The sequence below is a fragment of the Larus michahellis genome, chromosome 12 (genome assembly GCF_964199755.1).
Source record: "Larus michahellis chromosome 12, bLarMic1.1, whole genome shotgun sequence".
In the NCBI taxonomy this organism is placed as follows: domain Eukaryota; kingdom Metazoa; phylum Chordata; class Aves; order Charadriiformes; family Laridae; genus Larus; species Larus michahellis.
Window position 1 is genome coordinate 241,061 of NC_133907.1, and position 71,259 is coordinate 312,319.

The 71,259-nt window shown below is 49.1% G+C and overlaps 1 protein-coding gene and 1 long non-coding RNA gene across 5 annotated transcripts in view; both read right to left on the reverse strand.

Moving 5' to 3' along the window:
* Positions 1–11,626: 11,626 nt before the first annotated feature.
* On the reverse strand, positions 11,627–57,231 carry PMEPA1 (prostate transmembrane protein, androgen induced 1). Of its 3 annotated transcripts, none has more exons than XM_074605017.1 (4): positions 56,742–57,231; positions 18,762–18,916; positions 12,521–12,574; positions 11,627–12,432 (listed from the first exon to the last, which is right to left on the reverse strand). In XM_074605017.1, the coding sequence occupies exons 1-4, from the start codon at positions 56,842–56,844 to the stop codon at positions 11,887–11,889; spliced, it is 858 nt and encodes a 285-aa protein (XP_074461118.1). In that variant the 5' UTR covers positions 56,845–57,231; the 3' UTR covers positions 11,627–11,886. The 3 variants fall into 3 exon arrangements, with proteins under 3 accessions (XP_074461118.1, XP_074461116.1, XP_074461117.1); XM_074605015.1 differs by having other exon boundaries at positions 11,740–12,429; positions 56,742–56,988; XM_074605016.1 differs by lacking the exon at positions 56,742–57,231 and adding an exon at positions 26,801–27,032 and having other exon boundaries at positions 11,740–12,432.
* Positions 57,232–63,718: 6,487 nt separating this feature from the next.
* LOC141750440 (uncharacterized) overlaps positions 63,719–71,259 on the reverse strand; it is an 11,371-nt gene continuing 3,830 nt past the window's right edge. Inside the window, exons 2-5 of one of the 2 annotated variants that reach the window (XR_012589670.1) lie at positions 69,386–69,477; positions 68,000–68,075; positions 67,695–67,879; positions 63,719–65,980 (exon numbers count right to left, since the gene is read on the reverse strand). This is a non-coding gene — a long non-coding RNA (uncharacterized LOC141750440). Of the gene's footprint in view, positions 65,981–67,694; positions 67,880–67,999; positions 68,076–69,385; positions 69,692–71,259 lie in introns of those variants that run through there. The other variant, XR_012589669.1, reaches the window with a different exon arrangement.

Consider the following 71,259-nt stretch of genomic DNA (forward strand, 5'->3'; position numbering starts at 1 on the left):
CCAGTTATTACTCACAACTAGTTACATTTTCTCATGACTCTGAGAAAACCTTGATTTGGGGCAGAAACCTCACCAAGGAGTCAGGCATCTTCTGATGAATCAGAAGAACTGAGTAAACTTGAAGATAAAGTTAATCTAGTTCCTTAAAGCTTTGCTTCATACCATGCTTTTCTACACCACAAAGAGTCTCAATTATATTCCTTGATACTGTCCCTTTGTTCTCTGACACAGCTACTCAAACACCACACACCCCAAAACAGAAGAGTTTCCTTTGAAGCATTGCCAGGCTATAGGCAACTGTGGCCACATCCTTATGTGTACACGAAGAGCAAGTGCACTGGGGGCACCACACCTTCCTCAAGGTCCGTTGCACATAAAGCACCTGCCTGCATCACCTTCCCTACAGGTTTTCCGCAATAGAAGTTGCTTTTCCTGCCACAGGTTACTCATCAGATGTAAATTCTCAGCAGCAGGGCGCAAATACATCCAGGCACCGTGCAAGTTCACAGAAATTGTTTATACAAATAGATTAATTGTGCATTTACAGTAAAACCTGGCCTGGAGAGGGTAACTAGAGTTCCAGTTTCACGCCACTCTTATAACATTACTGTAAATCTAGTCATATTAAGTATTTTTTCCTTCACGTGCAAGAATTATGCACCCAGCTGACTTTGCACTGGCACAGGAGGAAAGGAAGCTTTCCAGACCTCCTGTTTGCAAAGCAATAAAACAGAACAGGGCTCAGAGATCAGAGGGAAAATAAGCAGAGCCTCTCACTCACCCACCCCCACTCCCCAGCTTACATTTAGCTCTGGCTCCTCCATGCCCTGGGAGCAGGGAGGCAGGACACCAGGGCTCTCGGGGAACCTCAAGCTTTCCCCTTCAGAGCAGAAAATCGACAGACTGGCAGAGCAGAGGTAAAGAGCAGCTCTGACAAGAGAAAAATAGACATGAGAAAAAAAGCAGTGGGGCCCATCAGCATTGTGCATCATTTGGGTTTTAACCTGATTCTGCTCATCTGAACCTTGCAGAGCCTTAGTTTGTGATTCAGGGAAAAAAAATAAATCTGTGTGTGTGCACTGTGATGGACAAGTACATTAATATGTTGTCTGGAATGAACACATGCTTACAGCTCATCATCTTCCCCAAGAAAACCATCAGTGTGCACTCACCTAGAGTTAAAACCCAGCCCAGCTCCATCCTCTCACTCACACCAGCTCTGCTGACTACGCCAGACCTATACAGACTCTCCTCAAAGCACCCCAAAGGGTTTGGTCTTGCATGACTGCATGCTTTCATGACTATTTTAGAGCTCCTAAAGCATTCTGGGCCTAACTCTTACCTATCGTAAATGGCCCAAGTATTAAGACGCTGTAAACACCTCTTGCAAAAAGGTAGCTGACTATCCCAACGCTTCAATATCGGAGCAGGAGCTGTAGCCACAGCCTATCCTCTGTTGGTAACACAAAGGAGACACAGGTGACAAACTGAGGATACCCACCCGTGACACTACAGTGACTGCCTGGGACTTACAGCCACTGCCACATCCTGATGATGAGCAACTCAGCAGAGCTGTGGTTCCCAGGACAGCACAGCTATTCCCCTCCCTGTGTCAGGTATATCCATCTTAAAGGTCTTTTGGACCAGCCCAGTAGCTGCTGCACTACTGGGAAACAAGGTATGATATCTCTGTCAAGCTTCCAATGCAGCAAAAGCCACCTTTTTCTCTGCATTGAAACCTTGACAAAAGCAAGGCCACAGCTGAGAGAAGAAGACGGGAGCCTGGGGCAGAGCCACCTGCCTTGGTGCAGGGTGTTATCTGGTGAGCAATGCAGCAGAGGTGCTTTATACTTAAGTCTCCATTTTTTTTTTAAAACCAGGCTGCTTATTAGCAATGCACATCAGCACCAAAGCAGTAGCTTTGTACTTCAGAGTTACTCTCTTAATCAAATGCAGCTTCACAGAGCCATGCTAATCTCATTTTTCAATGTCCAGGTTCCCTACCTTTGCAACGGATAAATACTCTGAGGAGCTGCATTTTGACTGGCATCCAAAACTCACCACTAGCTGCCGTGATTGTGATTTATTGTGCTGCTAACAATCAATCTCAAGGCAACCGTGTGCATTTGAACTGAGAGAGAGGACTGTGCAAGGGTGGGGGAACAAACACCCACCAAGAGCTGACAACTCACGAATCCCTGACACTCTCCCACATTTCTGCATTGCAAAACCCACTCCAAGTACACTGTGTAGAGTGCTTCATGTCACCTCTCCCCTGCCTAGTCCAGAGCCATCAGTCTGGTCAACCAGAGCTCTAAGTTTCATTTATGCACCTTTTTAATCTTACTTGGCAAGAGGCTCTCCATATGCAGAGCCAGGGAGAAAGCTGGGGAGCAGTGCAGCCACCAGCCTGACCTGCTGGGCAACACTGCCCGGCAGAGCGGGATGCTCCCCAGTGGCAGCAAGACCTGCGCCCGCGGGGAGCAGCAGGTCAGGAACCCCCACAGGGGATGCACCCCCTGAGCCGCAGTGATCAACACGCTGTCAGCCACAGAGGAAGGAAAAGCACACCCACAGCTCCCAGACCCCCTGAAGCCCACTTTTGAGTACTGTAAAAAAATACCATACAGCTCCATCTTACCTCAAAAAGAGTAAGCACTGAAGTGGATGCTGTTTCAGAGGATCTTCCTTCACATCACCCAGGCAGCTTCAGAAACCTGGGGCATCACTGAACCAAAACCCAGTCCTACATCACACAACTGCAAAGAGAGGTCAAGGAACATCTTCTTCAAAACCTCCTTTAGCTCCTACTCAGCAGAAGAGCACAGAAAATCCCCACAGTCACCCACCACCTTCCCTGGAGCTGCTTAAATTTGCCTCCTGGGCCATGGCAGGATTGAGCCCACCTGGGCCAAAGCCCCCAGCTGGGCCAGCTGCCCTGCCCCCCCCCGCCCGCCCACTGAGCACAGCCCACAGTTCTTCCTGCACTGGGCTCAACGGAGAGGGGTGAGCTGTCTGCAGGGCTCCTGAGAAGGGGAAAGAGGGAGGGGGGTTTGCAGTTTTGATGCCATCAGACCTTCAATGAAGTGGACCTTGAGCAATGCTTTTGCTTTTCCAGCCTGAGCATGTCTAGGAGCACAAGGCAGGAATTATTTCCTCTTTTCTCCTGTCCAGTCTTTTGCTACTAACGCTGTTACGCAGTCCTGTTTTATACCAAAGCAGGGGGAATTTCTAGACTCGTTTTTTAAAGAAAAAAAAAAAAAAAGGGGATAGCAGCAAGTGTTCAAATAAATTCTCATTACAGTTAGGATAGCCAACAGCAAGGATTCCTGTGAGACCACGTTGCTTTCTTAATAAATCTCAGTGTAAGCATCACTGCGACAGTCACCATAATGGAGACTTTGTTTCCAGCCACCTTATTCCAGGGTTTCTGTCCCTGGTCAAGGCTTCCCCTCCCTCGATGGGGAGGCAGGTCTCAGCCTGCGCAGGGGCTTCAGGACCAGCAGCATGGAGAAAAAAAATTCCAATAAATCAACCTGAGGGAAAAGCAGCCTGAGCATGTTAAAAAGGATGAGGCTGACTCCAGGTTTCACACCTTCCCCACCTCAAAGCACCCCAAGCCATCTCCTCCATCTTTACTGGGAGGGAATCACTGGCGGGGACCATCCCGGAGCATCGGGACTGGAGATGAAGGAGCCCTGGGAGCGGGTTGCTTCGGGCCCTCCAGGCGCAAACTGGATTAAATGTGGGTGCACGCAGCGATGTGGCCGGAGCTGCCACCGGGACCGCAAGAGGAATGAATCAGCTGGAGCAGGAGTGGGGATTAATGCAGCTCCCGAGGAGAGCGACGGCAGAGAGAGGTGCCAGCAGATGTGGGGGAAGGGTTTGGGTTAGGACAAGCAGATAAAATACAAAGACAAAAAGCAGGAAAGAAGAAAAGCTGCTGTGAAGTTCAGATACTTTGAAGTTGGAATTTACACCTTCCAGCAAGCGCAGCCAGGGAGAGCCAGAAGCACTGCAAAACGAGTTTTGATGCTGGAAGCACAGGGGAAAGATGCATCTGATTTCTTAAGTCCTATTCAATTTGCAGCATAGAAATCTGCTTAAAATCAAAGGCTTTGCCACTTTTGGTTTCCAAAAGTCACAAAATTGTTTCTTCCACTGAGTTGCAAAAAGAAAAAAAAAAAGAAAAAGGGTTAAAAATAATTTATTGCCAATCAACTGTGCTGCAGTGTCCCCACATCACCTCATTAGCCGCAGAAAGGTAGCTTAGTAACAATATTTCTCTGCCCATTCCCACACACTGCACTGGTTGAACTTGGCTTTTTTTTTTTTTTTCATTTAAAAAAATTCCCCTTTGGAAATTGTGGTTTCAGCTGAGTAGCTGAGTTTCAATTTTCTGTGGGAAGATGTTAGTTCCAGCCTTGAATCTGAAAACGAAAAATGTCATTTTGACACAGTGATTCAAACCAAACCCTGCCCTCTCCCCTGCCTTGCCGCTCCTGGAGCAAGGTGGATGTTTCCCACTTCGATACTTGCGACCCTGAGGTTGGGGCAGGGGCACTGCCCCCCCTCTCCAAAATGTAGCATTTTGGTGTTTCTTTGCATGTGGGACAGGAAAGTGGATTTGGAGCCACTTGAGCCAACACCGGGGCCATCGGCATCCTGCCACGGCCACTGGGATCCTTCTCCTGCCCGGGCTGTACTGCCCCTCACAGCCCACAGCATCACGGGCATCCACCAAAGTGCAGTGTCGGTAAAGCAAATCAACTCATCCCGACGTGGGTTATTGCCTTGTTTCTTCCTGCCAGTCCCCATCCCACAAGACCCCTGTGCGCAGTGTTCTACACCGAGGAAGCTGTTTGAGTTTTTATCTGTGTATTCGCAGCACATGAGACATCTGTGTCTTTTCAGGAGGGGGCCTCAGTTTCCGTGAGCCGTGTCAGCTGCTGCAGAGCTCCCACCATACCGAGGGCTATTCCTGGCCGTGCTCACATGCGTGTGGCAGCTGAGGCAGGAGCAGGGCCATGAAGATTGCAATGAAGAGAAAACTCGCATCTTCATTACCTGCTCGAACACACGCAACGAGGGAGTTGCTTGTTTTGGTCCACGCACTCAGACTGAAATGCAGATTTTGCTTCCTTAAAGCTGACCTGTAGCACAGACTCCCCGGGAGCTGCCGCTGGCTCACCGCAAGGCTGCGTGAGCTGCTGAGGCACCGGGAAATCCAGCCCTGGTGAGCCCGGCTTCGGGACAAAGCATCACTCTTGATTGCAAATGGGTTAAAAGTTTTAGCTCCAACCACTCATGTGAAATTTGGTTAGACGCTAAAACGGAGCCAGCAGGGTTCTGCTCATTTAAAACATGATTTAGAGGAAAAAAGGCTTCCTGGCTAACAGCTGGTTAGTAAATGGACTGGAAGGCATCAAACGCTGGCAGCACAGAGCAGAACTGCATACAGCACACTCTCCAGTACCTCCAATACTTCAAGTGCTCCCTGGTGCCTTGAGAAGCCCACTTGCACCTCGAGATCATCACTCCTGATTCATCCTGGAGCCCAGACTGCTGGGGCCAGTGTCCTATGGTCTAAAAAGGCAATGAGTGCAATTTAACCCAGCGTGCTGCTCGTGAACCTCGCCTGCATGGTGGAACGCACTTGTCCTCCAAGCAGTACCCCAGCTCTGTGGGAACCTCTGGCTCCCGTGGGGCATGGGGACAGCACCAGGCTGAAAGCCCCACCGCTCACCAGGGCCCTAAGAGCAGGTGGGGAGAGTCCCCTGCCAAACACCCCCCCAACCATCTTACAGCTGCTGACACCAGGGGTTGTTGAGTAATTTGGGTCTAATGGTAGAAGGGCTCCAAACCAGACTCGGTTGGGTATTTGGAACACCAGACCCTGTGATCAGTGACCACTGAGCATCCCATGAAGCCAGGAGAGCCCCACCAACGAGCCAGGCAATGCCATAGCATAAAAAGCAGCTGATTGCTTACCATGGGGAAAAACTATTCCAACCCAGGGCTGCTGCCTTCCAGTACTGTATCACCCCAGATCGTCTTTCCAGCAGCAATGCACAGAGAACACCAAGAATCCCACAAAATAAACCACAACCAGGAGATGAGTGGCACAGTTCCGGGATCAGAGCCAGGGGGCTGGATCTGGGATTCTCTTTCCTGGGCTGCAATCAAGCTGCTTTCAGTCATTACTAGTGATATTTTCCCAACTGGCCATCAGCTCGGGGCTGCGTTGCAAGTAACCGACCATGCAGAGCATCCAGGCGTCCCGCTGAAGTCCACAGGAGCTCCTTGTGCTCACAGCTCCCCCAAATCAAAGCCAAGTGTCCACCACTTGCCCATCCAAACCATCTGGAGAGGCAACTTGTAAAAGCCGGGGGCGCTTTCAGAAATGCTGCCACCTTAAATGGAGGTTTGCAATCAGCCAGAGAGAAGGGCTGGGGAGATGGAGGGCTAAGGCAGAGCTCACAGTCTTCAGGCAAAGCCCAGCAATTAATTACTACACACTGCTTAGTCCCAAGAGGGACCTCAAGGTCTGTGTGAATCTACAGGACGTCCTTCAGAAACAAAAAGAAAACCCCCTGCAAACAGTTAAGTTTTCAATCACTTTAATGTGATCACTGCAATTTGACCACAGTCTCAGAAAGGAAAGTCACACAAATTATCTGTGCTTAGGATTCGCGTCAATCTACACAGTTCTTGTTGACTGACGGTTATTCAAGTTAAGACCTTCTGACCATCGGTGATGTTCTTGGCTGAAAGGCAGAATCGCAAGTGTTGGACATACTGGTGTAAACCAGGAATGCTTCTTCTGGGATTTAAGCTGTGACACCTGATCTACTCAAAAGAAAAGAGAATTGTACACGCACACATGTGTACACATGGACCGAGCATGCAAATACACTGGGAACCAGCTACAGCTTCATGGGAAGAAACATGTGGTGGCAATACAGAGGTTGGCCTGTTATTCAGAAGGCTACTTAACAAGGAAGGGGGGAAACCACACAAATATCAAAAACTGAGAAAACTGATTTTCCAATATTTGTAAAGAAAATAGGAAGAGCTTTTGAAATTACATTGTGTTGGCAAACTCTGATTTTTGGGTAACAAAGCAAAAGGTGAAGGCAAATTTTCCAAAGTATTGTAAAATTTATTGTATAAGTATTGCAGCTTTTAGAATGACATATAATTGCCACTATCGGTTACTGTTACACAATAAGCGTTTACAACAGATTTTGTAAATTGGCATCAGAGTACATATTCATACTAAAACAGCAAAATATAGATAAGTACTGCATTGCATGTGCTGTCAACAGTTTATATAAGTTTAAACTTGAACAGAACTCAGGATACAGGACTGCCTATAACAAACTCCAAAGCCAAAGCAATGCAACTGGAAGTTTAAGAAAATATTAATACAATGAAATGTGTCTATAAGGCAGGCAAATTAGGACTTTAATGTTGTCCTTCATGAGCTTCTATAGTACAGCAAAAATCTGAAGCGCGGTTTCTGGAAAACTTGTTTTTTGTAGCTTTGTGTTGTATATAGAAAAATCTCTGAGCAATACAGAAGAGATTAAAAATTCATTCTGTTCTCGCCTAGCACTGCTAACGCTACACCTGGATTCAGTCTTTTCCCGATCCTTAGTAAAAATGTTGGGCTTTTATTTCTTTATTTTTTAAGATAGCAGTTAGTGCAATTTTATAGTTCAGTACACACACAAAAGGGTGATTCTCCAGAAAGCAACTGGATTTCCTTATACCCCCACTTGAGATAGAATTAATTTCGCAACACTTATGGAAACAACGCACGAGATTAGTAAAGCTGAATCTTCAAACCGGTGAAATGGAGGGCTGTGAAGGGAACACAAGTTGTACCAGTGTCAGCCCCAAACGAAACCCACCCTTCCTCACCATCCTGATCGACAAAGCCACGTTCCCATTCCAGGCCCTTAAGATCTGGGGGCACTTCAAGGGTGCTGTTTGCCATACTGTAAGGTAAGAAACTCTGTAGGATTAACAACCCCTTTAAAAGCTAACGCAACTCCTAAAACTTTGAGCAAAAGGGCAGGCTAGGACAAGAGGTTGCTAAGCATTAGCAATGCCTTCTTTCTTCATTCTTAAGGGGCCTGCATCTGCTGGCAGCTGCAAGACGCTAGAGACTCCTCTGGAGCAGGACTGCAGTCCAGCTTCTAGCGCAGTTCTCTCCTGAGCTGCGTGAAGGCCAGAAGGAAATGAGTGGAGACACCAGCAAGGGTGTGCAAAGCAAGTTCTCTGCCTTGGTGGCAATACGGGATGTGGGAATTGGGAAGAAATGGACCCCGAGGCCAAAAGTAACATTAAATAGTAATAATAATAATAACAATAATGACAACAACAACAACAATAATAATAATAAAAAAGAACAGACCATTATTTCTAAACACCCATTCAGAACTTGGAGTTGATCTGGGCCCTAGATCTGATATCTGCGCTTGAAATACAGTTCTTCGGACTGCAAAGCAGAGGGATGGACAAAAGAAAGACAAAAGGTGACAACCTGGCTCCGTCGAGGCGGACTCAAGTTGCACCCACTGCCTGGGACCCAGGGCTCCCCCCACCCAGGGGACCTGCACCAGCAGTGGTGAAGGTGGCAGCTTGGTTTTTGTGCACAGCATGGACTGAAAGGCATAATTTGCAACAGAAATTTGGTGTTGATGAGCCACCCCATTTCACGCTCATTAAGTTCACCGAACTAGAGAAAGCGGTAAATGAAACTGGATGCAGGAACTCAACAAACTGGTCACTCAACTGCAGATGCCTAAGGTGATGTTTGAGAAATAAAAACTCACACTGGAAATGGATTAGGGAAAGAGAGAAAAAAAGTAGGGAAAAAACCCTAGAGAATAGATTGAAATTCTGAGGACTTCAAACCGTGAGAGCTGGGTTTAATTGCACTGCATTTTTAGACCCTCCCCCACTACCCCTCTGTGCCTTTCCAGATCCTGCCCACCTCCCTGACTTCTCTGTGGGGTTTGGTGGCCATGACAAGGCGGCACGTGACAAGACAAACCCATTATTTAACAACTTCTGGTCCCCATGACACCTCCTTATTCACTGCTCAGTTTTAAATGTGTGATGCATATTCCACCCAAAACCTGCGGAGGTAACCATTTTTTTTTTTGTAGCAAACAAAGCAGTTCAGATCACAGAACACCACCCCCCAACCCGAGCTCCCCAAAAAACCCAACCCCAACACCACGATTCACACGTTTTGGCTCAAGAGGGCAGCAGATATTATATTTCGGTTTCTCTTTTGGTTGGTATCTCATTTACAATATCCACCACAGTCTCCTACCTCCCCGGCAGGACAATGGGCATCGCTGAGTTGGAGCTCGCTCAGAACAGCGGGAGACAGCGGAGAGGCAGCCACTGGTGCAGGGCTCTCAGGGTCTCCAGGGCGCGGGCAGCGCTGCCGGGAAAGGAGGGACCACAAAACTGAATGCAAGGTCCAAAGGAGCAAAAGACCAGACACTGGTTACTTGTGACGCTAACGATGATTTTGTCTTCCCCTCTCTAAAAAGGGAGGGTTACCATTTTTTTAATAAGGCACTAAATAGACACGTTACATAAAGGAAAGATACATATTAAAAACTCGTATAAATTCATCAGTTTTGTACCTTTCATGACAAACTAGATTATTCCTTTGCATTACTTTTTTTTGTGGCTTTTTTTTTTTTTTAGGTCATCAAAATTTAGGTTACATGACTGTAAAGCTATGAAGATTTCAAGAGCTGTGGAAAAGCAGTCTGAAATATTAAGAAGGTACAGGACTATTTCTAGGAGAAAATAAAAAAAGCAAAAAATAATGATCAAACTTCAAGTTCAGCTATTCATCATCATCTTTAAAATATAAATATTGTTCAAATGGTCAGAACTTCAACACCGTTCTCGTGGTTTTTGTGGTTTTTTTCAAGTAATAGAAAAGTTGCTTAAAAACGATAGTTATTGCCTTTATATCTTTCATTTATGTCACTCTACTAGATAGCATCCTGCAGAAAATTAAATCACACCTCCTTGTAAAAATCTTCGCGCTCCATGGTTGCCCTACCGACCCTTCCTCGCGCTCGGAGAGATGGGGCTGAGAACAGGTTCTTCCCTTTTGCTTTCTCTCACGCGCGCACTCAGGTTCCTCACTTGCTCACTCCGTCACATACAAATTCACTGTGAGGGTAAAACACATACCAGACACCTACACAATATAAAAATGTAAACAATAGCATAGTAAGACAAAACGCTTCCGAAACCAAGATAAATTAAAGTCACAGAATGCCCAGCGGGCAGGAGGGACCGTGCTGCTGTGGATGAGGACATCTTCAGAAGAGGTAAAAGGGGTTTGCTTCTAAAGCGTTAAGCATATTTCTTTAGACTTTAATTAATACATCACAGGAGCAGATTCATTTCCACCTACTGTATCTGATGCCTCTTTAGCTAGGATAATAAAGTAAAAAATAGCAGAGACCTGAGGCAGCCCAGGGGATGGCGGAGCTGCGAGACATGGCTGCACCCATTTATCCCAAGCAGAGGTTTGGGAGGTTAATACAAAAGGAAAATTACTTTCACCACCACCAACCACACTTTTCAGCTCGTACTTTCAATGAGATATTTAAAGCCCAGCTGAAAGGCCGCTGGTGGGTACATTATCATTTACTCAGATGAACTTCCATAATCACTGCTTTAGCTTCAAATATGGCCCTTCAATTGAACATTGAAAGAAATGAACCAAAAACCACTTTGTTCCTTCAGACACAGAAGTTTATTCTCACCCCCCCCAAAAGGTTAGAGGCTGTCCAGAAGAAAAAAAAAAAAATAATCAAGTAATTTTTGCCTGCTTCAGTCGCTACTGACTCTTAGAAGCAGGGAGTTTTCATTTTACCTTTTTACTCCAATAATCCTACTGGATAACATACACATACACACCGACTCCTCTTGCTTTGTAGGGAATGTATAGAGCCGTGACTGTTGGTGGCCACGCGCAAGGACTCTGGAAATTACGGATTTGCATAAGATGCAGTCTCGCTCACCGCTCCTCCCCGGGCTGGCATCTCCACTTCAGCGTTTTCCACCCCCTTCCAGCTACTTTGTTCTTCACTTCAACACAGATCCCTTAACAGGTTCATGGTAGACATGATAGAGGCTTTGACCAACACAAGCACTGACATATTTATATTAAAAAATAGTGCAAAATTTCAACATTTATATAAATAACTCTAAACCCCTGCTTTTGATTTTTTGTTTGTTTTTTGTTTGTTTTTTTTTGTTTTGTTTTTTTTTTTTTTTTTTTTACAATGTAATACACGTTTTTTGAGTTGGCACTCAAAAAATTGCCATTTTTCTTCTAGTTCAGAAAACAACTTTTTTTTTTGTGAATAGGCCTCTTCTAATACAAAAATACTCCCGCTCCTTACACATACACTTTCTCTTATTTTTAATATATATTTATATATTTATATTGCAGATCTTTAAACAAAATGTTTTTGTGCAAATATTTTGTCTTTAAAGATAAGTGAAATAAACAAAAGAAAAAGCATTCACACACAGCTCAACTAGAAACAAACAAACAAAAAAGGACTACAGTTGGTGTGGGGTTTTTTTCCATTTTAAACGTCTAGACACAGCTCAATAAAGAAATGTTTTTGCAAGCTTGGTACGCTTGTGCATTCAGACCAGACATAACAAGTAAATATTTATACATGGAGAGATGGGGAAGGGCTTTCTTTTTTTTTTTCCTTTGCTCATCTTCCTCAACTCACTCACTCTCCCCTTTTTCTTTTAACGAGAAGTGCAGTGTGTTTCATTTACTTTCTTGCCTTTTTTTTTTTTTTCTTTTTTTTTTTAAAAGGGATGCCCTTTTTGTTTCTCTTTCTCTTTGTTCCACGCAGTTGTGCTCTCAAGGCCATTGATTTGTGAATGATGGAGTCTGCTGCCCTCCAAGAGGGAGGGCATCCCGTTGTTCTGCTGGTGCTGGTAAAAAGTCGACCCGGGGTAGTGCCCTATCACCTCGCTGTAGGTTGGCGGCGGTCCCTCCATCCTACCGTTGCTCCCATAGCAGGTTGCACTGATCCCAGAGTTACTGCTGGGGGGGCACGGCCCCCCGTACACAGAGTTATCTATCAAGTCACTGTCAAAGATGGTTCTGTTGGGGGGGGCCCGGACTGACTCCCTGTTGAGCTCCATCTGCTGCTCGGGGTCCCGCAGCTGCAGCGTGCAGGGTCCCTGGTACGGAGGGGGCTCCTCGCCGTCCGACAGCGAGATGGTGGGTGGCAAGTCGATCTCATGCTGCATGTAGGGGTAGGTCGGCTGGAACCTGTTAAAGCGGTCCCTCTGCAGAAAGGACGGCACTGCCAGGCGGTCACCGGGTCTCGGGGTGTAGATTTGCTGCTGAAAGGGAGGAGAAGAGGGAAGCATGAGATGCCGCAGCCCAGGGGCGCAGGAGAGGCAGCGGCACCCGCACCCGCGTCGCCCTCACCTCTGCTATTCCATTCCCCGACATGGTGCTCTCCGAAGGCCACAGGCTCCCCTCCTGCATTGGAAAGGAGAAGAGAGCGCAGAGTGAGTCCGGCTGCAGCGGGGGCTCTGCTCCTGTGAACGGCTGGTGCCCGCTCTCACCCTTCACCGAAGCCCAGGCAAGATGCTGCTGCCGCTGCCGCCAGTGCGCCCCAGCGGCAGCGCAGGGCACGTGCCCTCCTCTACCTGGGCAGCCAGCTCTAGTAGGGGTATCCTAAGGGTATATGCTAGGGGTATTAGCATATTACCACTGAAAAACAACACTTCTGGTTAAAGTTACACTCAATTTTCACCTCTGTTTATATTTAATAGATCGCTTGCAGAATGAATGATGAGAATGACACCAGCAAACAATGCTCTCCCATTTGCAGACTTCCCCCCTCCTGCCCACGCTCACCCAGCATGTTTCTCTCCCTGGTTCAAACACGCCAGAGGAGTATTTTTCAATTTGTGATCCATGAGCCGTGGGTGATTCACAAGACATCACAAAATGCTCCATGAAATAATGACAAGATTTTAAAAAAGAAAAAAAAAAAAAAAGGAAAAAAGAAAAACCTTACACCCACATTCTGATGCACACAATCAAGGAAATCATGTAAAAATAAAGATAATAAGTTAATAACCAAATGTTAAGCCTAATTTTGATTTGGCTAAAAAAAAAAAAAAAAAGAAATCTATAGCAACAGGATGGTTTCAGAGTATTTTTTCCTCAAAAGGATGGGTCGTCCTTGGCTTAAAGAGACTGAGGAACTGTGGTCTAGAGTCTTCCTTATGCTGCAAGCATCACATCGCCCTGATCCTGCAATCCAATCCCACATGCCAACAACCCCAGGCATGAGAAAGCCACAAGCCAATTTCCCCCAAACCATGAGATTAGTTTACGATTCATGATCAAAACAAACAAACAATGGTTCTTCCCATTTGCACAGTTCACCCTAGACACTTTTGCCTTAAGAACTAAAATATTTAAATATTGCTGATATTCACATATAGCAACATCCATCCGGCAGGCAGGGACGGAGGAAAACAAGCCAAAAGGCTCATAATTAAAACCTGGTATAGCTGGCACTTCTCAGTTCCTTGCAGGTGAGTCTCCAGTTCTGGCACTAGTAAGCCAGGCACAGGCAGAACTATTCACCACCAGCGGGAAAAAAAAAAACCCACCAAGGGTGTTTCTTTTTCCCTTTAAGGTGTCCCATCTGAAGGCCATTCTGGGGCCCAGCCTACGCAGCAGGACTTTCAGATGAGCAAACCACAAGCTTTCCTACTATGAAAATACCTATTTCTATAGTAACCGTGGTGGCTGGTCTGGGCAGCCTGATGCCCCAGTGAAAGCCTGTAAAAAGCTGCAGTGGTACCGCAGCACCACAGACACCTTCGCTGACAAGTCAAGAAGGGATTTTGCCTGTCTCGTGCTCCCGGGACCTCCTCCAGCTGTGAAGCACATCTGGCCTCATACCAGGCTGCAGCATGCAAGGGAAACACTGCTGCAAACCTTTCCATCTATCCCAGTAAGCAGCTGAGCAGCATCTCCAGTCCCCCAGAAGCGTCTTGGAGAGTGGACAGACCAGCGGTGCCCCTGTGGGCAGAGACACCCGTTAGATCCATCCCTCCCACGTTTTTGGGAATATATTCTCCCTTGTGGCATCGCACGTGGTATCAGATATGGAGAGAATCCCATCGAGTTCCTGTTTTTGAAGCTCAGCTCTGCACATAAACCTCAAGGCAGTCCTGTTGCCAGTGCAAGGAAAACAGTGATTTATATGGAAATGAGACAGCCCAGATTCTTCCCACCTCTCAGTGTTTTTTAGGGAGCATCTCCTCTGAGCAGAGGTTAAGTGCCGCAATACCGGCACCCTCCCCAGCTACAGCTGATGTATGCGCTGGTTGAGCCATGTGCCACATAGCCCTTCCTCAGCAGTTTTATACAGACCTTGAGACTTCAGTATGCAACTGTTTACACAGGCATCAACTGTTTAGTCTGGTCTATTTTACATGTGTTTCTTGCCTGCAGGGATGTCTACAGTCAAATTCCCCCAGCAGCCAAAAGACCCAAGAGGAACTGCATCTGCCACAGATCAAATCCTCACCTCTAACCCCCTGTTCGGCCACGGTGCTGGCACCAAGGGCATGGGGAGGGTTTCCAGCCCTTCACCTCATCCCAAAGGAGGCTGAAGCAGTGGGCAGGAGCGGGAAGCACTCTGAAAATCCTGTTTACTTTGCCATGCCCCTGTGGCAGACTTCCTGAGCAGCGAGTACCCCACTGCCTTCTGCTAGATGTTTATATTTAACTTGGCAGTGGTCAGTGCCATGGCAGTATCCCATCTGCTCCCCTGTTCCTGGGAGCGATGTCAGGTGGCTCCCGCGAGAGTGGATGCAGCCCAGCGCTCCCCAGGGTGCGAAGCATCACTGTGCACAGACGAGGCTGCCTGCCGCGGCAGGCACCAGGGGCACCCACACACACCCCCCTGACCTGAGCTGCCCAAAACACCCCCACCTCTAAGCACCCACTCACCCAAAGCCTGCACCCAGTACACGACCCAGGCATTCAGAGGAAGGGCCCTGGCTCACACATTAACTCATCTGTTTGCACAGATGAGGTCCAAGAACGATGCTCTGGGCAACACACAGATGCAAGAGTAGCAAACCAGCAGGAACACCATTAAAATGGGACCGGCAGAGAGACAATGAAGTTCACCACGGCCAAGAGCAAGGTCCTGCACCTGGGTCAGGGCAATCCCAAGCACAAATCCAGGCTGGATGGAGAATGGATTGAGAGCAGCCCTGACGAGGACTGGGGGGTGTTGGCTGATGACAAGCAAAACATCAGCCGGCACCGTGTGCTGGCAGCCCAGAACCCCCCGCAGCCTGGGCTCATCCCCAGCAGCGTGGGCAGCAGGGCCAGGGGGGGATTCTGCCCCTCTGCCCCGCTCTGTGAGACCCCCCTGCAGTGCTGCCTCCAGCGCTGGGGCACCAACAGCAGAAGGACACGGAGCTGTTGGAGTGGGGCCGGAGGAGGCCAAGAAGATGATCAGAGGGCTCCCAGCTCTCCTTGCTCACCTCTGATTTTTGGAATACTTAGAACTTGAATTCATCTCAACAATGGCTGAGTCTAGAAAGCCATTCTGAAGTGAGAGCCGAGACACTGCTGTTTGATGAGCAATACGCCTGTAAAAGCCTCCACAAATATTCCAGGACTCACTACAGAACCTAGAATCACTTTTGTATTTTCCATTTTCGGGGACAAAGGTATGCTTGGAAATTGCATTTAAACTACTTCGTCTTGGTGGAGTGGAATATTAGTGTTCCAAAGGCATGGAGTCAGTGCCATTATTATTGCAACAAAGTTTTTAGTAGCATTTCTTAAATACTCTAAGTTCTGGAAGAAATAAAGGTACTTGTTACAAGGAGACAGAGTTTAAGTACAGCAAGAACGGTAATGGAAAAACACATGATGTAATACAAAAATTCCTTGCTAGCAAGAACTGCATTTAAAAAAAAAACCTTCAGGGAAATTAATTTCTCCTTCAGTTGTAATTTTTGAGCTACAAAAACAAAAAAGGACAACTCCAGGAGACCTAGCAGCATCTTGACCATGGGATGAACTACTTTAATATTTTAAAAGATGAAAAGCATGTAGGCAGCTCTGGAGCCTGTCTGCAACAGCAAAATGAAGTCTGGGATTTAAAAAGCCCAACACCAGTTCAGTACAGGTTTAATGGATTACATAAACTGGTATCCAGTTCAGCGCAGCTTCCACCTCCCAGCCTTTCATGCTCATTTGGACCAGAGCTGTTTTCTGCAAAAAGAAACGCTGTGCTGAATACAAACAGAGCTACCTTTAAGATCTTTATGATGACTGATTCCACTGTTAACAACCTTCTTGCTTAGCACACGAGGGGCTTCTCTGTCCCATCGGGAGGGCGCTGGGGCCACAGGGAAGCTCAGCTGCCACTCCATCAGACGGGGCGGGGAGAAGGGCAAGAATCATACAGGAATCTCGTGGGGAAAACCCCCAAGACAGTGCATTCGCCTTTATCTCCTTAGCTCTGAGGAAGGTTTTGAAGACACCATATCCCCACCGAGGTCCAGCAGAGGCACGGAGGTAAACCTTTGCTGAAAAGCTGTTTAATTGCTGTTGTGTCTGAAGGCTGAATAAATAAATGAGCTGGTTTGGTGTGGGAACTGGGCTGAAAAATGACTGGAAATTTTGTTATGGTGAAATTAAAAAAAAAAATTAAAAAAAAAGAAGAAAGGAAAAAAGGCATTATTTTTTAAACAGTCAACAATTTTTGATGATTCAACCTGAAATTTTTGTTCAATCTCCATGTGATCTTCTCTTCTCTTTCCATGTTAGCCTTCTCTCCTCTTTTTAAAGAAAATAAAAACCAGGCCCCTTAAGAAAACAAATTAGGATATTAAAATAAAAAAGGCCTTATATGATACTTGCTTTGAAAATGTAAAATGAAACATTTTGGTATTGTTCAAGTAAGACATTCCAGACATGATAAAACAGTAAAAAAAAAATCTGGAAATGGGAAAACAATCTTTCTGCTATATTTAATAACTCATGTGCTCAGATGCCCACATTCTGCTACTGTTGGAAGCGGGGGCACAGGATGGTGAGAAGAGACGCAGGATTTCTCTAAGTGCAGGAGGAGCCAGGACATGCGAGGGGAGTTCAGCTCCATCCCGACACAGGCAGGCGCTTGAGCAGCCGCTGCCCTCGCCAGATGGTTGAATACGGCATCACGCACTCCCGGTACAGCACTGGTAAACGGCCGGAGGCCAAGCTCACCCCTGTGCCCACAGCTCACAAAACACCGGGTGGTTCAACTGCGCTCCGGGTTTGCACAGCTCCCCTTCCCATAGGTCGTCCTCCTCACCTCGGCACCGTGCATCAGTAAGGGACCATCATCTGCTGTGCATAATGCGTGACAAAAAGAGCCGCTGCGGAGCAGAGGGACAGCCTGCGCCCTGGGCACCTGCTGGCTGGACAGCCTTTGACAGCCCCGTACCAAAGACTTATTTAACAGGAAGTGTTAGAAATCTCTCGGATTAAAAAAAAAAAAAAAAAAGGAAAACAAAGAGAAAAGAAAAAAATAGAAGAAAAAAAAAAAGAAAAAAGGAAGCAATCCCAGTACTTGCACTTTTTTGAAGCGAGTGTGGATTTGATAGAACAGAGCACAGCTCCACACCAACCACCCCAAGGCAGCCCCGGTGCACTCAGCCTGCCCTGAAGCCTGAAGAGGAGAGCGTGCAAAGCAGTGACCTTGAAGAATCCCTATCATTTAAAGAGCTTTAAGATCCTTCAGAGTGAATGCTAAAAAAAAAGAAGTATCAGTACAAGATATCCCTGCACTGAAGACAGAGACATGTAGGCAGCAGTGAATAGTACTTGCTCACCCTCCACAAAAACATGAAGTCTTTTCTCTACAGGTTCTCGTAAGTCCCTGAGATGCTGCATTTGAGCAAATAGCATAAACCAACATCTGCCTCAGGGCTGGAGAGGCTGCCCCTCGAGTCCCTGACAGAGGTACAATTAACATGTTTCTGCTTGGGCTTTTATGAAGCAGGGAGCCTGGGTTACGCAGGGAATCCCCTGAGCATCCCCTCAGAGAGATTTCTGCTTGTCTGGCTGACAAGTGTTTTCTGACCCCTCCACTACAGTAGTGGCAGCACCACTGGTGAAAACTGGAGAAAGTCTTTCAAAATTTCCTATTCTCTTCAAGGCAGGCACTAAGTTTTTATACAGTCACTTGAGGGTCTCCAACTGGAGCCTCCAAAGGACTCGATAGTTTGGGGCTGTTAAAGGTAAGGCATGTGCACCCCAACCAGCTGAGGGTACGTGGTCGTTTCAGGAACAGGACGTGCCAAGAACAGCCTTGTGCAGTTACTTTACTAACGTAACGTCTGAATTGCAAAGCTCAGGGCAAAGGCAGAAGCTACAGCTATCCATATATCACAAAATATAGGAACCTGAAGAGCCAGAGGCATCCCTAAAAGGGCCCCCTCCCCAATAACTGAGAGACAGAAGACAATGCCAAGACCCAACCTGGAGGGTGTCTCTTCATGCAGTGTCAAGCGCCACATGAGCAAACCTGACCCAAACAAATGCCTTTGGCTCTGATGTTTCCACAGTGTCACATCATTTGGCAAACAGCACAGGACGATATGGCTTGTAAGAGCACGGGGTGACTTACTGATGAGAGGTTTTCATCTCTCCGCCTCCCCTGGCTGTGCCGGCTGATGAAGGATCGCGCAGAGAGTTTGTAGTGGTTCAGCAGACATGTGATCACCACCACCATCACCATCATCACCACCACGATTATGATTATCTGTACAAACTCCAACTCCGCTGCAAAAGAGAGAGACAGACTTTAAGCCACCAGAAAAAGCAGCATGTAATAGAGCACAGGAAGGACTAATGTGGCCAAGACGCCAATGACACCACTGCATCTGTCCCCAGTAAAGCTCTCACACACACCTACCTGGACTCTACCGGCTTTGAACCCAGCTACTTAATAAAACCTCATTAATTCACTTTTTCAGTGACACAGAAGAGTCTCTAGGAGGGATCTTTCAAGATGCTCTATGAAGCAGAGTGGTTCCAAGCTACAATGCAAACAGGACATCCCAAAGCCCTCCCATCACAGTGTGCTGGAATGCCCCCACCGCCAGATACACAACCAGCAGCATCTCAGTGCTTCATGTGCCTTGCTCAGGGCCATGGAGCTATGAACCAGCACAATTCATCCTAATGAAACAATTTAGCTAAATGCAAGCTCAATTTCTGCAATTCTCTTCCCATCACCATTGCTCCTTCCTCCAGGGAGGATCGGACTGAAGTCCTCCTCAGCACAGCCTTGCACCAGGCACACATCGTCCCCTCTGTCATGGAGGTGGGACAGCGGCACGGGGAGCCCGCAGCATGGCATGGCAGGAACCGGTGCTGGCAGACCCCTCTCCCTGGCGCCGGCAGACCCCTCTCCCTGGCACCGGCTCATCAGCCGCAAGGCACAGGTGGGGCGACCTCCTGCATGTCAGCAAGACGCCAGACAGGAACAATGCGGCTGCCCACAGGGCCCACGTCCCGGAGCTCCAGAAATCCCTCAGCACAGGGCTCAGCCAGCTGACACCAGCAGCTTGAGTGGCTTGAAGTGGCATAAAGGAAAACTGCCAAAAATCCTCCAAAGAAGAACAAGCAAACAACAGACTATCCAGTTAACTCCGGAGACACTTGGCAGGAGGCAGTAAGAAGCTATTCCTAAAATTTCCTAAGGAAATAATTCCTCACACCTCTCTTAGTCTAAGGAAAATGGAGTATCGGAGGCAAATGTAGCGCTGGGGTCATTATTTCCATGGATTTAGCACACAGAGCAGATGCCATCCCCAAACTGCTCGGTCACTCCCCCAAGCCTCCTCGTGCCAGCAGTGCCCAGGGCTCGCCATACCCAGGACAGGGCAGCAGCAACTTCAGTGCTTGTCATAAAATTCAATAATTCTGGGGATTTAAACTTTGTTTTCTTCTCAATAGGGACAGCTATAAAATCCAGTTTTGGAAAGCTGTGCCCTCAGCTAGAATGGATGCTGACATCTGTATTTTACCTATACAGACACACATATGTATCTATAGATACGTAAGACGACCCATCACGCCTCGAAGCACAGCATCACACTGTTTGTACCAGCTGGGGTGACTTCTGCTGAGTCAGGCAAATTTAATTTTATTTTTTTTTTTATGGAAAGTTTTCTCCTGGCAGGTGGCATTTAAGTGCCAGTAAGAGCAAATAAATGTCAAGAAAATGGCTCAGGTGGTAAGTGCTGCCAGTAACCTTGGAGCTCATTCTGCTAAACAGCAGCTATTTCTGCCATTGCCCAAAATGCTTAACCAGCTCTGCCCACCACCTTCAAAAAGCTGAATTATGCCTTGAAATCAGGAGCCTTATCTGTCACTTAAAGTTAGATGCATGAGTGACTTGGAGCCCATACACTTACAGCACCCCTAAAACACCACTACCTCTACACTGCAAGACTGCACATGGGGCGGGAAGAAAGGGATTAAAAGCTATTGAGATCATTGCAAAGGAGTTTTGCCTTAAAAATGCCTGTTAACTAAAGGCACTTTCTTAAAAGAGGAGCTCTGGGTCTTTTCCAGCAACCCCAGCAAGGTACCTAAATGCCACTGTGACGGGAAAAGCCTGAAAAAAACACACGTCCCCAACAATTTATGGCCCAGCCCCAAAGCAGCGTCAGAGCTCGCCTGTGGGAACCACACATGTGTCATTTACAAACGACCTAAACCAAGCTTCCTGCACACGTGTACAGACATATAACGAGCAGAGCCTGAAGCAGAAGAAAGGGTAGGAATTCCGTCAGAATCTGGGACAACACACCGGTGTCTCATCCATCCCCATCCATCCCTGGCTCTGGGACTCCTGCAATTGGGGTATTACAAAAAACAGTCGCAAAGAGGTGCAATAGCAAGGCCCCGTGTGACTACCAGGAGGGAGGGGATGCCGGTTTCTGCCAGGGAGGCTCCTCCTGACCCATCTCTCTATCAATGCTCTCCTGGAGCTGGTGCTTGGGACAGGCTCAACCTGCAGGGTGATGGGGGGTTCGGCCATGCATCACACCTTGCTCTTCAAACTCTAAACTGGGTTATTTCTGTGTGGAATCTAGTCTAATGCTACAGCAGTCACACTGGTGTTATCAATAGAAGAGGAATTTTAATATCTTTCTTTGTGGGAGGAGAGAGAACAATTAAGCTGCAAACGGGTTTGGTGAAACATCTGACTGATAAAACCTGATCAGCTCCCCCCATTCAGACTTTGGCCTTTTCATGCCAATGGCTTGCTCTTCTCTGATCTCCTTCAACAGCACAGGGAAGCAACAGCTCAGTTGCTGCAGTGGAGCACGTCTGTCCTTGTCCTGCAAACAGATGAGGGCTCCAACATTTAAGTATCATACATGAGAAATGCACCTGCCCCCATGTCTTCTTTGGTGGTGCTGCTGAAATTAAACTTTCTTCCCAGTGCTATACATTGTTATGGTTTGAGAAACTCACAACAATTTATTGTCGTTTAGACAATTATTCTATCAACTAATGACCCCTCCCCACCCAGGAAGAGGAATCGGGGTGAAAACGAGGAAACCTGAGGGCTGAAATATAAACATATTTAATGGGATGAGGCTAGGTAATTAACATTAATAACACTAAAGAGCCAGTATTGATCCAGATGCCAATATGAAATATACAAGGATCATACTCAGCCCATTCTGTCAGCAGGAACCTGTGCACTCCCAGCAGCGTGACACTCTGGGCACTGCGAGCGCTGCGGCGTCCGAGGGCAGGGAAGGGCTCACCGGGGCAAGGAGTTCTCAGGATCACAGCCATTGAGGGAGAGAGAACTTTGCAGCAAACTTTCTAATTTATATTGAATGTGATGTTCGTGGTATGAAATGATCCTGTTGGCGAGCTTGGGTCGAGTGCCTGGGTCTTGCTCCACCTCCTCCCTGTACCTGGCTAAACTTGAAAACACTGAAGCCTTGAAACCCATGTAGCGTAGCTGGCTATAAAGTAAATATTTTCACAAATTCAGACACTGGAGTCTTCTAAAGTGCAGTCTTCCCAAGCACTAGAAGTTAACCCTGTGCCGCTCACACTAGGAGCGTACATACAGACGAGGAGGCCTCGCCCTGGGGGAGCCGCGCGCGGTGCCCAAGTCCTGCTCTACCTGGGCCCGGCCTGTGGAGCAGCACAGCCTTACAGAGACTAGGAGCAAAAGCGTCAGGTACCTTGAGATGTGCTTTAATCCCAAGAACGCTCATGCTGCCAAATCTGGCCTTCGGGGGTGTGTGTGTGTGCACCGAATCAACCCCAACTCAATTTCTGCTTTTCAAGTTTCAAGAGATTCATACCCATCCGAGGCGCCAAAGTTCCAGCCAACTCCCCCTCTGTTTTAACTTGTCTCCATGGGCTTCATTTGCAGAAGGGGAAAAAAAAACCCCAACATGCTGGAAAGCTGGATACACTCGGTAAGATTTCATCCAAGCAGCTCAGTCAAACTAATGAAGAAAGATCATTAAAAACCCCAAACTTGGAGTTAATATGTTATTATACAAGCACAATTCAGCTGCTATGCTAATAAAAAGCCTTTGGGGAATGAAAAACAAGACAAACTGCAAAGCACATAATTTATAATTCCACTGGTATTCTTAAAAACACACATACAAAAAAACAAGAAAAAAAATACTCAACACATTCTGTATTTGTCTTCCTAATCATTGCCACTTTTCAATTAGAAGGGACCTCATTCCATTTCTCTCTGTAATTTTCCCCAAGGGAAGCATTATAAATGCACTCAGCTTTACAACACGGGCACATTCAGCCTGCAAATGCAAAGTAAGGTCACAATAATTTGATTTTGCATAATTTTTACTCCAGAATACGTTTCAAACTAACAGGTTCAGACATCACATTGAAGTGACACAACCTGCTTTTCTGTGTTTTCTGTCTAGACGCGGCAGCTCTGGGAGTCGATCAGCACACATGCAACTGTTTTGCAACTAAGCATTTTTCCCCCAGATTCTCACAATCCTGAAACTGGATATTCGTGACCAAGTAAAATCACTTGTCATGTCCCGTTCTTCAAGTTTGTGACTCGCTCGCCACTTTAAACCACGCAGGGCCCTAAGTGTTTCATAGCAGATTTCTGTGAGGGAATGCCAGGAGACTCCATCGCTTCCCAACACCAGCAGACTCTGCAGCACGCAGGCTGCTCTCTGCTCAGAAGGCTCGCTAGAGGAAAGCGGCACATGCCCTTGCTGCCCAGCCACCGTGACGTTACGGCTCTGAAGTGTCAGAAACGTATGAAAATGGAAGGTGGCTGCAGGTGGTGCCCATGGGGAGGCACCGCACCGGCATGGCCAATGTGGCACCCAGCCCCATTCCTCCCACCAGCACCACATTCACAGCTCGATAAGAGCAGCTGCAGAAAGGTATATCTCAGAGCTTCTTCAACTGCCTATGAACAAAATGCTCAGCACCCACTGGTTTTAAAATTTATACATATTTTTGCATGGAGGCAGAGCTATTTGAGTCGATGGAGCGCTGAGCCTCTGCACACACACACACGGTTCACAACAGCTGCAGGGGAGGTGAGGCTATGATATTCTTTAAACGCATTTCCTTACTTTTTACAGCTATACTACAGCTCATAAAATGCTTACTATAAACATTATTAATGCTCTTCCTTCCACATAAGAGTATCACCACTGAAGACAAATGATCCAAAGCACTGGCAAGTATAAAGAGGAGGAAAAAAAATATATATATACACCTGCATTTTGCTGCAGTAATTACAGGTACTCCAGCTATCATTTATAAGTGGACAGAACAGCTTTCAGACAGGGTGTCAGCCAAGATGACCTTTGCGTTCAGACACCTATAATACACATCTGCAGGTCAAAACAGTTATCTGTAAGCTTCAATTATAATTTCTATGTATATTGGAATTGCATATCGTGAGAGAAGTGATGAGAAGAAGTGAAATTACTCAGGAGATAATGGCTAAGCTGAACAAATGTAGTTGCACTAGCCACAATTCCTAAGAAAAAAAGTTTTAAAAAATATGCCAGTCATCATAAATGTTGTGGTGCACTGTGCTAAAACCCAAGTCTGTTCTGCTGAGACAAAATTAAAGCAAGCAGAGAATCCCCTGCAGAATACTTTGCTTCTCCTATGTTCACTTTCACTTCCTCTGGGTATTTTTATCATTAAAAACCCCTTAGTTCTGACTTGAAACAGATTGCTGGGACAGTTCAAGCACGATCAGTCCAGTCACAAGCTCACACAGACTATCAAAAATATGCTCCTAAGGGCACGGATTAAAAACAAACTCCTGCTGCTGATTTCATCTTCTGGTGGACATCAGCCTGGTGTGAGGCAACCCAACTCCCTGCTGCACCCCAGTCAGGATGGGAGACCTCCCGAGCAAGCCTCGCTCTTGAAAGTTAATGAGCCATCAGTTAAATTTTAGCCAGGATGGACGGTATATGCACCTCAGCTTCTGGATACTGACATGACTGTCCCTCAGCATCAGAGCCCCATTATCACTCATTTTATTAGTATTCTTTGGAAAAATACATCTAAAACCCTGTTTTAAGGTTGTTCCGTGCACCTAACAGAGGGGAAATCTGGTAACAGAGGCAGGCAAAGCCTTCATCAGGTTTTGGGAGTGTTGGGCACAGCCTCACCGCTACAGGGAAACTTCCAACATTGCTCCAACATCTGCAATAGCACAGGTCACAGAAAAGACAAAAAAGTGGCTTTAAAATGAAAACTGAACTCCAGTGGTTTCCCCTCATCTAGAAACTGACGTGAATTTGGGTAACAGAAAAATCTAAAAGTAAACAAGAGTCAGGGAGAATAAAAAGAAGCTGAGAACAATGCAGATTTTGCTATATCAGGACTTTTCAGAGAACTGTGGAAACAGCACTGCTGTGCCACCGCTGCCCACGCGGGCGCTCGCCAGCAGCCAGCTCCTGGCTGGGCAGAGGGGTGTTTCGGCTGGCCACTGGTTCTAGCCCACTGCAGTGCAAGGACCATCTTGTTGAAGACCCTCCACAAACACCTGCGATCTGACAGAACAGAGCCCTTGTCTATGCTGGGATGTTACTCCGCACCCCAGCCATATGGAAGTTTCCAGGCTGGCCATTTTCCACCATACATAGGGACTACTGTTAATTAGACATCACTTATGTTCCCAGAGCAACATCCTGTAAGTGCTGAATGCAAGAGTCAAGGAATCCCACCACGTACTGTGCCTTCACCTCTGGTCTTCGCTTTCTCCGACACACTACAACTTTTACACCAAGACTGAACAGGATAGTTTTGTACAGAGATTCCTCCTGCTGCCTAACAAGCCTCAATAAAATGCACAGAAACAGACTGAGACTTTTCTAACTTTCCTGTTGAAGTACAAAGAGATGCAATCAGGTCTCGTACAAACCTGGGCAGCACCTCTCTACCCTCCAGAGAACAAAGGCTAAAGATGGCAGGCAGTTTGAACTCCCTGGTTCCGTCCTGCCCCTGCAGCACCCCTGACCACCCCAGCAGGGCCCGCAGATGCCCACACAGGGTTTCAGAGCACAGGTTTGCCCACATCATGGGCCCACCGCAGCCTCCTGCCCTGCTCAGGTGGCAGAGCCACAGCCTGTGGATGACGCTGATGCAGACAGTGGAGGCTGGCAGTGGGCAACGACGGAATTAAGGTCCCAGGGAAGCCAAAGAGGGCAAATAGCTGGAGCAAAGCTTGGCATGGGAGACACAGCACGGCAAGCGGAGGAGTGCTGTCTCCAGGCACCTAGATCAGCCCAGGCTCCCAGCCCATCCACCGCAGAGGGACAAAGTCTTTCCCCAGGTCACTCAGCCCAGGACAAGACCCACCACCAACTTGGCCTCACCAAGGAACCCCGTCCCTCCTGGGACCACAGGAGGGGCACAGCCCTTGGCACGAGCATGGAGCCAAAGAGCTCACGAGCAATGGGATGCAACTACTGGGCACAAACCTACTGTCATGAACAACGAACCCATCGCACAGGGCACCCGAGCCCTCTGCTAGCAACCGGCCCTTGGGTGAACATGTGCCTCCTGGGGGGGTGGGGGAGCAGCAGGATACCTGTCGGCACCATGCACAGAGGTAAGTGATGGTTAGAGAAAGCAAGGCTGAGAAAAGCACCTTGCTGTCTGCCCTCAGGGCCCTTGCTCCAATGATGAAGCAGCACTTTCCACCCCTTTCCGCTTCACAGTTATCTGGGAAGCCTGGCTCACACCAGTGACTCAGCACCAGGATTCAACAGATCCTGGCCGAGAGCCTGCAATGACGTGGACTGGGTATCTTGGTGGGACGGTCCCACAGCAGCCCCCGGCACAGCCCCAGGGACTGGGGACAGCCGGGCCACATCCCATCCTGAAGCTTATGAAACCCGTAAATGAATTGCTGCCTACCCTCAGCTAAATATGGTGGCACTGTAATGTCACACCACATGTCCCAGCTTCTTACATAATCCTTGGGGATTTAGGCTAAATTCAACTGACTGCAACACTCCGTCCTCCATGCACACCCCACACACACCCCAGAAAGGAGGGTCTCTACACGCACATCCCTCCCCCCCCCCCCCGAGTCTTTCCAGGCATGGCAAAATTAACCGGATGAATTAATGAAAAGAGTTCACAAACCTGCAGCCATCACTTTCATCCCTGATTTTCCATTAACACCTCCAATATCCACAGAGCTGCCCTGGCTGCATGACTCAGAGCAAGATGCAGCACAGATGCACACGGCTCTGACTGCAGGTCCCTCTCCTCCCAATTTTCTCATCTTTTCATCCACTGCCACCCTTGGGCTTCTTCTGTTTAAACAGGTTCCTTGCAGCCCTTCATCGCAGTGCTCTAGTTACACAAAAAAGGCATGTAAAAGACACAAATAAGGGTACAGCTACTTTTCGACTGAGCATGTGCAGAGGAGGCTATTCAAGAGTAATCAGGAAGGTGGCAGGGAGAAATGCAAGTCCAAATCACACTGGTACAGGCAATAACTTGAAGCTTGGAGCTGAAAAGCGTCCATGCATCCTTCCTCCCTGTCCATGATTCCCCACATTCTGCACTTACAAGCTCTGTGGGATGCCAAGCAGGGACGCTCAAAGATTTCAGCCCAGAACGGTTTCAGGCCAGTAACCTTAAAGTCTTCTCAGCAAGCCTGTGCAGCTCCCCAGAGAGCAAATGGAAAACAATTCTTGGAATAGGGGCGGGCCTTACATCAGTAGGTGTCTGTCAGCACCCAAAATCTGGGCTGCTTCATTAGCATCCTATACGAGCATTCTCTCAGCCGCTGGTCCAGAGGTCCCTGCCTGCTCCCCTACCCACCCCGGGCCTTTGACAGACAGAAGAAAGATACAACCCAGCATTTTCTCCAATAGACATGGGCTGCCTTCTTCACGCAAAACTTACTGCCAACAGGTAGGCAGAGACACTGCCCTAAACTAGAAGTGATGGGTCTGACTTTCAGCCGTTCTCAGCACCCACATCTCTGGCTGAAGGCAGCAGCAAGGGCAGGGACTCGGGCACCAGCAGGATGCAGAGGAGGAGGAGAGGCATCCCTTATCCATTCTGCCAGCTGCTTGACAGCCTGACCCTCTCCCCTCCCCAGTCTGCACTGACATTTCAGAGCACCACAGCTTTGGCAGTGCCCAGAGGCACCATTGAGAGCAAGGAGACACACAAGGACCGTCCTTGCCACGAACAGCTGAGAGCCTACCACTACTTTGCATGACCCAATAATTAGGGCACAAAACAAGTCCTAATCACTTTTGGAAAATGAAAGCTGAGGACACCCTGTACACCACCTTGCCTTATGCGTACCGACAAGCTGTCCTTTGCAAGCAGAGAACCAGAAGCTGACATTACTGAACTAGCCTGCAGCAGGCCTGGAGCAAAGTGGGGTCTGTAGAGCTGGCCTGAGGTCTGCCCAGTCCTTGTGCTCAGTTTAGCGCCCTGCCTGCCCCAAGAGCTTGCACTGGTGCCTGCTGGGCAAGCACACTTTTGGAGAGCAGGAGACAGATGTTACAGCAAAATTTGGGCACACTTTGGAGCAGCATGTGGCTCCCTGGAAGGACCCGAGGGTAAACGCAGCAGAATCTAGTCCAGCCAAAGTGCTGTTGTTATGCCAGATGCTCATCAAAGCCTCTGTAAAAGGATGTGGGTTAAGCAAGGTAGCCAAAGAGTGGACTTCATTTTTGCTGCTCAGGGCTAAAGAACATGAACTTGAGAAGAGCCATCTAAATCTAGTCACCCTTCTGAGCTGTGATTTTAGGAAAGAATAAACTCACAACTCTTCAGTAAGCAGCTGCAGGGACTCAGACTCTGCAGCATCCTATGGGGTCAGTGCTGGGACCATGTCTGGCCACAGTCCCTTGCCCTCCCCTGTCCATACATATGCCACGGAGGAAAATACCCTGGAACAGCAGCAGCACAGCCTGGTGCAAGCAGCTCTGCCCCAGCCCAACCTTCCCAGCCCTGCTTGGAAAAGGGACATGCCCATTATGCTAAACATTACATTTGAACTGCTCTAATTTGAGCAAGAACCAAAACAGCTCCAGGCAACAGCTGGAATCCAAAGGCTGCCAGAGAGGGTGCAGCACTGAACACTGCTCCTGGTTTACAGAGGCCATTTCATCCACCAGATGCCGAGCTCCACTTGTTAAACAGACCAACGTTCTCCCTCTTGGAGACTGTGGACAGGGAAGAAGAGATGAAAAGAACAAAGAACTTCAGATGGCAGATTACTCGCCTTCCGCCACTCATCTGTTAGGTCATCTTAGAAACAATCAGACCAGGCAAAGTCAGTACTGCAATATTCGTGTATTAGCATCTGCTATATTTATCTTCTAAATAATACCTCCATAAAACCACATACAAAGGCCCCATCATACTGCCAACGATTGTATTTGTTTACAAGGCAGCATGGGCAGTACTGGAAACAGACACAGAATACGATCTTGATATTGCTACTGTGGGCACTAATCAGCAGCATCTTGGACCTGCAGCAGCAACATTGAGGCATCAAAGACAGCAGGATCTGGCCCATGACAACAGGCAGGACAGCTGGGAAGAGTCCGTTGGATTTGGTCCCGCTTCATGCATCATCAGTATAGTTAAGAGCTAAATTGCATTTCCAGATTCAATATGGCCAGTTCTGAGGTAGCAAGCAGAAATAACGCTGTGCAAGCTGGTCATGGCATGCTGAGAGTGGGGCAGGAGGGCAGAGAGCAAGTGGGACTCAGAAAAGGAATCAGTTTAAGAAAAAACATTGCTGGAAAAAGGGTGATGGGGCCCCAAGAAGTCATGTTCACAGTGTCAATCCTTGGGCCATCACTATGCATTTAATTTAGTTCATTTTCTTCATTTGTCACCCCGGGTAATCAAGCATCACATCCTCTGAGTCACTGGCAAATAATGGCCTCATTCTGCACGCCCACCCCCTTTTTTTTGTTTGTTTTAAAGGAAATGACCCCATTTCATGCTTATAGCCATAGAAATATCAGACTGGTTGGGCCTCAGAAATTTTTTTAGTCCTTAAAACACAGTAACTGTTTTTAAAAGGTGATCTTCCCAAACTAGCATGGCCATGGTTACGGGGAGTGGGACCTGCACTCAAGGGCCAGGAAGGCAGGATCAGCATGGCTTTCACATGGGAATTGCCAACCTGAGAGCTGGGGTAATCCACTCTTTCTGCTGGGACACCCCCAGCTCTGGGGAGAGACCTGTCAGCTGGAGACTCGTTTAGAGAAACTCCTAAAGACTCCCAAAGCTCCCTCAGAGCAATGAGAACTAACCAGGTTCTTCGGGACATTCAAACTCTCTAAAATCTTGCATATGCCAACCACTTCCCTCCCTTTTTGTGCCTATTTCTCTCACCCTCCCTATTTCAAGGATTTTGAGACAATGTATTTTGTGCACAGTAAGCCTGATCACAGTCTACCGAGATGACTGGGAGTACATTGCTTTTGAAGTCACTCCCAAGGGTAAGGACAGCTAAACTAGATTAAAGGAAAAAAGTAATTTTGATTCTGCACTTAAAGGACAGGTAAATTTGCTCGCTCACTAGAAAATGCTGAGCAAGGCTGATGGCCCCCACCAAGCTGAGAACAACCAGAGCATCTCCTGCTCCCTGAGAGGTGGCATGACAGCACCAGCCTGGACAATGACCGGGACAGGAGCGAGGGCAGTGCATTACCCGCCCCTTGAACAGGAGCATCCAGAGAGGGACATGGGAATGAGAGTTTACAGTTTGCAATCATAAATAGCATGAACCAGAAAAAAGACCTACCAAAGAATGAGTGAAAAAACACAGTATGCAACATCTGGATCAAACCCTGCCAGCCCACCCCGAAAGACCAAAGAGGTTTTATTTGTCAGGGGTATTTCTACAGCTAGTAAAAATAAACACATTAATAAATAAGTATTTTTGTACACCCTGGAAACACTCCCGATCAATATGTGGCTTGGTACCACTTTCCTTCCACCCAGCAGAAACTCATGACAAAGGAAAGCACATCTCATTTATGAACTTAGCTATAAATACTTCTGCTAACTGCCATTTAGGAATTTCATTTCCTGCTTGAGCAAGTCCTGTTGAAAGAGGCAATTACCAAATTTGTTTCTAGTTATAGAAATAGATGTCTGTTGCTGCCCACATCTGTTCCAACAGACAAATTGCCAGTCACGGACACTCCGAGGAGAGCAAGTGCTCCATCCAGGAAGGGCTTTGCCACCTCTCCAGAAAGCTCACAGCAATTGCAGGGATTGGGTTTCTGATTCCAGCTTCATTTGAGACCCGTCTCCTGCTGCAGCGGAGCTGCCTCACACTGACGGGGCACCTGCAGCTCCACACTCGGCCGCACCACCAGCACCACACCCACTGCCACTGGCACCACCGCAGCTGGCTCCCCTCCAGCTCCGTGGAGGCACCCAGGAACAGGCACTTCATTAGTCTCCAGGCCCATCAAAACAAGGAAACTTTAATTCTGCAGGTCACGAGGATCCATGACGCTGTACTTGTTCTATGCACAGAAAGGAAGCAGCAGCAAAGCATTCTCCTCACTGCAAGGCAGCAAGATGTCACAGGCTTTCCTGCTCCACGCGGGACACCCCGCTGCAGAACAGCCAGCGGTGACGGTGCATGGGTGTCAAGGTGGAGGTTTATGGCTGTCATCAGCACAGACCACAGCCTCTCCCAGCTGAATGCTGAATATACCAGGTTTTACCAAGTCTCCCTCCGTAGTGCCCTCCCTTTCCACTTCCCTCCACCCCAGCTGTCTTCTAGAAAGTTTCCATTTCCACTTATTCCTGGGAAAACTGTCCCTTAGCAAATTCCCAACAGGCTTTGGTCCTGTAGGACCAGCGCTGGAGCATGGGCACCCTGAGAGGGACATGGGCACAAGGACCAACACCTGTGCTGAGCACAACACCCACTGACCGGTACCCAGCACTGGCCCAGGGCTGTGGTGTGGAGAAGCCGGAAAAAACAAGGAGCTGTGCCCAGGGAACCTCCGCTCCTCTGGCACCTTCCCCACGTGAATCAGCACAGCCTCGCTCACCCTCCCAGCGCAGCCCCAAGGAGCCCATCAGCACCTGGAGCAGTGCTGGGGATGCCCCGTGCCCCATCCCGAGGCTCCAGGCCGTGGTGCCGCACCAGCCGCCCCACAGACGAGTGTTGAAATCACGGGTTGACCAAGTTGGCCAAAGCCACACAGGTCACGGCAGGGCTGCAACTGCGACCAGATTTCCTCAGCCCTGTCCAAGGCCGTCCAGCAGGACACCTCTCCCTTCTCCGCCTCTCCTCAAGCGCTGTTATCATCTATATTGTTTTGCAGCTTTTGCTTACAAAAGGAGCAACCTTCCACAAGGTAAGGCACTCCCATGGAACAAGGACAACCTTAAGTTAGACATAATTATGCACTGCAGAACAAAATATGCAAAAAAGCATGCAAATGCCCAGACACACACACTGCTGTTTGGTCACTGCAATAGTCAAGTTCAGCTCTTGAACTGGTCTGACCACCACCAGATGGGAGCAAATGCCTGCACGTACTCTCACACAGACATGTGAAAAATATTTTATATATACACACACCAGAGCAAATGGGGGAGGTGAGTAAAAACACCCCAAAGCTGACAAAATTAAAGGTAATAAATTTACTTTGACCTCAGCTGTAGCAACAGCCTGAGAAAGGGTTTAACTCCTACAGCAGATATGCTGGAAAATCTAAGTTTTATTGTAGTGTTTTGCAATTTGTGAGTTTTTAAGCACGCACAAAAAGAGAAGCTGCTCTCCCATGTAAAGCCCAGCAGCGTTTGCTCAGCAGAGATAAGTTTTTGGAGCTGTGAACAGGGCTGGGTTCCCATACCCTCCCCTTGCCCGGCCATGGCAGGACAAGCCAAGCCTCCCCATCCCAATCCCCATCACCTGGCACATCTGCATCTCTCAAGCCCACCCCATTGTCCCCAGCACCCCCATCCTGTCCCCACACAGCAGACTGATGACACTGAATGGCAGTGGAGAGCTGACCCGCGAGGTCAGTCCCGACAATAGGTTTTGGAGGCAGTTGGAAGGGAGAGGCCCCCAGCTCGCCCACTCCCTCCACAGAGGTGATCTCTAGCCTGGCTTTTCATGCCACCTCTGTGGGCCACCTGCCCCCAGGGACAAGGATGCTCCAGTGGTGGGCAGCCCCCCAGCCCCCAGGGATGAGGATGCTTGAGTGGTACCCCAAGGATGAGGATGCTTGGGCGGCCTCCTGGGGACGAGGATGCGGATGCTCTGGCAGGCCCCCGGGGACGAGGATGCTCAGGCTGCCCCCCAGCCAGCAGGAGGAGAGCGGCAGCTGCCCTTGCACCCGTGCGGAGGGTGACGTCGGGAGGACAGGGAAGGGGGGAAGAGCACAGGGGGAGGATTATCCATGGACACAGCTTGCCCTTTTCACTGCATTTAACAATAAAGCAGTAGCTATAGCAACAGCGTTAATTAATGCATCCGATTTGCATAACTAAAACTCTGAACCCATTCAAACCTTGCTGATATTTTCATTCTTAAACCTGGCCTACAAGGCTGTGCTCTTATGGCAAGGGGAACTCAAACAAACACAGCCATCCACACGTACTGCTCCACTTGCAGAGAGATGCAGGTACACGCAGGACATCGCACAGAAACCGTGCACAAAGCCACCCCTCAGCTGTGGCTTCTGCGGCGTGACCTGCCGGCGAGGCTCCAAGAGCGATTTGCTCCACATACCTTTATTCCCTCAGAAACCATTAGCATTTGCAAATAAGCACATGGAAAAGAACAGAAAAAGGGGGACTGAAGCGTCCAAAAAATAAAACAGAGGAAAAAGTGATTTTCAGAAATGGAGGAAGTAAAGCACATTCCAAGGCAGAGGGGGTAAGGAGATAGGCAACGTAAAGGTTTCAGACTATCGTATAACCAGAGGGGGAAATGTCTTTTCACCACAAACATGCATCTGCATGATGTCTAGACAGTCATAAAAAGGGCAATTAAAGTACTGCAGGCTGCAGTTAAGCTAATGTCTCCTTTCCCAGTCTAAACAGTTGAAACACACTGTACTAAGTTAGAAAAAAACATATAGGATAAAGAGAGAAAGTCAAGTTTATAAGGAAAAATGTTTTGAAATTCAGTTTTAAGTAAGCCAGTAAATTAATTCAACCTTGTCAAATCTTTGCCTTATAACATATCAAATATTCCGCCTGCGTCCTGTCTAGACTGCGATAACAAAGGGCATTTAAAGCCCTGCAAGATGCGCTGACAGAGTAGCCATTTAAAGATGCAGTATTGCTTTCTCCATCTAAAACGATTTGTCAGATGGAGTTAAAATGAAAATGATAAGTAATCACTCTGGTTCACAACCATTTCAAAAGAAAAAAAAAAAAACACAAAAACCCCACAGCTCATAGATATAAATTCCACTAAAATCATTCCAGTGTATCATACCAGTGGAATTTGTTTGGCCTTTTTTTTTTTTTTTAAATCGCATTTGCTTATTTTTTTTATTTTGTTAATCTGAGCTATCACTAGCTTTCTGCAGCACATGCATTTCTAAATAGGAGTGTATTAGGTCTGAAAGGGCCAGATCCAGGTATTAATTGATTTATTGATATAAAATAATGACTTGTGGAGAGACAGTATTAAAACTCCAAGGGTTAACATTGAAACGGATGTATTTTTTTTAATTTACTTAAAAGCAAAAGAACAAACCATCTCACATGAGAGAAAGCAACCAGTCTCCATCACTGATACGGTTCAGCCTGGGCAGTCGCTGTCCCCAGGAGAGTGAGAGAAAGAAAAGTTAAAACAAACTACGTGGGTGTGCACAGCGTATTTTTTTACTGAAAAAGGACCATTTAGCAGGAAAAGCAAGGGCAGATATAATCCTGTCTAACACAAGAAACAGTCTCCTCCCTTCCTGAGCTTTATCAGCTGTTGGAGAACTGAAATCTCAAAAAATGTTTATATGCAGAACAGCTGATCTGGCTTGGCAGGACAGCAGGCGCTGCCCACAATGGAGCAAGTGCCCCGCAGGTCTACAGCCATCCATTTCTAACAAAGTGCAAGACAGATTTCTAAAGACTTTATTTTGTTGTGACATGGCATGACCAGAAGCCCCTGGCGAGGGAGGGGGCTGGGACGTGCCCAGCCCTGGGTCCAACCGCACCATACGGCTGCGTCTTGGGGGGACGGTGGGGAGAGTCACCCCTGGAAGTCCAAAACCAGGCTGACTGCTGCTCCTCTCTGCTCCTCGTCCCACAGGCATCCCACCACTGCCTCACCTGCACCTCCCTCTCTCTCCCCACCCTTCTTTCTTAATTATTATTTTAGTAAGACTGTTTCTAACTTCACTGCTCATTCCGCAATATCCCAAGGGCTACAACTGTTCATTAGACAGAATTTCTGCTTTAATTGCACTGACACAGATGTGTAGGTTATCTGGAAAAAAATTACTAAAATGAGCAGTGAAGAATGGGGCTGGATGCCTTTCTTCCCTTATGTAGAGTTTAATTTAACATTATTTCCCCCCATACCCTGTAAAAGCAGCATCATTCAGTGCATCACGGGTTCACAGAGGAATTAACCCGGATTGTTCCCGCTGCCGAGGTGTGCCCTGCTCCCCACACGGCACCAGGGCTTCCCCAGGGGCAAAAAAGCCAGGTTTGGCTCTGGAGGCAGCAGACTAGGGCCGGAGGGCCTGAGGCCACCAACCCACTGGACTGCAGAGCATGGCCCCTCCACAGGTGCCGGAGCAGAGCCCCGCAGCAGCCCCTTGTCCCAGGAGAGGAGCCGGTGGCTGACACCCTGCCCAGTGACATGTCCCCACCACATGGCAGGATGGCCTGTGTCCCCCAGGCAGTGCAAGCTGGTGACATTCCCCTGAGAGGGGAAGTAACCAAGACCACCAACAAAGCTTTAGGGAAGAAGTTCATGCTGCTGTACTGCCTCGACCCGACTGTAACTTGTGGGTTTTGCTGTAAGGATAGAAAAGGTCCCCAGTGAACTCCTGGCTGCAGCCACCCTGCGTGCTTGTATCGTCATGGCTTTCAGCAACTCCAGAACCATGTCCCTTGGCAAGATGTGGGAGCACCAAACCCTGGCAGGGCAGGAGGCAATGCCACCACTGCTTATCCCCACACCAGGTGGGGAACAGGCTCCTCCGGTGCCCCCTCACCCTCTGCCAAGAGGGAAACCACCAGACACAGAGAAATGTCATTGCTTCTGCTCAACAGTGTCCAGGCTACGAACCCACCATGGCTGCACAGCTGTCAAATCAGCCATGGAGTTCACATGAACTTCCTCTGCAATTCATGCTGGCGAGAGCCAGACACATAATAGCCTTGGATTCACAGAGAAAGAGCTGCCATGTTATTTCTATTTAAAAATCTCTATTTGAGCTTCATACACTCATTCTTCACACGTAATACATGTGCACATACACACAAAATGCTTCTGGATCTGGCTCCCTGCTGCATTTCACTTCATCAAGAGCACTGCCTGGTAGCTATTTCAGGGTTTGGGTCCCTGTTACTATTTAATAGATTTTAATTCTGTAACAAAAAGTATGAATCTGCCAATTTTTTTGTTACATCTTATTGCCAGGAAAAAGAAAAAAGAAAAAATCATACAAGAAACTTGCTACCAACTTCCTTTTCGCACTGTTCTACCCCCTTACCTGCCAGCCCAGGCAGGGGCTGCTCTCTGGGGCCGCAGCACAAGGGCTGGGTGAAGGCTGCGGGAGCATCACCTAGGACAGGGGGGACAGGCAGATGCACACCAAGAGTTCAAGTCCTATCTCTGAATATGTCTAAACGCCATTAAAAATGTCTCCTCCAGCAAAACTCATCTTTGATTTAAGGAGGGGGGAGGGGAAGGGAGGTGGGGATTTCACAAATGCTTCATGTCAAAGAAGTCTATACTGGGGGGGTGGGGAAAATCAAAACTTTCCTTTGTTGCTAGGGGACTTACTTGCTTTGTATCTGCTGAAAACCTTTAAAATTCCGCCATTGTATTTTAAGAAAACCCTGAAACTGAAGCATCTCATGTGCTAGAAATCAAGAGACAGAACACATCCGTTCCATCCTTCATTTCTAAGTACTTCGCTCAGGCCTGACTTCGTTTCATATCTTGGTCCTCGATGCTTTTTGGCAGTTTGCTCTAGACTTACTGGCAAGGGCTAAAAGAATTCTATTTAGCTGGTGTCAGCTGAGCATCTGCGCCTGCAAAAACTGGAGTGGGGGTGATCCTGACTGCATTTCAAAAGCACATTTCTTTTTGGGAGCTGCCACAAGAATTTTAAATCTAAGTGTGTCTGGGTAGCAGGGGGGACTCCCTCCAGAGGGTCCCTGCTGCCATCCCAAGCAGAGCACCCAGTTCTGGGAAGCATTCCTGACCAGTGGGGGGGAAAGGAGCTAGGAAGGCTCCGTAACCTGTGACCCCCCTAACAAAAGGCAGGGAGAGCATCTAGACCCACAGTCTGCTGGCAGGTGAAGGCAAGCATTGTGTGCCTCCACCAGGCAGGCACTGGCGCACCGCAGGACAGGTCAGCAACGCAAGCCCCAGCTGCAGAACCCACAGGGTTCACCCCAAAAGGCACCGGGTCATCAGGGAGGGGAGGGAGCCAGGCAGCCCACCCCTCGTCGCCAGCACAGGAAGGCTGTGGCTGTTGGGGCAGCTCCCGCTCCCCACGCAAATGGAGGAGATCACGGATTTCCATCCTGACCATCCCCGAGTCTCCTTACGCCTCCATGTATTTCACATGTACTATCTTCACTCTCCTAAACACAGCCATTCCGTCTTCCAGCTCAACCACAGGAGGAAACAATAAAAGACGTGCTTCCTTCCACAAAGCCTTTACATTTTGCTTTCCCTGTCCATCTCAGTTAAAAACAGATGAACCACGGTTTTCTGTCTCCACCAAGCCTGGAGACCAGCTCAGCATTCAGAAAAGCCAAATTTGAGACCCAGCTCCAACACGTATTGCGTGTGTGACCCTGGGCAAGCCCTTTGGCTTCTCTGCGTTGTAGGTCCCTGCATATAAAAATACAAATACCCTAAAAATGCTATAGCTAAGCATGAAGAGAAGACAAAAGACCTATTAAAAGCCCTCCTTCATCTCTGCCAGAAGGAAAACACTATTACCCAGTACTTAAAAAGACACACTAAAGGAGAGCAGCTGGGGGTGCAGTGATGCCCCAGCAGAGCAGGGAGCCCCTGGCCAGCCACCCCACACACCCCAGGACGGGGCAGTGCCAGGCCCCCGCTGTGCCCTTGGCCATGCTACCATGGGGGGCGAGAACAGCCCCTGCCCCCAGCACTCCCGGCAGACGGTGGGGCTGGTCCTGCACCAAAAAGCACCATTGCCAACAATCCAGGGATGAGAACTTTTGGCAAAACTGACATGAAACAAAAGCTGTTAGTTTCACTCTTCCCGAAGGAGAGACTACCTCTCAGAAGCCGTGTTTTCTGCCAGAAGACGTGTTCCACATCAGCCGTACAGACACTGACACCAGAGGGACTGGCCCGTGCAGAGCTGGTGGCACCACCCCAGGCATCGGCAGTGCCTGCTGGCATGGGAGCGCTGCTCATGTGGGACCTCGGCCAGTGCAGGTGTCTGCTCCCAGGCTGGACCTTCAGAATTATTGCCTGAAGACAAGCAAAGGCACCCCCAGCAGCTGAGACAGTTTATGTAGCCATTAAAAGCCCATCCCCTTCTGATTGGATGTAAAATACGAACAGCTGAATTTCTGTTACCCTGGCAGTCACCTGATGCCAATCCTTCCCCAGAACACTGTGCACCACATCCATACCTTTCTACTCAGAGAAAAGAGAACAGCGAGTTTCTTCTCCCCCTGCCTCCATCGCTTCCTACCCCATTTCCAAAACATCATCCCTCCTGCAGCAACTCCCTCCCCAGGTGCTCCAGGCTGACGCTGCCTGCGGAGCAGGGAGCTGCAGCAGGATGCGCTGGTGGCACTGGTGGCGTGCACCTGCGCTCTCGGCAAGGTCCAGCCCAAACGTCCTTGCAGCCGGGCACCGGCCACAGCAGCAGCTCATCTTCTGACAACTGCCTGCGATTTATCTTTGGTACACAGGCACAGGAAGACTGACAGATCCTACACTGGGATTTTATCAGCAGTATGCAGTTATGGGAACAAATCCTTTTAGACTACCACAACAAAATGCCCAAACCCACAACAATAAACTAAAGAACAATACAGGGGAGCATGGCAGCAAATACAGAGCATGACCCAGGTTCTAGGAAGCAGAGGAGGTTTGTGTGTCCACTCAGAATTTATTCAAACTTCTGAGAAATCAGTAGACCACACATTTTCATCTAGTTACGTATTTTGCCTTGTGAATTTTGTTTTGTGCAAACCCTTCACCCTGCTCTTTGATTTTAAACAGTTCAAGGACTGCATCCCCTCCTAAACCAGATGAGCGGCTCCCTGGTGAAGGCTCCTCCTCTTTACCCTCCGTACTCTGTGAGGAGCAGAGAGCCCGCACAAGACCCATGGGAACTGCACCCCTTTTCTCTCCCTGTGGGCAGATGGCGGTGCCTGACGTGGCCCCAGCGCACAGCTCTGGGCAGGGGCTGGGGCTCAGCTGAACTGACCTCCCCGCAGCAGGTGAGAGAGTTCCACAACAAAAATTAAGGGTCTGGCATCCACACCGGAGACATCCAGGAGTTACCATAAGACAGTAGAAGAGTCTAAAAACGTAAGAAAAAAACCCAATGAAAGACAAATCTCCCTTGGGTTGGTCTCGGGTGCAGTGGTGCTCCCTGCTCAGGGTTTGTGCTTTGACGTCCCCACATGTGCAGGGCTTTAGCCCAGACACCATGGGGATGGGCAGGAGCATCTCTCCCCGGGGGTCCCAGCTCTGCAGCCAGGACTGGGCGCTCTGGGAGGATGCGGCCATCGGAGGCGGCGATGTCTGGCAACAGCAGCCCAGGCTGTAGCAGCAGACAAGGACCCAGACAACAAAGCCGAGGCAAAACGCCATCAGATAGAGGCAGACATGTCTGGCAGACCACGGCTTTCGGAAGCAAGGAGACTTTCTAGGCATGCCCTGATGTCTGCAAACACCGCTCCTCGCTGGGTGCACAATTAAGCTAACAGCAAGATCGCTAAAGTGTCCTACACCATACTCCAAATACTATCCATCTAATGAGAATAAAAAAACCCGCAAGAGTAGAAGTGTGGCAAAGGAGCAAGCAACTGGAGACTGCAGGGAACAACTCTGCAACAAAAAAAATATTTATATTTCATTTTCTGTTATTCATATTCTAAGAAAACCACGTGTTTTCACTTGCATCTTTGCCTCCCCCCTGAGGCACAAACATACACACAAAATGGGACAGGGAAGACCAGGAAAAGCAGGAAGAGCAGCACAGCTAGAACACATCCCTGCGCACATGCTTTCCTAAATCACAGGACAAAAAAATGGGTACAAGTTTTACAACAGTCGAGCAACAGCAAACATCTTTTGCCAGAGTGAAAACGCTCCAAGCTATGCTGCTCAGAGGAGTGTGATACTGGGCTCCCTCTGCCCACCTGGCTTATCTGCTGAAATCTGTTGTTTAAGGCATTAATATAAAATAAATATAAACAAGTCATTGGTGCTGCCGGACGGTTCCCCTGCGGCCTGCGCCAGCGCTCCGGCAGCAGGGCTGCACTGGCCCCGCACGCCCCGGCTGCTGCCAGCCTGGAGCTGCTCCCACCACAGCAACGCTGCCGGGGGGATGGCAGGGGCCCCACAGCTTTCGTGCATAAGCGAGGACTATCTTGCTGTACAACCAGACTGCGCCATCAGGCTCAAAATAAAGCAACTGAAATAATTATTTCTTGTCTTAATTTAGATCATGACTTTTACTGATAGAGGCTTGATAAAGGTCTAACGAATGACTTGTAGGTATTATGAGCATGTTAAAGATCTGAGTGTGGTTATAAGCCAAGGCCATAAGCTCTGTTGACTTCCCAGGCTCTGTAACAACTGATTAGCCATTTATTAAAATCATTTATTCACCACTTGTTAACACTTTATTTAGTTGTTTCTTCCCCAGCAGGCTCAGGACACCACATCTGAGCAAAGACGCCTTACTTTTGAGGTACTCTCATAAACTCAATTCTAAATTGAGAGAGAGACCCATACACATTACGACAATGTCTTTTAAACCAGCAAAGGCTCTTTTGCAGACATGTTCAGCTCAAATCCAGCAGCCTGGTTCACCAGGGCTCCTGATGCCTGGTTTTGTCCATCCTGAACACGAGCAGCTCTTGCCATGCTTAACAGGAGACTGACATCACATGACTTAAAAAGCTTCAGGTTGTCAAACTACTTTCACAAAATACAGTGAAAGCTTTTTTCCTCAACGTAATGCTGCTCATTAGTTTGCCAGAGCAACAGCAAATGGAAAAGTTCTTGCGCTTAAAAAGACCTAGAGCTTCTGAAGATGCTTCTATATTGAACAGTGGAAGAAAAAATCCCATTCAGGATTACCAAAATGTAGCCAGCTATCGGTAGACAAAAACCATCAGGTTTGCAAAATCAGCCTCTGAAGGCACCACTGCATCCCCCTCTGCGCTCCAAAGAGCGGGTACCGCCGCTCTTGGGGCAAGGCAATGAACCACCCATTTCGTCAACTGAGTAACCAGGGTGTTTATAGTACAGCAGCTGCAATCAGCCTTCATAATTAGATCTTGGCAACTCTTGAAATACTTCACTTACCCAGTTTACCTGGAAAGGTGCGACCTAAACATTCAGTGCCTGGAGACATTTGAAAGAAAAACAGAAAGCATCCGTCAGTGATGCGAGCCACATCCCCCCAGCTCCCCTCTGGGGGACTCACCCTCCACGAGCCCCCCTGTAGCCAACCGTGGCTGGCACCTGCGCCCAAACCTATAACCTCCGCAGTGGCCAGGAGTACCCAACGCGCTGTGAGCTGGGTCTCACCACTGCCAGTAACAACCCCACATGCTTTTCCCACACCGGAAGCTGCGGCACGAGGTCCCGTTCCTCCCCATCTGTGCCTCTTCACTTCCCCAGGACCACTGTCCTGCAGCACTTGTGGCCAACTTGCCCAATGACACGCTGAAGCCTTATGAAGGTTTCCAAAGAGTTTGGGATGACTCAGCCCACCCCAAGACCTTCCCTCCGTAGTGCCAGACCACCTGTGCGTGGCCGGCAGCACTGTGCCATGGGTAACATGTCCTGTGCCATCTCCTCTGCAGACACATGCAGCTGAGCCCTGGCAAACGCTCAGGGTTTCCTGACACCCAGTCCCCAGTGGGGGGCAGAGGCTGGGGGGTGCTGGAAGGGAAGACCCAAAGCAAAATCTAGTTCAAAACCCCAGATGCAATGCCAAGCAGATGTATTTTCAAGTGAGGAAAACTCATGGCTACTCTCTGGCCCATCAGTAAGCAGGGCATTACTAGCTGCAAAACTGGTGGGGTGACGGGACATGGACCCCCCCAGCACCACCGCAGGCCAGGCCAGCACTCTGCAGTCCCACAAGGATTTCACCAGAGAAAACCTGTGTACGGGGCTCTTTTATGAAGCCCATAAGAACCGTCTGTCACTGATAACAGTTAATTGGTACAGATTAGCACCTGCCACAGCGTGATGCCAAAGGAGCCCTACTGGCCCATAAAAGTGTCCTTTACCCAGGGAGGGGGAGGCTCTCAAGACACTGAGTCCTGGGTGCTCACATGCTGCCTGCTCCTCACCTCACAGTGCAGGAGAGCGGCCGGGAGGCTCGAGGGGCCACAGGAACACATCATTCCTCTCAAATAAAGCTTTAGGAAGTTACTTCCCATGCACCTGAGAGGACAGAGATGAGAAAATTTTTCACCCCAGGAAAAGATTAAGAGCCAGAGAGCGGCTGTAAATTACGGCAGCAGCTAAATAACTCGGGCTCCATAGGCTCGGAGTCAGCTCGCTGATTTTAAGTCCCAAAGCAATGGTGCAAACGTGCGGTATTGCTTGCACTCACACGGGAGCCAAAGGCCTCCGCAGGCCTGTGCACTGCCAGCACCAAGCCTCACAGGACAGGAAAGAAAGGAATTCTGATGAGCCACACGCCAATGGGCAGCAACAAGCTGTGACCTCCTCCTCCTCCGCAGCCGGCTTGCTGCAGAGCCCGAAAAGGGGTGGGAGGCCAAAAAAAGAACGGAGACCGAAAAAGGGGCAGGAGGTCAAGGGAAAAGTAGAGGCTGAGAAAAAGCGGAGGCCAAAAAAGTTCTGGGAGGCCCCAAAGGTGTGGGAATCCAAATGAAAGTCAGAGGTGGAGAAAAACCCTCCGTGCCTACCACTGGCTGGATCAAGATCGGCTGTTCTCTGGTTAAATTTCCAGAAGGCACCATCTCTCCCAACACCCTGCTGCGCAGCACAGGGAATGCCCACGTGGGCGCATCCTCCCCTCATGCCACGTCTCACCCAGGACGTTCTGGCAACAGCCCGGGATGCACGGGAGAACTGAGCCTGAACCCCCTGAAGCCAGGCAGGATTCGAGGATGCTGCTGCTCGCCTGGCTCTCACCTGCTCACGTTTGCCCTTTTGGTTTAGCCATGCATCTTGCCAACTTTAAAATGCACACAAGAATTTGCACTTGAAGTCAGTGCTTTAAACTTGACGCTCGGTCCTCCTCCCTTCCTCCATATGTGTAACATTTGTTTTAATGCCATCAGCAGCAGGGAAGAGGCACAGGAGTGTCTGAGCAGCGGGCGCGTGTTCCCTGCAGATGAGTGCCCGGAGCCCTGCTGCAGCCCTGTCCCGCCAGATGTCTCCGAGAGAAGGGTGGCTCATGCTGCCTGCCCACCAGCAGCAGCGAGGAACCAGTAATTATACTGGCTGGACCAACACCTGTCAGTGGTTTTGTCTTACACTGTTTGTGCAACCAAAGAGTCTGCCAACAAAACAAAGATGTACTTAGTCTAAACAGGTGAAAACATGAAACAGGGAATGGAGATGCCATGTTTGTCCCACGACGCCTGTGCAACATGTGCTGGAAAATGATTTTTGGTTTAGCCTGCAAGAAGTCTCCAAAAGCAAGTAAAAGCATTGCATGCACCAAAAAGACAAGTCTGCTGTGGGAGGAGGGCAGAGGACTGCCCGTCCCCAGAGCCCAGCTCTTGGAACTGGCCTCACACAGGGCAGGGTCCAGGGATGCTCTTTGCTGGGTGGCAGCACCAGCACCAACAGAGCCTGGCCCACCAGCAGCGTGGCCAGGAATCCTGCCGGACCAGGCATCCCACCCAGGGCGGCTCGCAGGGCCAGCTGCCCATCAGAGCTGCTCCCTGAAACGCCAGTTGAGAGCAGAAACGCTTGCTCCCACCGCGCCGCATGCCAGGGTCTCTGCGGGCAGGGACTCTCGTGCCGCATTTCCCAACCATGGATCCGGAGCTGGGCAGCGAGGTGCCAGGGGAGGGCGAACACCCCGAAGGACCAAGGGCAAAGATCCCAAAGGACCCAGGCCAGTCGCAGCCTTTCTGCAAGGCAGGAACGCCAGGACCAGCTCCAAACCACACCAAGTCACACCCAAGATATGCTCCCCATCGGCAGATGGGATTTATTGTAGATGATTTGTCCTGGCATAAAACATCAGCCCCATCTCTTGCAGCCTATTTACCAAAAGCCACTAAACATTAAATGGAGGCAAAAAGTGTATCCTAGCAACATCTGGAATTTATCCCTCCCTTCTTCTGGGGGAAAAAAAAAAAAAAAAAAAAAAAAAATCACTCCCTATTCTTTTTGAGACAGAAAAGTGATTATATAGAATTATAATGCTGGAAGAAGGTAGAGGAGAGCTGAGATTTTCTTTGAAATGCTGTTTGGACAATTGAAAAAAGGACAGTTTCAAAGAAGCAACAAACCCTATCTCAGCTTTTTCTGCCCTGTCTCACAGTGCCAGGCCTTCCTCCCATGTGCTGGCTAAGACACTCTTAGGAAAGCAACAGAGTTTTTTTTATCCTTGCAAGACCTTTACTAAGCTAGAATAAAAACCAGCTCTAAGTCCTAACTGGTGGAAGATACACCAAATAAAAAAAAAAATATTCTTTCAGTTCCTGCCAAGAAGATTTGGAGGAGCCTTGTTTTCACAGAAGCACAGAATGGTTTGGGTTGGAAGGGACTTTTAAAGGTCATCTAGTCCAAACCCCCTGCAATGAGCAGGAGAGGTTTTCTGTGGAGAAAAGCGCTTTGGGGACCAGCTTTCCAAAAGAAGACAGGTCAGTCTTTACCCAAGAGAGCCAGTGCTCTACCTCTCCAAACAGAAGAACGGAAAGGCTTTAAATATGGAAACAGGAAAGACTATTTGGATTAATACGAGGATGCAAGGTCAAAACGTGATATCCTGCACTTCCTCACGCTCCCGATCCCTGAGCAGCTGGGTGACAGCCCCCACAGCATCCCCTGGCCCCAGTCGCAACCGGGGAAGCCTTGGTTCGGGGGAAAGCCTCCCAGAGGGAAGCGACACAGTCATTCAGGCCAAGCCCACAGAAGTGCCTCCAGCTACTAAACGACCCAACGACTTCACCTAACTGCATTGACCGGGCTGGAAAACAAAGCTGCAGTCCTTGGCATGTGCACAGTTAGGACGGGACGGCTGCAAGAGTTCTGCATCTTCTGCCTGACAGCAGTTACAACCCCAGTAAGGGATGCCCGGTCCCGTGCCCAGCCCAGCCCTGGGTGGCCACAAGGGGAGACCACAGGGCGATCGCAGGGCAAACCCCCTCCTCACCACACGGAGCCCCAAACAGCAGCTAGGTCTGACTTTGCAAACGAGGGCAAGGCTGTTCCTAGAACCATTACTCAGGCTCCCCAACTCCCATCTCGGCTGCCGGTGGACTGGATGCAGGATTTCATCAGGACATTAAACTCAGAAGATGTAAAATCATTGTCCAAAAAACCAATTATACCTATTTTCGTAACAGCCAATTTAAGCTTGTATTTAGGTCCCCTCACATACCCCTACATTACATAAAGCATTTCTTCCACTTGAAATGTAGCTTTCTAAAGGCCATTTTGCTTAATTTAATAGATGGTTAATGTGGGTCTGCAAATCTCTGGAAGCATAACCAAGGAAGACACATGGCTGCAAGATACAGTGTGATCCCGAGCAAACAGAAAGAAGAGGAGGGGATGAAAAGCATTCCCAAAGCCATGAACCTGCTGAGACTGGAGTGCACTTGTGGTCTGAACAGCAGCAAAACCCCGCGGTCAACTCAAAAGAGAAATTCCTGAACATCCGCAGGCAGCCGTTAACCCAGCCGAGAGCAGTCAGCGCCCGCAGGACAGACCCTTCCCATGCTGCACAACCCAGCCCACGCAGGCGTGCCTCCCTCGCATTTCAAAGAGCTACTTTCTGAACCTAAATTAAATAAATGCAGTCATCTTTGCTTTTTTTTTTTTAAAAAAAAAAAAGCTGCACTAATAAAAAGCTCATAGTGAATCTATTAAATTGAGGCTGTCCATTATGTTTATTGTTCCTTACAATTCAGGCCTGGATGGCAAGTCAATGGATGTTGAGAAGTATTTATCAAGAAAACCCAAGAGAATTATGAAGATTAAAAGCTATCAGCAAGACCAGATGCGTTTGTAACCCCATAGTTTGCTCTGCGCCTTGCTGGGAGCACACAGGATCCCCCAGAAACCTCTGCACCCCCAGTTCCTGAGCCCATCTCTGGCACATCAGTTGACAGCACAGCCATCACCTGCATTCCCTGCAAAAGCTGAAAAAGGTGCAATTTGTACATACTGCTATGAATAAGTCACACTAGACAAATATAAAACGTTAATTGCACGACACGCCAGTGATCGGTATCATTAAGCGCTACACACCCCATGTGTGTGTCTGAGCATGCTGGAGAGAAGACACTGAATGCGAGAGCGCATCTTCCCATTCAAACAAAGTCCCATTACAGTAATATAAATGAAACAACAGAAGTGAGATTCCTGTTATTATACGGGAAATTATTGCAAATTAAGGTAATTTTACTTTGAATTGTGTGAAGCAAATGTCCATAAATCATGTTGTCCCTGAAGTGTCCTGAAGGAAGCACCTAACAGGCCAAGGTACTTTCAAAGCTCAGTCCTAAAGAGCCTAATCTGCATATGCTGGTCTAAGTTACTGAAGTCAAGAGACCACCCTTGGTAAGGTGGAATACCGATGGAAAGAATGAAAAAAATCATAGAAAGAGCAGGACCTGCTCCTCCAGGAAAGCAGCAGAGATGTCTGCCTTCAGCAAAGCTGAGCCCCTGCCGCCCAGGCCAGCGCCGGGGACATCGATGCTCTCCGACCCTCGAGGAACCGGGTCTCATCACACCCATACCTGTGAAGAGCACAAGGAAATTCATCCTGGTTTCAAGGTGACCAGTCCCACCTTGGGTCACGTAAGCTACTGAGCTGTGGATTTCATCCTCCGGGCTCCAACAGCTGGCCACTGCCCTCAGCAGGGTGAGAAACGGCATGGGAAGGTGTGGGAGGTTCGGGGCACAGCTTCGCTGTGGGGGCGGTGCTTTTTGTGTTATTAGAAATAACAGTATTAATCACAATATTAAACAGAAACCACTAAGAGGAAAAATTTCCAAGCTGGCCCGGCACAGAGCCCGGCCCACAGCAGACCCCCAGGTAGCTTCCCCAGGACTGTCCTCGGCAGCTGGAGCCACGGATGTGTCGCACAAGGATGGAGGAGGCAGACAGCAGATTCAGCAGGACAGCTGTAGAGACTCGGGCTTGGAAATGTTGAGTTTTAATGCCGAGCAGTTAGATGTCTTTTGGGAATTCATCCAAATGGCACTGTTTCCTTCCCACTTGCCCTGCAGGTAAATCTAGCATGTGGCTTACACAATCTGTTGACTTAAATAAAGCAAGGGCATACGAAGAAAGCTGTTCAGACATCAGGAGAGGCTCATCAGTCCTTTGGGCAGAAGTCTGGGTCACGTCCTCCCCCACGTCGTGTGCTCAGTGCGCTGGCCAGGGCCCGTCCCCCTCCGTGGGAGCACCCCAGCGAGAGGGCAGTGGGGATGGCCACAGCCTTCACAGTGTCAGGAGCAGGACGACAACATGTTGCCAAATTCTTCCATATTTTCTGCCAGTGCCAATGCTCAAATTTAATTTACAGAAATTTGAGTCCATGAGCTCTGTGCTCCAGTCGAGCCCTTTAGAAATGAAACGCAAACAAGCAGTGACCACACGAGTCTGCCGGGCTCGGGGGACGGGGCCACAGCCACCCCAAACCTCATGGCACCGCCCCAGCTCGCCCCCAGAGTGATGCTCATCCATCGGGTGGATGCGGGCTGTTTCTGAAGCCCTGCGCTCTGCAAGACCTGGCAGGATCCCCCTCTCCCACAGGCGAAGCCCAGCTGCAGCACGAGGTGCGGAGGTGGCAGCGGGATGGAGCCATCCCCGGGTCCACCACCCTGCGCCCTGGCAGTGCTGCAGGCCCCGGCTCTTCTCCATCGCTAGTCCCAAACCCCCTCCCGCTAGTCCCAAACCCCCTCCTCTTCACCACCCACCGGGGAACCCAAGCGCCAGCCCCGGGGTCCCAGCCCCCCCCGCCCCGTAGCCAGCAGGGCAGGGGCAAACTGCCTCCCCCCAGAGCAAAAGACTAAAACCTGAACAAAGCACTTCTGAGGCGGCTGCAGCCAGGGCTGCTTTTGTTAGCGGAGTTACCAAGAGGAAAATGAATTCTCACACTAGCGAAATGGAACGGAGATAGAGGAAGGCTACCTCATAAGATGAAGGTCACCTTACGCCTGAGATTTTAAAGCACTGAAGATGCATTTGGAAGGAAAACCGACTCAGCTGACCACCGCTGTCTCTACTAAGATGGTGCACTGCCATCCTGCCCAATATACAAAGGAAAAATCCTACCACTGATCATCAACGGCAAGTTAATTAAGTATTAGGCCAAATTCTGCATGTAAAGTATATAATGTCTGAGGCCTGCAACACCAAAGAGCTTGACTTTGCTACTACAAATACTCATACTGCAAGTTAATGTCTAAATTTTAAGGAATTTAGAAGAGACTACCATAGCAGTTATGATGGTGAGTTCCTCAGGAGGCAAGCTAGAAGCTCAATCCATCTCTCATATCAGACCTATGTTAACATTTAAATAGGACCTACTGTTGTGATCTTTAGCAATGAGCAGATGTGGTTTTGAGTAATGGTTAGTGTTACTTAACCGGTTATATTCACTAATGTAATTGACACCTATTCCATCATCCTTAATACACCCACTTCTTTCTCCGATACCATAAATAGATTAGAAAAGTTTCTGCAGATGGCCATGACCCCATTTGTTTGTGCACTTAGCCATGTATGAATCACTCTTGGCTTGTAGCAGCACTCTGGAATTACTGAAAGATAACTAGTCGGCACAGACACCAATAAATGAATCATGCTTTCCACAAGACCAAACCTTTGGGCTTTTACAGAATCCAATTACAAAGTAAGAAGAAAAGAACAAAGAAATTAGTCAGTCTATTTGCACAAAGTCATGCAGAGTTGATTCATAGTTTTACAGAATTATTACTGACAAACATTTGTAGGGGGTTAGAGTAACAAACCAGCTACTTAACATATTGGACAGAATGAAGAGATCAAAAAAAATCCCCAAACCACGTCCTGCATATATTCTTTAAAAGTACTATTGATTTTTGTGCAAGTACCTCTTTTCATTCTTAGTATGCTCCAAGCCTGAGGGTTAATCAACTTTGATTCTCCAAGGCTGAATTCTGCTTTGCTGAGTTGCTTGGGCCAAGTTTGCGAACGTGGGAAATGCTCTTGCCCCTGCTGGAGCGCGCACCTCGTGCCAGCAAATCCCCACGGGCACGAGTTGGGGCTCGCGAGCGGAGCAGAGAACTGCCATGGGCAAAAGCACCTGCCCTTCTAAATGCACATTTTGAATGTATACTGCAAATGAAAAGATTAGCCAGTCTGAGGCATTTTACTGAAGATAAGTGTGAGACTGAATACACTGAACACAACTGTGTGAACCATTTAAAAGCACTGTGGACATCCACTAACACCGACAACTTGTGAGGCAAGTTTCAAAAGATGTGCCAGGTACCTCTGTATAACGCCACAGCCTGTGACAACACCAACACACATCACGCACAGAGAAAAACACACCCTCTTCTAGGTGGAGCATAAGCCTCCTCTTGTATCAAGGAGAAACTGGAAGTCTGAACACTGGGAGAAAAAAAGAGATACCGTATCAACTACAACCACAGCAATGCTGTATGCGGTGGAAAAAAAAATTAAAAAAAAAATCAAAAGGTGATGGGGGACTTGGTGCCAACCTGAGCCTGAGATATGTATCGGTGCATTGGTTGCATCCCTGAGTGTGATGGCTGAATTTACAAGTCTCATGACAACGCAGCCTCACACGCTCCACATCAGCATCCCATACCACAGAGATACGCAGAATAACAAGGATAAAGTCCAACTGAACAAAGTCACTGACATTTTGGAAAAGGAGGTAAGTTAAATGTATACATGATGCTATTTGTTTAAGGCCTTCCAGCAATGCCACCCTCTACACGTCACTGAAGACCCAACTTCACGGGCTAATTTAGCTTGCAAATGACATGTGTGCCCTCTTCTACACACCAGCTGAACCTGGTCCACAAGCAGAGAGCTGCCAGCCTGGTACAGCTTAGAGTCACAGCTCAACAGAGGTGAAAAACAGCACCTGAAGAGCTAACACAGAGCTCTATATCAATTTGGGAAAACTTCCTTAGTTTTCCCTCATGCTTAAGGCTGCTCATTTCCCAAGGGAGATATAAACTCTACCCCAAACTGGCTACAAGAAGGAAAGATGCTACACAAGATTTAAATGAAAATCTTAACCATGGAATCATGGAATCACAGAATTTCAGAGTTGGAAGGGATCTCTAGAGATCATCTAGTCCAACTCCCCTGCTAAAGCAGGATTTCCAGTTCCTACTCTCTCTCCTACTCTACCCATACTAAATAAATTAATGCAACAAGCTCTCTTGTACAAGAATATGTAGGTGACAACAACCTTCTCCCTCCAACGAGAGTTGATCTGTGCCGTAGCCAGAAGGGGAAGAAAAAGGTTCCTAACAGCACCACTACAGCAGCAGCGGGTTATCTTTAGAAAGCTCGAGTCACTAGAATCAAGGTCTTCAGGTGCAACGCAAGACTAAAAGGATGCACATGCTAAACAGTAACATGTCTTTTAGAAGGGAAAAAAAAGATATATAAGGAACCTGCAATATTAGGTGGCTACTTAGATAAACACTGTACAACATACTGCAGCAAAAATGCTAATGCAAGTTTAGGTTTCACACTGGAGATATTTCAAAAGATTTGCAAAGCTTTGATAATATTTAACATCTCTACTAATTTCCTTTTTGGTGTAATCATAAAATTAACATAGTAGGCAAAAGATCTGGGATGAGCTACAAGTTCTAGCTGGCTCCAAAGCCAGCAAGAATAATGTGTGCTGTTACTATTTTCTCTCAAAACATACCTCTGCAAAACTGACTTAAAACGAGAAAAGAAATTGTGAAACTGTCATTACAAAGAAGCATTTAAAACACAGATCAAAGTGCTGCCTTAGAAGCTGTATTCCTTGCCAAATCATCAAAGCTCTCTTTACTCTGAATAGCTCCCCAAATCCTCTGATTTGGATGATAAACTCCTACAGCTGAAATTTATCTGCTTTAAAAAAAACAACAAAACAAAACCAAACCAAAAAAACCCAAACTCCACAACTCCTCTCTCTGGTTACTGACTGCCTCGTTAACCAGTTCATTTTGAACTACTTTCTTGTATTACTCAATCAATTAACTTTCCCAAATGTGTTTATACCTGTACACATACAGAGCACTCTGATACTTTTTCAGGTATTGAAAACTCGTCAGCTCTCCGAGGTGCGGACACCTATGGCCGCATCCCGCAGCACTGCGGTGCCACCGGCTCAGGTGGCCGTTCCTGCCGCGGTGGCACTGTGCCCGAGGCCGGCACTGCCGTGATCCCGCTGCACCGCACCCTGCGCTCGCCCCTCGCTCCTCCAGGAGCTCCACCACCACGTCCAGCACAGCGAGGAAGCGGCAACGCAGCAGCCCCACACCCTCAGCTCTGAAGGATGGATGATGGCTCAGGTCCTGCCCTCAGGGAGGGGACCCTTGTGCCGAAATCCTCCCTGTTCCTCTCCAGGATGGACTCGGCCGCGCTGCTCACACCCAGAGCAGGTCTCTGATGTGTCTCCTCACCTGGGATCTGCCCAAGTGCCCATCTGCCACCCAAAGTAATTATAAAATAATCATCCAGTAATTTCGCCACACAGACGGGAAGAACACCGCGTAAAGCATCCCCATTGACATTAATGATTCCTTTGCTTTATGGATGTCTGGGAGTGTGCTCATGGTGTGAACCAAGTTTCCATGTAATTGCAGCAAAGTGGCCCTCATACCTCTCTCCTTGCAAGCTTTCCAGAGAGGCTTTATTACTTTGATGAAACACGCCAACAACAGATCCATCATGTATCAGAGAACGTGAGGGATCTGGTAAGACAAACCACACACCACACATGGAATCTCCTTCCAGGAAGCAAACTGGTAGTCAGTTTTCACATGAAACACCATTGCAAATAAATGACCTTTTTTAGCTAATTAGGGTTACCAAATTTTGACGGTTACTATTACCTGAAACAAGCCCAACAGACATGACTGTACAATGAGTTACTCAGGAAAGAAGCTGGATTGTAATTACTAGTAGTGACACCGTGTATTTTTGTACTTCCCTTGGAAAGGTCTCCTTATGTCTATCCATTTATAATTTAGGTTTACAAATGCATTCTAAAACTGGATTTATCTAGCCAGCAACTCTCAGCCTGGGAAATCCAAAAATATTAGTATACTTGGTGAACAACAGCCAATAAAAATAAGTAAGAACATATATTTGTTGTTACTCTTCTCTCCACTTGCAAAGGAAGCAGCCGTAGTTCAGCTAATTCAACATCCTGAAAATTTACAGGTGATCCCAGCCCCTACCTTGGGAATTCCTGGCTTTAAGGAAAGGAATATGGTTGCTGTTTCCCACACACCCTTCAGTGACGGACCTCTCACAACCAGGATCTGAAAACATACTACTAAATAAAATGAAGGCAAACCAATGACTTATTCAGGGGGCAGAGGATGCCTCCATGGCAGAAGGTCAGACATTCTCCTCTGAATATACCCTGATACCGACTGAAAAAGAATTAGCCGTATCTTGTCTCCACTTTGCATTATATATGATCACCTCCGATTCTACAGGATCACCTCTGGTGCCGTGTGTGTGTGCCGGTCCCGCTGTGCAGCACAACGCAATCCAGGTGTTCACCCAGAGGAGAAAAAAAAAAAGTTTGACTATTTTCCTCCCATTTCCTCCTCTGTGTCTTTTCATTCTCCCATTTAACACTGATTATAAAACACTAAGATTAAAATCACTGCCTGAGGGCACAAAATAAACTGTAATTTTAAGACCCCCATGCTCTCAGGCTCAGGGAAGTAGGACTTCCCCTGCCCTCGGTACGAGAGGTGGGACGTGCAGAGCTGGGACCATGGACTGCAAAGGTTCCCAGGATGGCCAAGGGCACCCACAGATGGTCCTCAGGCCACTGTAAGAAGAAGTCACCTGTGCTCTGCTCCCCTGGGTCGTACCTTGGGACACTGATCATGGCAAAAAGCAGCACTTGTCACGGAGACATGTCCAGAGCTGGACATGGGGACCTCCCCAGCATGGCGGAGGTCAAACGGAGACGCCACAAACTGGATATACTCTGTGCAAACACTTTCGGGCTTGCCGAGACACTGGTAGCAGTTCTGGCTTCCCTCCGTGTCCCTGCCTCCTGGAGGAAAACGGGGCGGCATGCAAGAAGTACCTGGCTATCACCTACTCTGCCCCAGAAAACACCACCACTGCTGCTGACACAGTGTCAGGAAAGAAACGTATTTGCCAAAAAAGCAGTCTGAAGTGGAAAGGAGATGTGATCCCTGGTTGAGCCATCTGCGTTTGGTTTGTTATTAAACCAAAGAATGTGAAAACCTAGAAGTCCTCGCTTGGGCAGACACCCACTCTCATGGCCGGCTCGGCCCAGCCCGGGGACCCTGCTCCAACACTGGCCTCAGGGAATGGCTGCCAGCGAGGGATCGGCCTCCCTGCCTCGCCTCAAGGTAATGACACCTTGCACCTCCCCAGCGCTTCGTCCGGCATCACCGCGCGCAGAGCCACCGAGAGCCGCCTGCCCTCAGAGCCACCCCTCGCGGAGACACCCGGTGCCTGGCAGAGGCAGGGTCCCAGCCCTGGCACCCGAAGCCCGGGGAGGAGCCCCTGTGGGTACACAGCGAGCACAAGGCCACGGTGGCTGCAGTGGCACCGGGGCGGGCAGCAGGCACTGTAGCAGGCACCAGCCACGCCGGCGGCAGGAGCCCAGCTCCCTGGGCCAGCCAGTGGGGAAGCTGGGCACGCAGCCTCACTCTGCTCCCTGCACCAAATAATTAGTTATTTACAGGCTCTTCCACCACGACAGCCACCCCTGACCTCTCTCGCCCGGCCGCAGCGCTTGGAGACCACTGCCGCAGACGTCTGGCTGCTTCACACTGCCCGGCATACCGGCACTGCAGCCCCAGCGGGTGAGACTCCACACCCCCGCCCCCAAAAAGCCCTTTCATAATCCTAATCTGGGAGCGCCACACACAGAAACCAGCTGCTTCCTCCACCGCAGCGCCGCAGCCTGCCACACAGGATAAAGCCTGCAAAGAAATATTTTTGGGGATCACTTGTACAGTTAACCTAATTAGAGGGTTAAATTAAAGAGTTTACAGTTATGCCATTTTCCTGAAGCATTCCTGCATGGTAACTTTTGGGTAGAAAATTAAATAGCATCTGGTGGTAGCTGCTCTGAGGTTCCCTCAGAGTCATATTAGAAAGATAAATAAAATCAAGCGACTGGAGGGGGAAAAAAACTGTATAATGAATTTATCTCAGGGAGGCTGAACACCGTCCTTTCCACCAACCCCAGGCGGAGGAAGCAGCTCCTGCAGTGCAACCAAAGCCCTCCTGCACCACGGAGGTGAGCCAACACTGCCAACGCAGCGCAAAATAAATAAATAACATCGGTGATAAAGAAACCCAGACGAAAACGAAATAAGGAAGGGCAGCATTAAGGGAGCCCGATCCAAGGTTCCCGGGAGCTAATAGGAACTCAGCGCCCACGTGCTGGGACCCCAGGGCTGACACAGGGGACGGGCACGGTGTCCCCCCGTGCACTTCACTGTCCCCAGCCTCTCACAGCCCCCCATCCATAACTGGCACCTGCCTCCTACCAAGCCTTTCATACGCTGAAAAAAATAGGAAAAAATTACAAAATATGCTACTTCTAAGAAGTCAAAGAATAAAATTAAAAGCCTGAGTTGTTCCAACAAAACCTCATGCCAAGAGTTAGACTGGAAGAGAAGCTTTTTCTTCAAAAGACATTACACATTTCAATTCACAACTTTTATCATAACCATGAGCCTTGATCAGACACAAAGTAAAGTCTCTCATCCTTGCAATTCTCTGGGACACGGTTTATGTTCACCAACTGGCTGACACAAAGAAGAACCGTATCTTCATTATTTATACACTGCTATTGGTATGCGCATCTAACCCGGCCTGTTAAAGTCAGCAAAGAATAATAGTCTATTCAGTACTGGTAGTGTTAATAAAATCAGGCAAATCCAGCTTAGTTTTGTCTGAACACGAATGAGATTAAATCAAGATTAAATGTGCATACAGGACAAAGGGTATGGTTTATGCTAAAATTCAGAATGAAGACTTTTTAGTACTCAGTATACAAATGCCTACAGACCTTCCCCGGGACTTAAGACACCTGACTTAAACAACGATGAAACTGGAGAAGGCGAAGGCAGACGACACTGGACAAAAGCCATCCAAAATACCAAGGGACAGATGCTGGCTCTAAAGTACCGCTCTGCAGCCCCGCTGGAGGTAACGGGGCTGATCCTGTGCTAGCAGAAACAGGCACAGCCCAGCTGACTTTCCCCTGCTGCACCAAGCGCGAGCCTGCCCCACCACAGTGCCAGGAATATATGCAAAATCGAGACTCTTTCCCAAGTTTTCATTCTGGGACATTTTGCATTAGTCTGTGTAGGGTTTAGATTTCACGGCACAGAACAAGGCGTTAAGCTGGGCACAGTCCTGACAACCCACCCAGCCCGGCATGCCTTGAAAATCTTCCCATTACAGAAAATACCACTTGCTTTAAATTGACAGAGAAACCAACTCATTTCTCTTTCCTCAGCAATAATACGCTTTCTCTCTCACCTCCATGCACTTCATTTCCAAGAGCGAAAGAGCACATACAAAAGTAGTGCGTATTTAGGTCAGGCATCGAACTCACTGCTACTCTGCAAGGGCTGAAAAATGTTAATAAAAAAAGGCAAACAGCCCTTCACAAGAAGAAGCCCACAGGGGCTGGAGAGGCGGGGGGGGGATGGGACAGGTTCCCAAATATAAGCCCTACTCGGGTGTCAGGACCGCAGTGCTCCCGCCCCAGCCCCCGGTAAGGCGAGGAGGGGGATTCACACGGGGCTGGTGGAGACCCCGGAGGAGCCGGGGGTCGGGGCCCCCCCGCACCACCACGCGGGGGGGGGGGGGGCGCGCGGCAGGGGCGGCCGCAGCGTCGCGGAGGCTGGAGGGGCAAGATGCGGGAGGCGACGGGGCCGAGCCGGGATTTCAGGCAGCGAAGCCGGGAGGGCGCGGGGGGGGGCGGAGAGCGCGGGAGCTGCCGGCCCGGCCCGGGCTCCGTCGCTCCGCGTCACACCCGCTCCGGACACCGCGACAGCAACAGATGAGCGGGCAGAGCTCGCACGGCGGGGGGAAAAGCCCAACCCCAGTCGCTCGGCGAAGGCGCATCGCGGCGAAGGGTCCCGGCGCTGGCCACAGCGCCCCCGGGAACTTCCCCGCCCACGGCGGAGCGCCGCCGCACCCCCCGCTCCCGCACCCGCGGCGTCGGGCCGGCCCGCGGCAGGACAAGTACTTACTGATCTCCATGCTCTGGAACAAAGACCTTTTGCAGTTGCATGTGCAGGACACATTGGGCTGAATAGCTACGGCCGTGCTGTTCAGACCCATGAAGTTATACATTTAAAAAAAAAAAAAAAAAGAAAATGAGAAGAAAAAAAAGAAGGCGGCGACGGCGACACAAAGAACTTCACGGCCGCCGAGCGCTCTCCGGGCAGCACCACATAAAGCCGGGGCTCCTCCTCGGCGCGGGGGGGCGGGGGGAGGGAAATGCAGCTGCGATCAAAAATTGGAAATAAAAACCCCAGCCCGGCGCGGCGCAGCGCCCCCCGCAGCGGGGCGGCGGGGCTCGGCGGCTGCTCCGCGCCCCCTCGGCCCGGGAGGCGGCTGGGCTGGGGCGGGCCGCGGCGGCCCCGCACTTTTGTGGGGCGCGGCGCTGCGGGAGCGCGGAGGAGCGCGGAGGGAGCGCGGTGCCCGCCCGCCCGCTCCGCGCCCGCCCGCTCCGCTCCCGCCCCCCGCGCTCATTCACGGCCACGGGGACGCGGCCGCGCGCCGCCGCCCGCCGCGGGCGGGCTTCGTGACGTCAGCGCCAGACGGGGACTGCCCTGTCCTCGCGCCGCCGCCAGGCGGGGGCGGGGCCGGCGGGCGCGCGCCCCGGGCCGCCCGCGCCGTGGGGGGGGCACGGGAGGGCGTCGGGATCGCCGCAGCCCCCGGTCCCGTCCCGGCCCGGCCCCGCAAACAGCCCCAAAAGCGCCCGGATTTGCCCGTTCTGCGGGAAGGGCTCTCGCCGGATGGGGTCGGTCCCGCGGCGCCCGCCCCGCCCCGGCCGGCGGCTGCCGAGTCGTCCCCGTCCCCCCCCGCCCCCGGCACGAGAGCCGCCGAGCTTCGGGCTTTCTTCGCACGGAGCGTTCCCAAACGCAGCGTTTCAAAGAAAAGACAAGAACGATTGGAAAAGAAACGGGGGCGGAGAACCTGCAAGTGGCGGTTTGGCCGCGGCTGACCCGGTGCAAACGCCGCCGGGAGCCCCCCGCCGCCACGCGCAGGAACTATTTCCCGGTTTTGTTTCAAACCACCCACTTTAAAACAGAGCGACCCCGTTCACTTTCTAGACAGGTAAAAGGGAAAAAACCTCTTCCCCGAGTGCTCAGTGTGCCAAGTTTTAGTCAAGACAGATTTTTTATTTTTTTTTCCTTGGGAAATAAACCTGTGAAAACAGAGGTTTATAATGGAAAATGCTGAAACAAGCTTAACTATAGTGGTGTGAAGTGGCTGCTATAATACTTGGTGAGTCCTGTTACTGGGAGATAGACAACTTCGGTTATCTTCTAAGAAAGCCTATTTTTCCATAGTTCCTGATAGCTCTGATTCAGGATTTGGAAGGATCCAGAGTTCCCAGCTCCTGAGAGATGGTGCTGGGAAGATTGCACCAAGAGTGGCACTGGCCACCAACCCAAATCTTGTACAAAGCTGCAGAAATCACACAAGACGGATCATGTCGAGGGTCAGGTCCGGTCATGGTGGCACTTACTGAGTAAGGTTTAGCCTTTATTTCCCCCCCCCAAAAATGGAATTTATTTTTACCTGACCACTTACAAACTAATGTTAAATATGTGCCAGCGCTTTACTCCTGTGGAGCCATGCAGTCCTGTGAAAATGCCCAAAGAGAAGGAAGGAGGAATTGCTGGGTTGTTTAGTCGTTTACTCTTTGCCACTTGACAGATGGTGACTCCCAACAATTACTAATCCAAAGGAAACACGGAAGAGGATCTCACAGCTGTGACAGAAATGAGCTTTGAAAAGTTTGGGCTCCCCAGCACTGAGCAGACATGAGTTATTGTACAAGTGCCGTTCCCCGAACGCAGGGGGGAGCGGGGGATGGTGCGCAGGCCCGGGAGAGGACAATTACCTGGAAAAAAAAAATCTACACTAGAACTGGAAATAAAGCATTTCCAGTCCTTTTTTTATATTTTGATCCCAGCCTCAGTTTCCTCACGGGTAGTGTGGGAGGGGAAATTCTTACCTGCCTCCTGGCCCATTCCTTCATGTTGGTCCTGAAGTCTGTTTCTTTTGTGACAGTCAAATTTCTGTAAATGAAAACATGGAGCAGCGTTACCTGTTACAAGGACATGGGCTGGGGTGAGTGGGAGCCCACAAGCCCCAGAAAGGTCAGCCCGAAAGTTAAAGCAAGGCATACGCATGGTCAAAACTCTGAAGACAAATGCTAGTTCAGATAGAGATTTATCAATCAGCACACTTTTATTATTATTTAGCTGGAAATATACTTTTTTCTTTTTAAGACACTTGGAGGTGAGTATCAGAGACCCTCTCCCAGTAGGCATTGCCAGCAAAGGTGGCTGTGAGCGGAGGGGAGCCACCAGCTCACCACGGACACTCCTTCGCACTTGGAACAGGCAGCGCCACCACAAACGAGTCGCAGTGACACTACGCGCTTCCCCCTGTCACACGAGGCACCTGCCAGCAGCCGCCCCGCCACCGCTGCCAGCCCCGGGCAGCCGCAGTTCATGTGCGATTCGGAATTCTTGTATTTTAAGACACGGAACATCCTTAAATGGTCTTCAAGCAAGTAGATGCAGCTTTAAGTAACACATTGTTCTTCTGTGGCTGGTCCATTCCCTGACTGGTGGGTGACAGTCTCCGCACTCGCTGCCGCAGCCTCTCGCCATCGGGCACAGTGCCGGCTGGGGCCGGGGCACAGGCAGGAGGTGCTGGGGATGGGTGCCGGGGCAGAGGAGGCGTCCGGCAGAGCCCAACAGCACCGGTGGCCGTGCAGGCCCAGGCCGGGCAACTGGGGCCCAGGTTGTGCCTGAGCCGTGGGAGAGCGTCCACCCTCATCCCGTGAATCAGCAACTTCTTCGGGGGGGGGGGGGGGGGGGGGGAGGGGGTGTTACAAAGCTTTGGTGGATAAAGGCTCCGGTTCCAGATGCAGGCTGCTGCAAGTTTGCACATCTTCCTAACCTTCCTTAAAAAAACAAGAAAAAGAAAAATACTGTTTGCAAGTCGATGCTGGTTTAAAAATGCACTGTTTACCACCATTCTGATTTCATCTGAACGACTCATGTGGCTTTAAGAACAATCAGCATTTTTCCACCATGATTTAAGAACAAATAATTAAAGTCATCCCAGATGGGCTTGTAAAAATTAAAAGTACATCAGCTAACTTAAATGCTTCACCCTGTTCTTTGTAATGACACTATCCACCCTCCATCCCACTGCTGTTTGTCAGAGTTTCTTCTCTACCAGCTGCGAGTACAGCCCAGCTGCCGGGATACTCCCAGAACACACTTTTGTTGATTTTGGCTCCTCTATTCTATCACTGATCAGCTTTTTTCAGTTGCTTTTTACATTCTCCCTAGGGACACCTCTGACGGCTCCAAGATGAGTCTGGCACTGCCAGATCTCCCTTCACTTCCTGGTTTTGCCACAAAATTCCAGGGTGACCGGGGCTGCTCATGGGGCCTCGGGCCAACGGGAGCTTCAACACCTGAGGTATTGGACAAACGGAACGACGTGGACAACTCCGTCTGCTCTGGCTGATTTTAGACTATAATGTAATTTCTTTCCCTCGTTGCCAGACCAGAAGTCAGGCTTTCCCTTTGCAGTCACATTTCAATCTTTCCTTTTATTCCTCACTGCAACAATTCACATTAGTTAAAGATTTGAACAACCCCGCATAATCATTACAGTGCAGCACTAAGAGTAAATTCATAAAATGTAATTGGAAAGAGAGAACAACATGAGAAATAAGTAACCCTAAGAGTCAAATCATTTTCTTCCAAAAGTGGTTGAGGCAATCTAAGGAAAACCAAAACAAAACGCTCCACAACTCCCCCAAGCTTTATTAACTAAACAGTTGTCCATTAAAGAGACCAAATATTTCACAGCATTAGTCTTTGGATTAATGTTAAATCGATATGCACTAACACAATAGGGCAATAGTTACCATGGTGAATAATTCTATATTTATTTTCAAGCAAGACTTATTTCTAACAATTCCAGACATGGTTTCCACTTTCTGGTGACTAACCTCTTAGGTTAAGTTTATTTTTTTTAACTGTTTGGTACCAGAAATGCGAGTTTTCTCCCAGACAATTGGAGCCCAACCTCTGCTGCAGCAGGAGAACAACGCTGGGCAGGGAGGCGGATGCTCACCAGCTTTAGCTAAGGGCTTGTTTGCCTCTGAAAGTCACTACAGCTACGTCTCAGGCGTGATTTAAAGTCTGTGAGATATTGCGGATTAAGTCTTCGGCAGACGAGCCCTCACCCTTGTTCGGAACGGCAGAAGCATCTTCCTTCCGAGACCTCATCCCATCTGCTAAGAGTCACCCAGCGACCAACAGCCTCAACCAACATCCCACCCAAAAGGCTCTGGAACCCCCATCCCTGCCCGCCGCCTCCCAGGTGCTTCCCACCACCTCTGCCCAGCGCCGCCTTCTGCCCCATTCGGGGGGGTTTTCTCCCCAGCCGGGACGGCTGAAAAGTCAGCGAGCGTTTGTTTCCCATGAATATTTTTACCGAAGCCACCAGCACGTCACTGCAGCCCATTCCAGCCCGTTCGGGGGCCGATACGGCCCCGCTGGTGCCACCGCGCGGAGCCCGCGCCCTCGCACCTTGCCGGAGCCGCCCGACCCCGGCCCCCCCGGCGGGGAACCGCCGCGGTCCCGGGCCGGCAGACCGGGGCGGCGCGTGGGGACGCGGCAGCGCCCGGGGAAGGGCTTGAACCCGCACGAACGCGAAACGGCACCGAGCCCGCGGCACCGCCGTTCGGGCCGCCCCGGGCGCGCGCGTCGCCTCGCACTTACGCGATGCCGCGCACACCCGCGGACGCACATGTGAGCACGTGCGCACAAGCGGGGCCGTGGGGGTCACCCACCGCGAACGCGCCGCAATCGGGCGGGCGGCGGGGAGGGCTCTGGCCCTTTAAATCCCCGCGGGAGGTGCCCGGTGTCGCGGAGCGGCGTTACCCCGCCCCCCGGCCTGTAAACGACAATCAGAGGCGGGGGAACCCGCCCCCCGGGCGCGGAGCAGCCAATCAGCGCAGGGAGGCGAGGCGCGCCCGGCCGCGTGGGCTCCAACTCCACGTGGGGCGGGGCCGTGACCGCGCCGTGACCCTGTGCCACGACAAAGGCGCAGCTCGCGCCCTCCCGCGCCGCCGCCTTAAAGGGCCAGGCCTGGGGCAGCGTGCGCCCTGCGCCCGGCGGGGTCCAGGGGTGCCGGCCCGGGCACCATCGCACCGCCTCGCCGCTCAGGCGCTTCGGAGCCGCGGCTGGGCCCGGCCTGCGCCCGTGAACTCGGCCGTTCCCTGCGCGGGGCAGCGGCCGCGCTGCCCGCTCCGAGCCCCGGAGCCCCTGTTCCTTTAGACCCCGGTTATTGCACACCCCGGACGTGCTGCTCCGCGGCGCCCGGGAGAACACCCACAGGAACGCGCGGGCGTGGGCGCCTGTCGGTCCGCCCGTACACGGACGGTACACGCCGAGGCCGTGCCCGCGGCGTCCGGCGGTGGGCGCTCGGCGCGGCTGAGCCCCCCACGGCCGCGGCGGGGCCGCTGCCCACGGACAAGGTGCCGCTGAACCCGGGCTCCACCGGCTCGGCCCCGGCGGAGCCGCCGCGGGCCTGGCGGCACATTTGACATCGTCATCACTGCCTAATAAACCCGTTAACTGGGAAGCTTCAACACCCGAGAGACAGGAAAAGAAACAGGACTGGGGAAGAGGGAGGATCCTGGAACACAAATGCTCCCATAAATGCGTTTTCCGTAAGTCTATTTACTCAGCTGCTGAGATGATTTCAACTGAGTGATTAGTCTTACATGCTAAAACCAAGCCATCCATTCTCATCTCTGATAGTTCAAAATCCTACATCTGGTACTTTATCTGCAGTCTTTTTTCTCCCTTTTGTTTAACAGAGAGTTTCTGTAGTATTCGATCCCCAGATGCACTATATCATCACAGGTTGGGCTCAGAGGTGAATCACAGATACTAAAATCGGGTGTTTCAATCCCACTTGACTGCAGAAAGCTGAATCCTCCCTCACAAGACTTTGTTTTCTAACACAAAAAAGGCAAAGTTGGTAATTTGAGAGCCTTATTTTCAAAGAGAATGAAAAGAAAATGTTTTAACTTCAGATGAGAACCTGAAAATGTACATTTGACCTTACCTGGTGCCTTGGGGTGCTGTAGCCCCAAACCCAACATGCTGCCTCAGGGGAAGAGGCTCTCTGGGGATACTCTGTTTCCTAACACATATGCCAGGAAAAATAGCAGCATCGAAGACTTCATGTACTGGGTCTGTGTGGCAGGGGTTTGGTAGTGGAGTGTGCGGGGGGAGGGTGGCTACGTGGGTGGCTTCTGTGAGAAGCTGCCAGAAGCTTCCCCTGTGCCTGATAGAGCCAACACCACCAGCTCCAAGATGGACCCACCGATGGGCACCGCCAAGCCCATCAGTGACAGTGGCAGCACCTCTGGGATAACATGTTTAAGAAGGGGGGAAAAAAATCACGTGACAACAACCAGGAGAGAAACAACTATGTAGAAAACCAAGGTCAGTGAAGAAGGCAGGGAAGAGACGCTCCAGACACCAGAGCAGATATCCCCCTGCAGCCCCTGGAGGTCCACGGTGGAGCAGATATCCCCCTGCAGCCCCTGGAGGACCCCATGCCAGATGTCTGAAGGGGGCTGTGACCCCATGGAGAGCCCACTCTGGAGAAGGCTCCTGGCAGGACCTGTGGCCCCATGGAGAGAGGAGCCCACTCTGGAGCAGGGAAGAGCATGAGGAGTCCCCCCCTGAGGGGGAAGGAGCAGCAGAGACAACGTGTGATGAAGTGACCACAACCCCCATTCCCCATCCATTGCCAATAAGCTCTAGTTTAATTGGAATGTTTAAAAAGCCAAATTTTTGCACTTCTTTCTCAAATCACATGGAGTCTTGCCTGAGCCTGGTACTGCTTGGCACAAAGAGAATTTACAGGCACATCTAATTAAATCATATGAATCAGGGATACTGTATTTTTGAAGTGTTGTTTTTTTTATTGTTGTTATTGCAGTTTTAGATTTCTAATGATTCTAATAATCTGTGAAATTATTAATTTAAGTCTTAAGAGAGAAAACAAAAAATATACATTTTTGGGACTCCAGGGGCCACGGGTGAATCTGATTTTCCAAATGCAAAGAGTTATAATATCAGTTAAAACCTAAAGGCTTCACTTTTGCAAGTCTTTTATGCTAGATTTTATGCAGTTAATACATCGCCAGTGTTTCCAAGGAAACCAATATGCCCTGTTCTCACTGAACCAAATCTCACTATTAAAACAATTAAAAACTTAGTCTGGGTTCCCTGCCTTCCTCCCCCTCTCTCCTTTTGATATTATCGTATGCACTGTAATTAAAAACACGATTGCGATAAATTTTTTTACACATACGTAGGCTACATTGTAAATTACCTAAAGGAAGCTTGACTCCAGAGCATAATAACTGGGACTCAAATACATTGCTACAATTGAGCAAAAACAAATTAACAGGAGTCTTGATGAATCAATTATAGCCTCTGCTCATCTCTGAAGGCTGCCGGCCATAGCTGACGGAGAGGAGTTTAATACTCTGTCAGGCTGTGAAAAATGTGTATTTAGGTATTACATGTAGCTTAGACAAATTCCTGAATCTCAGCTGACTTGGTGTGGTGAGACGGTCCCGGCTGGCGGCAGCTCCGGCTCGACAAAGAAGAAAAGCCAGCTCCCAGTGGCAGCAACACGGCCGGTGACATGGCACCAGCTCTTCGGAAGGAATTCTCCTGATTTTTTCCGCTGGGTGACCAAGCAATGGGTTTTAAGGTCACGGCAGCTACAGAAAGCATCCGTTTCACAATGCTGCTTCCGCAGAGCCGTTGTGCAACTGCACATCCCGACCGCACTAATGCTTCACGAGCCCACAGAAAGGCCGGGAGCCACGGGACAGAGCTGGCCCAAAGCTGGACGCAGGCTGAGGGGGCTCCTGCCTCCTGCTTGGCAGGGACACCCCGCTCCCAGCCTTCAACCGCTGATTCACATACCTGCACCGAAGGCCCAGCTGTGGGAACGGATCAAGGGAGAGGCCCCAACCCCTCCACATGCCCCACGCACTCTGCGACGCTGGAGGGCCTGCAGGAAGAGGGGGTCTAGCAACCCATCACTAATGGCAGGCTTTGAAAATCAGATGGGGTTTTACAGCCAAAGTGCCTCCCTCCGAAGCTGGGTGTCTCAGTGGTACAGACGAGGCAGCTGATGCCCTGCTTTTGAGGAAGTTCCTTGTTCTGCCAGGTTTCTGCGTGTGAGATTTTGGGGGCGCTGGCCTGAGCTGACAGCCAAAATTGGCACCAGAGGCATCTTCCAGGGCTGGAGCCCGGCACAGTCCGGGGCCGGCAGCGCTCAGTCAGCTCCGCCGTGCTGCCTCAGGCCTTCCTGGGTTTGTTTGTATTGACTTAGAGAGCACCATTGCTGTCCTCAGGAGCTGCAAAACAAACGAGAGCCCCGGGTGCCAGCGCAAAGGAGCTTAAAGCCTCGATGCAAACATGCAGTTCAGGCTCTGTGTCCAAAGCGTTTTGGTGGTTTGATCTGAAGAGGCATAAGGACCCAGCCGCGGGGCTTCGGGGTCTGTCTGCCGATGAGAGGGATCTGTGGGTCAAGAGGCTCATGAAAAGAGGGAACCAGCTCCAGGCAGGAGGGGTGAATGCCACCGGGAAGGCAGTCAATGCAGCCCCTGCTCTTTGTTCCCCTGCATTGTGTTCCTGGCTCTGCCTGCTGAATATTGACTCGGCTCTTCTGTTCCCCTTGTGTGTGTGCGCGACTTCCACTCCCGTGACGAGAGGCTGAGCACGAAGAAAGGGAGCAGCCGGCACAGAGGTGTTTCATGTGGATCCAAGAGCTAAATCTGGCCCTGGCTTGCGTGCTCTCCCGGTTCCCCAGGGAGCAGAAGGGAAATGCAGCCAGAGCTGCTTCCTCCGCCATTGTCTGTGCACTTGGACATCCTTCTGCCCACGCTGGTGACGGGCAGGGGATGGGGACGGCATGTCTGAGGAGCTTCCAGTTTGCCTCACGCCTCTGTGCAGGGCTGGATGGTGAAACTGCAGCATGGCCCAGGCTCTGTCTTCCCTCCTCGGGGTTACCTTAGGCATTGGGTTACCCAGAAGATTTAGGGAAATTGATCTCGCTCCTTCACACACATCTTTTAGGGTACTGCATGTTGCCATGTGCTCTTTGCGAATGCAGTTTCCTGTGAAAAAACACCCCAGCCTTGCTAACATCCCACATGTACTGTGATGCATTCCCATTCATACACTTCCCACTGCTCCGACGCACAGCTCTGTACAACCAAAGAGACAGAAAGTGCACAGCACGTCTGCACTCAGAAATACTGGATTCTTCCGGTGTGCAGGGGGTGGCTTGGGGTTACTTGAGTGGGATTCCCCCCTCCCCCTTTTCCAGAAGAGTTTGGAAAATTACTTTCCACCATCTGCCCTGCCAGAGCTAGGAAATATTTGGAATACATTCCATTCTCCTAATGAACAAGCAGCAGCAGGGGTGCCGCAAATAAAAGGGAGAAAATCTTTCTAATGAACAACAAATGAACTAGAAATCACATCTACATAGCTTCAGCTTTTGTTGCCTATAGCTTTAGGGTGATTCATGGAGACAAAAATCAATGAATTTGCCGTAGACCCAGGTCTAGCACGGCGTGCAGAAGTCTTGCCGTGACCCAAGCCATATTTGTTTTGGATACAAATACAGACTCTCACTAGCTTCCTTTTCTTTTAATTGAAAAAAAAAAATAGGGGAAGAATTTAAGTATGGTTCCTACAACTCTTGTTAACGCTCTTCAAAATGTGTTGAATTTATAGGATACTGTCAAATGCATATTAGTATTCATGACACACATCACGTTTCTTCCAACTGGTATATGGAGCTGTATCTACACTGCTGTTAAAAAAATAATAATGTGCTCAAATGGAAGAAATCAGTGGTTCTTTCTCAGAGGAAAAGGGCCAAAAAGCTCCTCTTGATCCATGCTCTTCAGAGACTGGGGATAGATGCTGCTGAGCATGGCCAGAGGTAAATTTCCAGATCCACCACAGTAGAAATTAAGGCCGCCTCTCAAGTACTGGATGTGCCATTATGAATATGCAATTAGCTGTTCTTCTCTTAAGAGCTTTGCCTGCTGCAAGCCATCCGGACATAAACAAGTTTCCACCCAATGTTTTTGGTGTCAGGAACTTGGACATACCAAGTAAAAAGCTCAGTTCAAGACTCAGATGCCGTGCGAGGCACGGTGTCACCCACCACAGCTGGCCTTAGCACAGGAGAAGGGTGAAGAATAAGGCATTCAGAGCTGCAACCCCCCATCCTTATTGGCAAAACCTCTGCTCTGATACTGGGACTTTTCCTCACACCTCTTTAATGGCGGACTTATTTTCTTGCACCAGTCCACAAGCTCTACCCCAAAATACTTGAGGAGTGATGAGTGCCAACAGAGAACTCAAATCATCAGCTCCGACGCTGAGGCATCTCTCAGCCCCTCCCTTAAAGGAAAAGCCGCGGGAGCACAGGGAATGTGTCCAGCATTGAGTGTCATCACACTGGCCACAGCAAGCCAGAAGCGGCATTGCCAAGCCAGGCAGATCTGGGCACTAGAACAGGAAAGGTCTGAGTCCTACAAATGTGACCTTCGAAGATACTACTGACATTTTCTGTGCTACCCTGAAATCCTAGATTGATGCCACACATTTCCCTGTCCCCAGAGCACCAAGTTCCTCATGGGAAACATCACCAACAGGTGAGACGGGAAACTACATAGCAAGAAATCCATCTCATCCTCCCCTTGTGGAAGGTTTTGGAAAGTCTGGAGCCGTAGAGACATACATACAGCAACCCAATACATCAGGAACAAAAGCAGTGGCCAGGCAGGCATTGCCCTATAGGTACAACAATACCTGCTCTTCTCTATGCAGTCCCTGTGTCCTTCACTGGGTGCAGGAAGATTGGGATAGAAGGCATTGCACTGGCTTTCCTCTCTGCACCTGGTATTTTCACCTGTTCGTGTGCTGAGGTGCTGATTTTTTGATGTATGCCCTTATTTTCTTGGAGCCCGACTCTGCAATTCCTTCAAGCATTTAACCTGCAAGAAAGTCAGCAGTTTCCCCAACAAGACCTTACATGACCGGGCCTCCTTCTTTAATACCATCTTCTGCACACAAGTGCACCTTCCTTGCCTTCCATTCCTTGCCGTTTCACCCACCTGAAAGGCGCATCCGAATTCAGCATCCCAGACTCATTAAATAGCCACTCGGTTCCCCCTCATTCTGGGTCTCACACTGAAGCACACATGAAAAAGAAAAAAAAAAAAAAAGAAAAAAGATAAAAGAAACAGAACGTTCCTACAAAAAAGCAATTTCTTGGCTGGCCTTTTTTTTTTTTTTTTTAAACTCCCCTCAATATGGCAGGAGATATTTATGTCTGAACAAATCCTTCTCCCTCCCAATCAATGCAGCTTCCCTTGCTTCTGCAGCGCAGTCACACTGCTTCTATCAGTCTGTTGCTGTGAAAATTAATGTGACAACACAAAAATGCAACATAATGACTAAAGGTGTGTGAAATAGTCCTGGAGAAATATGAAATGACTTCAAATGCAAGGTATTTCCTTCTTCCCCTTTCTCCCATCCTACAAGCTGCTACAGTTCTGAAAATGGGACAGTTTTCAAATAGGCTATATTTGCAGAGCAAAGATGGATGCTATTTTTATTGCAAATTAGCAGATTTTTTAGCAGATCCAACCTCATTTGCAAGTGAAAGTGACTCTACTTACCATACAGATATAGGTCTTATGTTGGAAACTCATGGAAATTCATGTTTTGAACATACTTACAGAAGAAAAAAATAGACCCTGCCTTTATTTCTGGCTGAGACTACCTCCACTGAAGAAACACCAGCGGGGGAGCGCATATTTGCTAAACCACTACATTATGTGAGCAAGCGGGAGCGAACCTGAAGTAGTTTCTAGCTTGTTCCGTGAACTTCTGGGGGCCTGGGAACTTCAGGGAGTCCACAGAGACATAAGAAAAGGTATTCGACTGTTAGAAGCCTGAAATTTGCTATCCAGGCACCCACATTTCCTCTGAAAAGTTTTGAATGGTCTGTATATTGACAAGGACTGAAAAATCACTACCCTAATATACAGGACTAGCTAAGGTTGCCCATGGTCTGCTGTGATGTGAAAAATTCAGTGTAGTAAACAGTACGAGGGCAAAACATTCAGTTAACACTTAGTCCTGCAAAAGTTGCCATTTCAGAATGCCAACATTTTTCATTAAATTGGAAAAAAAAAAAAAATCTAGTGAGTAAGCCAAGAAAAACAGTTGAAAAAAATTAGGGAAATAAAGCACTGCATTTAAGTGCTACTGAATTAAAAGGTTTTCAGGGCTTTTTGTTTCAAAATGAGATTTTTCAGTTAAAAGTCAACTTACATCTTGAGAAAGGTGAGCAAATGGTTAAATATCTCCCAAATAAAACAGAAGAATAAGTCATTACATCCCAAACTGTGCCAGTTGTGTCAAGCCCAAACCCACTTCATAAAAATTACTGAGAAAGTAAAATTCAGGGGAGCGAGAGAAAAGACTGTGCACACCTTTAAAACCTTCATACAACATTGGTGCTGGATTCCCAGAAGTGTGATTTTGGATTCAGTTACAGCTCCATCATGAAAATGAACTAAAAAGACTAAAAAAAAAAAAAAAAAAATCTTCATTTTAATATCAGCACTGCAAGAAGAAAGCGAAAAATAGGACAGCGGGCAGGGAAAGCCGAGAGCTCAGATTTCAAGCAGTGGAGTCTAATTTAAAGAGCGCAATTTCTACCTGCCCCATTTGCACACGCATTCCTTCCACCTGAAGCCACGCAGCAGGCGTGAACCTGTCCCTACCTCTCCTGACAGGAGCACAATGGGGAAACCAGCGGTGCGAGTATTCGGGTATGCTAACAAATTCTTTTGGCAGATGCCAGTTTTGCAGTTGTCTGCAACACGAAACAGCAGGAGGCGAGTGGAGCGTCAGCCCTGCTGTTACGTTGCAGCGTGAGGGGCCCAGCTCTTCTTTGCCCCTGTCCCATCCCTATGGGTTTCAGGGTGTACAGCTCCCATTTCCATAATGTCCATTAAAACGACAGATGACATTCCTGAACACTGTTACCATGGACTTCAATGAGACTATTTTCACCATAAGCAAGCTCAAAATCAGAGGTAACATTTTAAAAACACCTAAGTTCATCTTACAAAAATAAGCAAGTACTCAAAGGTAAAGTTGTAAAAAAAGTCTCAGACGCAACATCCCAAACCTCCACTGTTCCGCGAGCTCAAGTCCTCTGTTCATACACGTTTAGCAGCAGGTATTTAACGCGCCGTGTACCTGTCCCACACACCAACTCGCTCCCCTGGGAGCGATGACACCCTTGGGCTGGCATCGTGGTGGCAGCACTTTTAGCAGCCCAGGCTGCGCCGCTACAACAGAAGTTACATTTTGGAAACTGAAAAAAACCCATGCTTCCCCAGTTTACAGTTTTTACAGGCCTTATTTTCCTTAGTATAGGAACAGGGAAGATATTTTCTTATTACTGACAAAAAGATGAGGGTATTCTTTTGTGAGCAGGAGGCATCCTATCATTTGTAGCAGGCATGAATTATTGCAGTGTCTCCATCCAAACAAGCGAACATCTGTATCCCATTTTCACTGGCACTGCGAGATACCTGGCGCAGCCCCAAAAGGGAATGTTTAGCTACAAGTGTTTAAAATATGCAGTAATTTGTGTTGCGTTATCTTCTGGTATTCTCTGCTTTGGAAAAAAACAAAACAAAAAACTTTATCAGTGAAGTCCTCCCACCGTCTATTTGTCTTGCTCTAGCCCAGAATGAAATGAATCAAGTAGAACAATTTTGAAAGCCTCATTTATTTTCCCTCCTGACGAGTGATGCTTATGGAAGCCAGTTGGAGCGGGGTTCTGCTGAGTATGGGACACTTCATGTCCCTCCCTCCACTTCTGGTGAGGATGTTTCATACAGACACAGGGGTCTGGAAGTTTACTCGACCCCCCCAAGGACAGCATTACTGGGAGAGTGATATTCAGCGATCCAAGAGTGGGAGATTCACCAAAAGAAAGCCTGGTAGCTCTTTTAGTCTGGTATTGCATCCTTAGCTTTTGAAAATATGTCCAAGATCATGTCTCTGTTGAAGGCAAGGTGTGTTTTTACAGCAGATTGGTATCTACAGCAGAAATACTCAGTTTCTAGGGCTTTCAGCTCAGCCCTTACATCTAGATTCTGCTTGGGCACCTCAGATTCATTCTCCAGAGCATCCAAGATGTTAATGTAGTTAAAATCACCCTTTTCTTTTTTCATATTGAAATATCTGTATCTCTTACTTTGAGAGCTGTTCCTTTGCCCCCTCATGGCCCAGCAGAACACTACTGAAAAGATCTTTTTCTCAGCTGCTTGCATTTACCTGGTCACTC

Excerpts from the sequence above, each read along its gene's own strand:
- PMEPA1 (XM_074605016.1), bottom strand. The coding sequence starts at position 26,942 with ATGAGAAAATTGGGAGGAGAGGGACCTGCAGTCAGAGCCGTGTGCATC. Across the intron at positions 18,917-26,800 it reads GATGAAAGTGATGGCTGCAG|CGGAGTTGGAGTTTGTACAG; the intron begins GTTTGTGAACTC and ends TCTCTTTTGCAG. Across the intron at positions 12,433-12,520 it reads CGGGGAATGGAATAGCAGAG|CAGCAAATCTACACCCCGAG; the intron begins GTGAGGGCGACG and ends CCTCCCTTTCAG.